This window comes from Callospermophilus lateralis, chromosome Y (genome assembly GCF_048772815.1).
Source record: "Callospermophilus lateralis isolate mCalLat2 chromosome Y, mCalLat2.hap1, whole genome shotgun sequence".
In the NCBI taxonomy this organism is placed as follows: Eukaryota; Metazoa; Chordata; class Mammalia; order Rodentia; family Sciuridae; genus Callospermophilus; species Callospermophilus lateralis.
This window is the reverse complement of record NC_135326.1, coordinates 6,816,658-6,883,901: the sequence shown is the minus strand read 5'-3', so window position 1 is coordinate 6,883,901 and position 67,244 is coordinate 6,816,658. Positions and strand designations below refer to the sequence as shown.

Genomic DNA, 67,244 nt, shown 5'->3' with positions numbered 1-67,244 from the left:
AACAACACTACCTTTGCCTCCTGTAGCACGGACATGTGCATCCATGTGTGCAGGCTCGGCTGTGACCGCCCAGTCAAAACCTTCCAGGGGCACACAGTAAGTGGGGTTCCCGTGGTCAGCCCAGCTCACCAGGATGCGATGTGGAAGCGTTTGCCTCACACCTAGAAGGAGGCATTGTCACGGCAGACCTGTTGGTCTAGAGCCCTTGGCCCTGGAGCTGTGGTCGCTACGACCCGGTTGTGGGTAGGGAATGATGAAAACTCCCTCGTGTGACCCGATGTTAAATTTTGCAATGAAGGCCATTAAGTAGATATGAGAGTATGTAAAGGCGTAAAGAAAAAGGTGCTCACAATAAATGAATAGACAGGAAATGTTCACTGAGAATGGAGAACCGGGTTTTTGCGGGAGCAGGGGTACGAAGAATAGTTTCTCTAGATTAGGCCAAGGGAGTGGAGAGTGGAGGGCGTGTGGGTAGGAAGGAGAGTAGAGTCAGACGTTGTTATCCTGTGTGCATATGAGTGCGCGGCTAATGATTCCACATCATAGTGCGACCAGAAGGAGAAGTTATACTCCATTTGTGTATCACGTGTCAACGTGCATTCTACTGTCATGTGTAACTAATTAGAACAAACTAAAAAATAAACGAAAACCAGGCATGGTGATACACAACTCATCCCAGCAACTTGGGAGGCTAAGGCAAGAGGAGGATTGCAAGTTCAACTTAGTGAGACCCTGTCTCAATAACTAAAAAGGGCTGGGAATGTAGCTCAGGGGTTGAGTCCCCAGTAAAGCAAAAATATGAATGAATGAATGAACAAAGTTGAGAACTGAGGAAATATGAATGTCTTGAAATGAAATCTTGGTAGATGGGTTGAATGGCAGATTGGACGTCGCACAGTAAAGTTAGTGACTTGGAAAGGAGCTCATAGAAATTGGCCAAAGAACAGATAAAACCTTGAAAAACTGAACTGAGTTTTGATCTGTGGGGCAATCGCAAGTCCTGTAAACATCTGTGTGTAACAGGGAAAGAAAAAAGACAACAGGAAATTTACTTGAAGCTGCTAGCAGTGGGTTTTCCTGTGATGGAAAACATCAGTACTCACGAGGTTTGGCAAACCTCAAGCAGAACCAGCATCAAGAAGCCCACACCTGCACCCCTGGACTCATGGCTCCTGAGGTGCCACGTTAATGATAAATGATATGGAGAAATCACAAGACAACCAAAGATCGTGGAAAGATCAGAGAACAACTGTTGATAATGAACATCTGACTTACCAAACTATTTAGCGTGGCCTCTGGGGCTCTACCGAGTCTGTCCTCAGGTGCCTAGGTACGTTCGCAAAGCAGCTATGCCCCAGTCCTCCTGGAAAACCTGTGGCTGAGCACCACACGGTGACCACACAGTGACCCTCTGTCTCTCACAAGCCCTTCCCATCTCCCAAGACATCATTCAGAAGTCCCGGGCCCCACTGGGAGTGGCGCTAGCTGGGGCGGTGCCCAGGGCACAGCCTCACTCCTGGCCTCGGTGGCTGGCATTGCTTGCTTCTCTGTCCACCTCCTGCAGAACGTGCAGAGGCAAGGCCAGGGCCAAGGCATCTCCGTCTTTGTCACCAGTGCCCAGAGTGGCATTCAGTGCTGGAGCATCCCCAGAGGGCAGAGGAGGAGGTCAAAGCCATCATGCTGCTGCTGTAACTTGAGACATGAGTACCACCGTCCCCAGCCTTGCTCACTTCCCTGGACAGCACCCCCCTCTCCCAGCTTCTGGCCCAGCGAGTCCCACAGAAGGGGCTTCTCGAGCCTGGGCGTCAGCGGTCCTGCCAGTGTCTCCCTGGGGCTGTGCCGCGTTTTCTGGTCGGAGCTGTTCTCTGGCCCTGTTCTGTCCACCACTGTTAAGGGGCTGCCCGGGGTCTGATTTCTAGCGGCCCTGCCTTTGCCTCCGCCGCACCGCTTGGCTCTAGAAGTGCTGCTGCTCCTTGGAAGCCGAGCTCTGGCTGGATGGATGGAGCCTGCTCCTCCCTGAGACCTGTGAATGAGCTGCTTCTGGACACTTCCCAGGGATTGTGACTTGGGTGGCAGAGGAAGGAAGTTCCACTCCTGGGAAGGACCCCAGGAGGACTGAAGTGGGGTTCAGCTGGGGATGGACGTCGGTGCTCAGCAGCCCTAAGATCTGCCTGTGGGCTCGCTCCTCTCCACAGCTGCAGCGGAGACAGATGCCCAGTCTGCCCCCGGGAGGATTTTGTTCCTCCTGCGTGTGTTTTCCTGTCCTTGACAGCGTGGGTCTGTTTCCCTTGCACTTCTGTGTGGCCTGGGTGTGTGGATTTGTGCCTTTGGGTTGCATTGCTGTCTAGCCGGGCAGTCCTGTGTCCCGTCTTGAACTCCCTGTCCACCTATCTTTGTGTGTAAGGTACAGGGGACTCTGAGCCCAGGCTGCTCTACCCAGCCCCCCCCCCCACACCTTTTTGTTTTGTTTTGTTTTGAGACAGAGTCTCACTAAGTTGCAAAGGCTGTCCTCATATTTGCCACCATCCTTCCTCAGCCTCCTGGGATTGCTGGTGCATACCACTGGGCCTGCCTTGAGACCATCTTGGATGTAGATAAGAGGGAGCGGGCGCTTATATTTAAAGTGCATAGGAAAATGGTGTCCAAAGTCCAGCTTCAGAAATAGCTGTGGTTTTATAGGTTTTATTTGCCCTCCTTGTTATATGTGAATTCTTCATTTGGCTTTCTTCCTAGTAGAGATTTCTTTAAGGAAGTATGCGTGGGGGAGGCTGCTGAGTGTGGTTCTTACCTATTGGACCTGCAGGGTAAATCCCCGGGCCCAGGGCAAGGCTGGCAGAGCACCACCGCCCCCTGGTGGAGGGCCGCCTTACTGCTCTTCCTACCCACAGGCTTCCATTCCTTTCTGAAATCCTTTCCCCCTTTGCAGAATGAGGTCAACGCCATCAAGTGGGATCCTTCAGGAATGCTGCTAGCATCCTGCTCTGATGACATGACGTTAAAGGTGAGGCCAGCGTCTCGCGGGATGGACCGTTCAGTCCTGGACAAGCCCCATGTTCCCCAGGGTCTCGCATTCCGCTCCTCTGTTTTTGTGGGACCCCTCCTGTAAGTTGCCCCCTCACCAAGGCAGCGAATGCCCATTTATCAGCCAAGTGCTCTGCTGAGGGTCTTCACCTGTGTCCTTGTCAACTCCCCTACCCTGCTGGGACCCCGCGGGCCAGCAGCCAAAGGAGCACCCCCAGGATGAAAGGTGCTGACCCACCCCAGGTTGGGGACGCGTTGCTCATGTCGTTGGCCATACCCTCTCCAGATCTGGAGTATGAAGCAAGACACGTGCGTCCATGATCTTCAGGCTCACAGCAAAGAGATCTACACCATCAAGTGGAGTCCCACGGGACCAGCCACCAGCAACCCAAACTCCAACATCATGTTAGCAAGGTAAGGGGATCCAGCCCGCATGCTCCCGTCTCCCCTCTGGAACGCAGCCTTAATTCACTCTTTATTTTTTGGTACCAGAGATTGAACCCAGATATACTCAACCACTGAGCCCCAGCCCTATTTTGTATTTTATATAGAGACAGGGTCTCGCTGAGTTGCTTAGCACCTTGCTTTTGCTGAGGCTGGCTTTGAACTTGTGATTCTCCTGCCTTGGCCTCCTAAGTGGCTGGGATTACAGGCATGCACCGTTGCGCCTGGCTTAATTTACTCTTGAGCAAAAAAGAGAATTTTGCTGGTGTGTCCCCAGTGTTTTGAAGCCTGTCCAGCTAGACAGAACACTACTGCATTTTGAAGGTGCCAATGAGATAATACTGTTTTCTCTGAATATCCATAGGGGTTGGTTCCTGGATGAGCTGTGGATACTGAAATCACAGGTGTGGTGCTCAATCCCTCATGTGTTGGCATATAACCTGTGCACGTCGTCTAGAATTTCACGTCCTGTATAGCTCACTTGATACCTGATGCTGTCTAAATGCATGAGCCATTGTTAGACGGCATTGTTGAGGGCCTGTGGCGTATTCAATACCGGCAGTCTTTTTCCTAGTTGTTTTTGATCTGTGGTTGATGGGATCTGCCATTGCACCCCCTTGCAGATGTGAAGGGCCAGCTCAATCAGATGAGGCCTGATTGCTTTAGCTGTGAGTCCAGTAGAAGGAATCTTGTCTGTATCAGGCTTCAGGAATTTGGCTTTAGCAAAAATTTTTTTACTAGAACAAAACTGAAAGCCTTCAGCTTAGACCTGGGTTTGCTGCATCCCACTCAGAGCTCCTAGCAGCAGGAATTTGGGGTGGAGATCAGAGGTTCCCCAACTCCAGCCAGATCTGCCTGCCCCAACATTTAACAGTGAATTTTCTAAGATACCAGAACTGGGAAAGCGTGGTCATCAGGAACAAAGATGGCCTTCCCAAAAGACAGGGCTTCAGGCCACAGAATTGCTGCATCCTGATGCACACTGTACCCCAAGGGATGTGGCAGTCCACTCTTGGTTTGTTTTCTTGTAGTTCTGAGGATGGAACCCAGGTCCTTTGCACACCAGCCAAGTGCTCTGCCACTGAACTACACCCGCAGCCCTACTCTTGGTAGTGATAACGCTTAGAACAACATTGTTGTGACATATGCCTGTAATCCCAGCAATTTGGGAGGTTGAGGCAGGAGGATTGCAAGTTTGAGGCCAACCTGGGCAACCTGGCCAGGAGCTGGATTTGACTCTGAGCAATGCAAAAGAAAAACAGGAAGTAAATGAGTATCCATTTGTTTCCCTTATAACAGCGCCAAAGATAAAGCTCCCTCTAGTGTCTTGAGTTCACAGTCCAGAAGAGAAAATGCGCTCTGGTTTGTTTTTCGCTCACGGCAGAGGCTGGAGGGGAAGGCTTCTGAGAGTCCCTTAGGCGTCGTAGAGATCTGTGAAAAGCTGGCCTGCTGACCCGCTTCTGCTTTCTGTGCTCTCTTCCCAGTGCTTCGTTTGATTCTACGGTTCGACTGTGGGATGTGGAGCGGGGCGTTTGTATCCACACACTAACCAAACATCAGGAACCTGTCTACAGTGTAGCCTTCAGTCCTGATGGCAAATACTTGGCCAGTGGCTCCTTTGACAAGTGTGTCCATATCTGGAATACTCAGGTAACCTCGCAGCCCTGCGGCCCCAACCTTCCCCAAACCAGTGCCTCAAGGCCCACGTTTTCGGGCACCCGAGCTTGCAGCAGTGACGTTAGGACTGCCTAAAGTAGAGAGCAAGGCTGGACTCCCCAGGCCGACCCAGGCCAAGTGCTCCCTGCCTTGTGCTCCCGAGGGTGTGGGGTCTTCCCCTCCACGAAGCCTAGAGCAGGTCCCTTCCTCCAGGGGGTGTCTGTCTCTAGGCCAAGCTCTGAGCTTGTCATCTTGGAAGACCTTCTACAGGGAGTTGCCATCCTTAGTGCTCTGGGGAAAGCTGGAAAGGCTGCCCCCTGGTGGAGGGTGGTGGGAGGCGTCCCTTCATCTCAGCAGTCCAGGGGGACCAGCCAACTGGGACCTGGCCAGCGTCACTGCAGCAGCACAAAGTCAATACTGGGCTGTCCTTTAACAGGGGACTAAAAAGAATCAGGAGAGCTCTTGATTCTCATCTTGTTTGCCCGTTGTATGTCTGTTGTGCTGGGGATCCAATGCAGGGCTTCAGGCTTGTAGGCCAGCGCTGTGCCCTGAACTTCACCCAGAGCCCTTTATTCCCATTCTAATGGAAGAGAAGGTGGTGTGATTGAAGCCACTGGAAATAACCAAGGATTTAGGTCTCTTCCAAGTACAGTTTTCATTACACTTTGCTGCCATTTAATAGAGATCAAGGGGCTAGGATATGGCTCAGTGGTGGAGCGCTTACCTGGTATGCATGAGACCCTGGGTTCAGTCCCTAGCACTACAAATAATAAGGTTGATGATACTATGTGGTATATGTGTGCATAAGTAAATGTGTGTATGACCAAACCAATACGGGCAAGAAATAAAAAAAAAAATACGGGGGGGCCACTGGGGTAATACCACCCTTTAAAGACTCTGGTTGATGACAGCCCATTGGCCTGTCTTGGGACATCTCCCACTGTAACCAGTCCAGTGGTGAGGGTTTTTGAGTCTCCCCAGCATCTGCTTCACACCTCTCTGGCGCTTCTCAAGTTAACGCTGTCTGGTTCCCACCAGAAGCTAATCGCCTGTGGTCTTAGCTAGCACCCCAGGACCAAAGGGGCATGCGTTTGTTCTTTCAAACTACTTGTCCAGGGAATGACTTCATAACATGATGGTCATTACATAGCTGCCCCCAAGTGCCATTAAAAGAGAAATCTAGGGCTGGGGCTCAGCTGTAGAGCACTCACCTAGCATGTGCAAGGCGCTGGGTTCGATCCTCAGCACCACATAGAAATAAATAAAATAAAGGTATAAAATATCACATCGGTCTTTAGTAAGAATTTCTTAACTTTTTTTTTTAAGAGCCAGTGGGTAGTCCCTGAGGTACATGCATGCGGCCCACAGCCCCAGCTGACCTAGGCTGCCCGCACCCCCAGTCTCTGGCTGAGGACAGCCATGGCCAGTGCTCTGGGGGTCGGGGGCAGTCCCATCCTTCAGAGTTGGTGGTCTGAGGGTTACATGTCCACAGCCACCCGTGTCGAGTGGAAGTCCTTTTCAGAACTACACAGTGGGGCATTTTTGTGATGGACAGTGGGGACAGGTGAGGAGGAGTGACCGTGTACTCCTGCCAGTTGGCGGGGCTCCTCGCCTATCAAGTGACGGTTGCTTTCCTTTGCAGAGTGGAAGTCTCGTCCACAGCTACCGGGGCACAGGTGGCATCTTCGAGGTGTGCTGGAACGCTCGAGGAGACAAAGTGGGCGCCAGTGCGTCCGATGGCTCTGTGAGTGGCATCTCAGGTTGCTGGGGACTAGAGTGGGTGGGGGACACCCAGGGAACTTCCAGGCTCCCTGTCCTGCAACCCCGGCACCCGGCAGGCGCTCCACCTGCTGTTGCGTGAAGGAATCTTCCATTGGGGTGGGTACCACGTCTGGGCCTGCCCTTCTCTTGGCCCCTTCCAGAATGTCACTGTAGTTAGCGTCCTTTTGACTGAGTTTGGTTCTCAAACTGGGCGACTGCTGTCTCTCTGAGGGGAGATGGTAGATGGTAGACAGGAGCCTTTGGGGTCATGGCTGACTTCAGGAAGGGTGCTACTGGCCTCTTTCAGGTGGAGACCAAGATGGCGGTTAAACCTCCTGCCATGCCCAGAACATCCCTGCAGCACAGAAGTGTCCAACCCAAATGTCCCTAGTACCAGGGTTTAGAGACTTGCTCAGTCTCGGCTCTGCATTCTTGCCTCAGCCTGGGCCCCACGGGTGGCAAGAGGCGGCCTTCCATCCGGCAGGTCCCCTGGGTCCCTGTTCTATTTCTGTGGCACGTCCAGATTTTTATTCCCTCCAGGACTTGAGGCTGCCCTGACGTCTAAGGCAGGGGCAGTTCTGCCTGTTTGGCTGAGTGTCAGCGTGTCCCTCAGATGTTCCCCAAGGGCAGGGTTGTCTGGTCTATGTGCCCACGACTGTGGCTGCTCTGTAGGTTCCTACGTTGTCCTTGACCCGACTTTCCCCATTGATCTTATTCACTTGATGAGCTGCTCAGAAATTACCTATTACTACAGATTCTGTCCCTTCAGGATTCTGTTCCAATAGAGTGTGGTTTTTATTTTTATTGGTACAGGGATTGAACCCAGGGGACTTAACCCCTGAGCACATCCCAGCCCTTTTTAGTGTTTGAGCCAGGGTTGAAGTTGCTTAGGGCTTTGCTTAAGTTGCTCTCCCGACTTCCAAATTCGGATCCTCCTGCCTCGGCCTCCTGAGCCACTGGGATTACAGGTGTTGGCCACCGTGCCTAGGAATAAACTTATTAAAAAAAAAAAAAAAAAAAAAAGACTAGCCTGGCCAGTGTTCTCAAGAGCCACACACAGACTTGTGTTCTGGGGGAGAGAAAAAGAATTGCAGGTGTAAGCAGAGGGTTCTGGGAGGAAGGTAGGAACAGGATTGTGGAAGATACGGGGGATTATGGGAGAAATGAGAACTGGGTTGTGAGAATCAAGGGAAGAGGATTCTAGGAGAAGCCAGGGGTCAGTGGGAGAAATAAGAACAGGAGATACTGGCAGAAAGGAGGACTTGCAGGTCGGAGCACAGGATTGTGGGGAAATTAAGAGCCAGAGGATTCTGAGAACCAAGGGGTTCCGGGAGGAATAGAGAAGAGGATTCTGGGTGAAAGAAGGATTTGGGGTCAGCATACAGGATTCTGGAAGGAAGGGGAGAAATGGGTTGTGGGAAAAGTAAAGGATTGTGAGAAATAAGTGAACATAATTCTGGGAGAGGGAAGGAATTGTGGGAGAATCAAGTGACCAAAGAAGACTGAGAGAGGTCTTGACAGAGGATTCTGGGAGGGAGGGAAGAAGGGAATTGGTGAAACAAAGGATCATGGGAGAAGAATTGTGGGAGAAAGGACTAATGGATCAGAGCAAGGGATTCTGGGAGGAAGGTGAGAGCAGGATTGTAGGAAAAGCAAGGAATTGTGGGAGAATTAAGGGACAGAATTCTGGGCGAAAGAAGGACTTGAAGGTCCCGGGGCAGAGGATTCTGGGCGAAGGTGAAAACAGGATTGTAGGAAAAGCAAGGAATTGTGGGAGAATCAAGCTACCAGAGGATTCAGGGAGAAGGAAGGGCTTGTGTGTCACGGCTGATTCTGGGAGGAAGATGTGAACAGGATTGTGGGAGAGTGAGGGCCAGGGGGTTGTGGGAGGAAGGAGAACAGGATTCTGGGAGTAAGGAGGATTAGCCAGTCAGAGCAGGGGATTCTGGAAGGAAGGTGAGAACGGAATTATAGGAAAAGCAAGAAATTGTGGGAGAATTAAGGGACAGGATTCTGGGAGGAAGGAGGACTTGGGGGTCAGGGCAGAGGATTCTGGGAGAAAGGAGGACTTGCGGGTCCGGGGCAGAAGATTCTGGGCAAAAGGAGAGAACAGGATTATCGGAAAAGCAAGGAATTGCGGGAGAATCAAGCTACCAGAGGATTTGGGGAGTAGCACGGGATTATGGGAAGATCAAGCTACCAGAGGATTCTGGGAGAAAGAAGGGCTTGTATGTCACGGTTGATTCTGGGAGGAAGGTGTGAACAGAATTATAAGAAAAGCAAGGAACTGTGGGAGGATTAAGGGACAGGATTCTGGAAGGAAGGAGGACTTGCAGGTCCGGGGTAGAGGATTCTGGGAGAAAGGAGGACTTGCAGGTAGAGGATTCTGGACAAAAGGATTTGGGGTTCCGGGGGCAGAGGATTCTGGGCGAAAAAGACAGGATTGTAGGAAAAGCAAGGAATTGTGGGAGAATCAAGCTACCAGAAGATTCTGGGAGAAGCATGGAATTATGGGATTATCAGCTACCACAGGATTCTGGGAGAACAAAGGGCTTGTGTGTCATGGCTGATTCTGGGAGGAAGGAGGACTTGGGGGTCGGGGCAGAGGATTCTAGGAGGAAAGACTTGGGGGGGGGCAGAGGATTCTGGGAGGAAGGAGGACTTGGGGGTCGGGGCAGAGGATTCTGGGAGGAAGGACTTGGGGGGGCAGAGGATTCTGGGAAGAAGGAGGACTTGGAGGTCGGGCCAGAGGATTCTGGGAGGAAGGTCTGAACAGGCTTGTGGGAGAAGTAAAAGATTGTGAGAGAAATAAGTGAACTGGTTTCTGGGAGAGGCACAAGATTGTAGGAGAATCAAGTGATTAGAGAATTCCGGGAGAAAGGTTTTGTAGGTCATGACAGGATTCTGGGAGTAAAGAAGAGGACTGTGGTTGAAACAAAGAATTATGGGAGAAGAGGATTGTGAGAGAAAAGACTAGTGGGTCTGAGGGCAGAGGATTCTGGGAAGATGTTGAGAAGATTGTAGAAAAAGCAATGAATTGTGGGAGAATTAAGGGACAGGATTTTGGGCGAAAGAAGGACTTGCGGGTCCAGGGCAGAGGATTCTGGGTGAAAGGTGAAAACAGCATTGTAGGAAAAACAAGGAATTGTGAGAGAATCGAGCTACCAGAGGATTCAGGGAGAAGCAAGGGATTGTGGGAGAATCAAGCTACCAGAGGATTCTGGGAGAAAGAAGGGCTTGTGTGTCATGGCTGATTCTGGGAGGAAGAGTGAACAGGATTGTGGGATAATTGAAGGCCAGGGGGTTGTAGGAGGAAGGAGGATTAGCCGATCAGAGGAGGGGATTCTGGAAGGAAGGTGAGAACAGAATTATACGAAAAGCAAGGAATTGTGGGAGAATTAAGGGACAGGCTTCGGGGAGAAAGGATTTGGGGGTCGGGGCAGAGGATTCTGGGAGAAAGGAGGACTTGCAGGTCTGGGGTAGAGGATTCTGGACAAAAGGAGGACTTGCAGATCTGGGGGCAGAGGATTCTGGGCAAAAGGAGAGAGAGGATTGTAGGAAAAGCAAGGAATTGTGGGAGAATCAAGCTACCAGAGGATTCTGGGAGAAGCATGGAATTATGGGATTATCAAGCTACCAGAGGATTCTGGGAGGAAGGAGGACTTGGGGGTCGGGCCAGAGGATTCTGGGAGGAAGGAGGACTTGGGGGTCGGGCCAGAGGATTCTGGGAGGAAGGAGGACTTGGGGGTCGGGCCAGAGGATTCTGGGAGGAAGGAGGACTTGGGGGTCGGGCCAGAGGATTCTGGGAGGAAGGTCTGAACAGGCTTGTGGGAGAAGTAAAAGATTGTGAGAGAAATAAGTGAATTGGTTTCTGGGAGAGGCACGAGATTGTAGGAGAATCAAGTGACCAGAGAATTCTGGGAGAAAGAAGGTTTTGTGGGTCATGACAGGATTCTGGGAGTAATAGAGGATCGTGGTTGAAAAAGAATTATGGGAGAAGAGGATTGTGAGGAAAAAACACTAGTGGGTCAGGGCAGAGGATTCTGGGAAGAAGGTGAGAAGATTATAGGAAAAGCAAGGAATTGTGGGAGAATTAAAGACAGGATTGTGGGAGAAGCATGGGATTATGGGACAATCAGCTACCAGAGGATTGTGGGAGAAAGGACTGGTGGGGCAGGGAAAGGATTCTGGGAGGAAGGTAAAAGGATTATAGGGAAAAGAGGATTGTGAGAGGAGCAAGAACAGGATTCTGGGAGGAAGGACTAGTTGGTCAGAGCAGAGAGTTCTGGGAGGAAAGTAAGAACTTAGGAAAAGCAAGGGATTGTTGGAATTAAGGAAGAGAGACTACTGGGAGAGGCATGGAATTATAGAAGAATTAAGCTACCAGAGGATTCTGGGAGAAAGAAAAGGCTTGTGTGTCACGGCCGATTCTGAGAGAAAGATGTGAACAGGATTGTGGGATAATTGAGAACCATAGGGTTCTGGGAGAAACAAGGAGTTGTGGGAGGAAGGAGAACAGGATTCTTGGATTAAGGAGAACTAGCTGGTCAGAGCCGGGGATTCTGGGAGGAAGGTGAGATCAGAACTATATAGTAAAAGCAAGGAAATGTGGGAGAATTAAGGGACAGAATTCTGGGAGGAAGGAGGACTTGCATGTCCCAGGGCAGAGGATTCTGGGAGGAAGGAGGACTTGCAGGTCCTGGGGCAGTGGATTCTGGGTGAAAGGAGGACTTGCAGGTTCGGGGCAGAGGATTCTGGGCAGAAAGACAACAGGATTGTAGGAAAAGCAAGGAATTGTGGGAGAATCAAGCTACCAGAGGGTTCTGGGAGAAGCATGGAATTATGGGAGAATCAAGCTACCAGAGGATTCTGGGAGAAAGAAGGGCTTGTGTGTCACAGCTGATTCTGGGAAGGTGTGAAGAACATTGAGGGATAATTGAGGGCCAGAGGGTTCTGGGAGAAGCAAGGAGTTGTGGGAGGAAGGAGAACCAGGATTCTGGGAGTAAGGAGGATTAGCCGGTCAGAGCAGGGAATTCTGGGAGGAAGGTGAGAACAGAATTATAGGAAAAGCAAGGAATTGTGGGAGAATTAAGGGACAGGACTCTGGGAGAAAGGACTTGGGGGTCAGGGCAGAGGATTCTGGGAGGAAAGTCTGAACAGGCTTGTGGGAGAAATAGAAGATTGTGAGAGAAATAAGTGAACTGGTTTCTGGGAGAGGCGCGAGATTGCAGGAGAATCAAGTGACCAGAGAATTCCAGGAGAAAGGTTTTGTGGGTCATGACAGGATTCTGGGAGTAATAAAGAGGATCGTGGTTGAAAAAGAATTATGGGAGAAGAGGATTGTGAAAGAAAAGACTGGTGGGTCAGGGCAGAGGATTCTGGGAAGGTGGTGAGAAGATTGTAGAAAAAGCAAGGAATTATGGAAGAGTTAAGGACAATACTGCAGGAGAAGCATGGGATTATGGGAAAATCAGCTACCAGAGGATTGTGAGAGAAAGGACTGGTGGGGCAGGGAGAGGATTCTGGGAGGAAGGTAAGAGGATTATAGGAAAAGCAAAGGATTGTGGGAGGAGCAAGAACAGTATTCTGGGAGGAAGGACTAGTTGGTTAGAGCAAAGAGTTCTGGGAGGAAGGTAAGAGGATTTAGGAAAAGCAAGGGATTGTTGGAATTAAGGAACAGAGGATACTGGGAGAGGCATGGGATTATGGGATAATTAAGCTACCAGAGGATTCTGGGAGAAAGAAGGGCTTTGTGTCACTGCTGATTCTGGGAGGAAAATATGAACAGGATTGTAGTATAATTGAAAGCCTTAGGGTTCTAGGAGAAGCAAGGGGTTGTGGGAGGAAGGAGAACAGGATTCTGGGAGTAAGGAGAACTAGCTGGTCAGAGCAGGGGTTTCTGGGAAGAAGGTGAGAAGAGAATTATAGGGAAAGCAAGGGATTGTGGGGGATTTGAGAGAACCAGATTCTGGGAGAAAAGGACTCGCAGGTCAGAGCAAAGGATTCTGGGAGGAAGGCAAGAACAGAGTTCTGGGAGGAGCAAAGGATTTTGGGAGATTCAAGAACAGAGGATTCTGGGGAAAAGGACTTGTGGGCCAGAGCGAAGGATTCTGGGAGGGAGGTGAGAACAGCATTGTGAGAGAAGCCAGGGATTGTGGGAGATTCAAGAAAACAGGATTCTGGGATAAAGAAGGGCTTGGAGGTTAGTGCAGGGCATTCTGGAAGGAAGGTGAGAACACGATTTTGGAACTGCAAGGGATTATGGGAGAAATGAGAACGCCGGCGAGTGGGAGATAGAAAAGAGGGCGCGAGAATCAAGCTACTAAAGGAACCAGGGGAAGCAAGCGGGTGTGGTAGAGTTTAGACTTCTGGTGGCGGATTCGTGCTGTTTCTGAAGGTAACGGGTGCTTTACGTTTCCTCCCAGGTGTGTGTTTTAGATCTGCGGAAGTAAACGGGAAACGTCAGAGAGGAAAGGGAAAAGCCTAACGGACCAGCCGTGGATGCGCGGGTCGCCGCTCTCCCCCGTCCGCCCGCTCCAGCCGTGTTCGAGCTTGACTTAGAGTGTACTTTGAAATGGACTTGTCCCTGGCCGCGGGAGCCTCTATTTTTCTCGTAATCTTCATCCTGAAGTTAAAAGCAGACCGGGAGCCCTGGGCAAGGTCCCGCCCAGGCGTCTGAGCCAGGGAAGGGCGAGCCGTCGGCGGCGCAGGTTCGGTTTCCATCCCGAGTGGGCTCCTGGGGCTAATGGGAAGGGGATAGTAAAAAAAGCTGTGCCAAAAAGAAGATGCTGTGATCAACCAAAAGGTGGGGACCGCCTCCTTCGGGTCCCCCCGGGCGATCTGGACACCACGTTGCTCCCACAAAGGCTGCTCCGAGACCAGTTTGGACTGAGGAAGCGCGACTTTGTCCTCCCAGCTCTGTTTTCTAGAACCTGGTGGTTGGGTGGTTTCTCTGTCCACTGGAATTCTGTGGTCCAGGGCCTTCCACGTGAGATGGAAACTGTCTGGGGTTCGTTGCTTCTTTCCCCCTTGGTCATTCCTTGCCCCCTGCGCCATTCCGCTTTGGTCCCGTGTCCCTTTTCACGCCCCCCCCCCACACACACACACACACACAGAGGCGGCCAGCGGACAGGGTGACAAGGAAAGCCTCGATGGGCAGCGCTCTCCCCACCCGTCCGCTGCCCCGCTCCCCTCTGCTCTCCCGTAGCTGCTCCACATCTTAGGTCTCAAGGGCACTTTTGGCGCATAAATAAGTGCTTTATGTAAGAAGGCAGGGAGGGGGACTTTTTACAGGAGAAAAAAAATGACTTATAAGAGAAAGAGCCTGGAGTATTTTTGGAAAAAAAAAAAAAAAGATATTTTTATGTTTAAACGATTTTAAAATCCTAAAATGGCCATCAGACATAGAGAGCTTTGTGATTCATATTTAAAAAGGAAAAAAAAAAAATGTCAGACGTCACTGGCAGCCCGAGGTGTCTCACCCCTCTTCCGTCAGCTGTGTGGAAGGCATTTAAGACCTTGGGTGGAAGACGGATGGATGGTCCTGCGCGTTGGCAGCTGGTGCGAAAGAAGTGAGGGAGGCTTCCAAACCGACAGCCGGCCTCTGCTGCGCCTGTCACCTTCGCCTTTTCCCCAGAAATATAGCTTCCAGTGTTCACTTCCCCAAGAGCACACACTGGGAAAATACTTGCAAAGTAGACCTGAAGGCTCCCCAGAGCGTACCTCGGTCTAGAGAAGACAAATAACACGGAATGTCATTCCCGGAGGTGAATCATCACATAGGTAGAATGTTACTAACCACGTCTACCGGCTTTATCGGTTCTTTCACAAGAGACTAGAAAAAGGGTGGGGACTTTTTGTTGCTTTTGTTTTAAATTTTTAAAAAAATAAGTTTTTGTGTTCCTAGCAAGGTTTGCTGTCGTGGGATCAGGTGACTGTAGTACCCTCGTCATAACTTAACACTGATTTTAAATTAGCAATGGGGGAACAGATGGAAAGACGGGGCCTCTTCTCTCTGATTTTCCTGTGAGCATAGGGAAGGGCAGGAAATGTTGGTTAGGCTATGGAGAAGCCTAGGGGGCTGATTTCAGTCAGCTCTGTGTTCCTGTAGCTCAAGACGGATGCACCTCTCCATGGAGCCAAAAGCCACCCATCATGGAAGAGCAGGGGCTACCTATACGATTGAGCATGCTCAGAGGCCATCTGCAGATACCAGAGTGCGGTAATCCTTCTCAGACCATGAATTCACCTCCACTTTGGTATGTGAATTTTGCAAGCCCAGAAAGACCAAGAGGTGCTCGTGTTATTGAGTGTGGTGTTCCAGCTGTGGTACCTAAATACTCAGCAAAGAAAGCCAAAGTTGCATGGGTCATCATTGAACAGAGCAGGTGTCCCCCAGTAGGTTCCTGCCCTGAAGATGCATTAGGTTTGGGGTGCAGATTTTGGGGAGCCAGACAAACACAATCTTTACTGTTCCCCAAGTAAAAATGTTTCTCTCTACAGAATACCAGCTGTCCAAAGTTAGCCCATTGCTGGGATATGGCTCCTTGGACAAGCCCTCTACTGCCGTGGGCTACGTCAGGGACTCAATAGACAATCTGCACATGGATGTCGGTAGCCAGGGTCTCATTAGCCCCTCGATAAATCTGAGCCTCATCAGAATTGTTAGGTTGGAGCTGAGGGCTGCAGGCTCGTGACAAATTCCTGCACAGGAGGGAGCCCGAGAAGGATGAAGCAGCCTGCCCACCTTCCTGCTTCACAACTAGCCTCTGGACTCAAGTGAGCATGGGCCACCAGGGGACCAGACGGGGGCATGCATCTCATGCCCCTGAAGTCCATCCCCCATCCACAGAACACCATGGTCGACAGCAATTTGTGGAACCTCCGTGTCTACAGACCATTGTTCACCCTTCTGCCAGAGCGCCATTAGATTCATCCTTGTAGTCAAGGGGTGGCCCGTGTATCATGCAATTACTGTTCTACGTTGTTTACAGCTCTTAATAATTGTGAGGAATGCTTCAGTCTTAGTGACCAAATCTAACCTTGAAAGCAGACATAATGCAGTAATCCTCTTTGGAATCTTTGGTGGGGTTCAAAGTGACCAAGAGCCATGTCCAGCATCTACCTGGGAGGCAAGAGCTGCCCCACGGGGGCCTGGAAGGGCCAGGTGGACGTTGCAGGGTTTGATGCTCTGACTCTACTCCACACCGTAGGACTTGACTTTTTGTTCTTTCTAAAAATAGATCATGGAGCCAAGTGAAGTGCACTTTGTCCAACTTAAAGATCTGCTTTTTTCCTTGTTATTTTTCTCCTTTTTTTAACCTCTTGTTCCTGCTCTTTTTTTCTTCATTGTGTTTCTTGTCAAATGCAGAAATGTTTCTTCCACCACTCACTGAAGTTTTAGATTCTGGCTTCTGCAGTTTTTATTGTCTGTGTCAGACGTACAGCCAGACGTGGTTCTCCGTCAGCATTTTCCAGATTCTGTTAATATCTGTCCCCCATTTTCTCTACTCCCCGCCACTCCTCACGCTCTTGGGAAAGAAAAAAAATCACCTTGTGTGTCATAGCTCATTTGTTTCAAGAGAGAATCGACAGATCATATTCAGTGTCTTGAATAAATTGCTCTATTTTGATATTAGAGATCTGGGTGCCTGTGGTTTCTCCGTCTGTCTGGGTAACTCCCACATTGACACTGATCAATGGATACAGAATTCTGTCTTTTACGGAAATAACTGCCTCTTCCCAGGATTGCCCCTTAACTGGGGTGGGGGTGTCTGAAGGCCACGATGTAGCAGTGTTCTGGAACAGGCCAGACCTGGTGTCTGAGGACTGGCCCTGAGCTGCTGTGGACCCAAGAGAAACGGGCCAGACGAGCTGGGCTTACACAGAGAAGCTGACTGGGGACTGACTGAAGTGGGGTGCTGGTTGGCAGCAAGACCACATGGATCCCTGTGATCTGGGCTAAAATCCCCTGTATATGTGGGCTAGAACCCCCCGGGTCAGTGCCATTGTTAAGATATTTACGGACAACCTTCATGATCCCAGAAAGTGTTCCAGGCACCTTTGCATGCCGAATCTTGATTTCTGTTGCTGGGTGTCACTTTGTGGAGTGTGGGAGAAGGGAAGGAGGAGTGGAGCTAGTCTTATGCCCTTCTATGTAAGAATCCAGATTTGAATGAACTAACCTTTTTCCCTTGGTCTGGGTGTTCTGTCTGTGAAGCATCTCATCGACAGTTTGGGTGAGCCAGCCCAGAGCACACGGGCCTGCCTGGAGAATACTGTCCACAGGACAGGGCCCAGTGCAGACTGGACTGTAGGGAGGGTGGAAATGGAAGAACTCGTGTGCTAAAATTTGAAGTTGGTTCTCTGGAGAATGGGTGGTTGGTCAGGAAGAGAGTTAGCCTCAAACACTTATTAGAGACTGCCCAGGAAAATGGCAGGGTATCTAGATTCTGTTGTAGCTACACAACTGTAGACGTTGATATTGGTGTGAAATTAGGGAAAGGAGCCAACTACTAATGGTTTTGTTTGTTTGATTTTAACTGGGGATTGAGCCCAGGGGCTGCTCCTCAAGCCCTTTTACCCTTTATTTTGAGAGAGGGTCTTGCAAGGTTGACCAGGCTGGCCTGGAATTTGTGATTCTCCTACCTCGGGAATCACAGGTGGGCAGCACTGCACCCAACCTAACTACAAATTTTTTTTTTTTATGGTAGTAAATAAATGGGCTAATAAACTGGCCCGCTTAAAATCCAGTGGACGCTATCTGAGGGGTACCACCTCATCTTGCCCCACAGTTCCACTCCCAGCTCTGTCTCTGTCATGGTCTCCTCACAGACCACCCAGCCCCTTGGTTCCAGGTCCCAATTCCCTCTCACCCCGAGAACTTCCCTCCTGGAAGTATCCCTTCTCTCCTATCCTCACCAGCATGGCTGTTTCCCTGGATCGTTTCCCCTAGCCTCCCTACTGTAGCACCTGGCATCTTAAGTAATAACAAAACAGCAAATGGACATGCCTGCAGCCTCATAGGAAAAGGGCTCAAAACCAAGGCTGTCTCTGTTGTTTATCTGCCCACTGTTATCTCTGCATTTCCTGTGTTTCCTGAAGTCATATCTCTAGTGTTCTTTCTTCCATCTGGTAGGCAGCCAGGATGGGAGGAAGTCTCCACTTATCCTCATCTGAGCTTATCCCAGTCAGAACCACCATGCTGGGAGTGTCAGCTAGCTGCTTGACGCACCAGCGAGGAGGACTTGTAACTGGGTAAGCAGGCCAGTCGGGGTTCTTACTTGCCAACGAGGATGAATGAGAAGGACACTTGGCAGCTCTAAGAACTGGAGAACCAGGTCGGGGGCTGCACGCAGAGAAGCAGCCAAAATCAGTCTGTGTGGCCAATACCATGGAGGTAAACACAGTTGACTGACATAACCACACAGTAGCCCCCCAGGAAACACAAACCTCCTTCACACCTCTGCCCCTCCGGACTTTTGGTCAAGGTGTGCATGGTCCCTCTCCCCTTAGGAGATGCAGCAGAAATTGCCCTGAGATCCCTGAGGTCACATTGAACTCTGAATCCACCTGCAGCTTTGTGACTCCAAAATCTGGACAGCTTTTCTAGAATGAAAGGGAGTCCTAATCTAGATACAAAGGGAGGTCCCATGGGACACATGTCTACAGCATCTTTGGAAAATAGTCTTTTCTAGATAAATAATTGATGGATGAAATTTTAACTGATGGAAAGGTGGAGATGTAGGCAGTGCTGTAAGTACAGGTCAGGTTCCATGGATTTCTTAATCTCAGGTTTCAATATGACATGGGAATTTGGGGATCAAAGCTATGCTGTGCAGCTCTATGGTCCTCTATGCTGCTGCTCTTTGGCATCATACTGGCAGGAAGAGCATCTGTTGGGTATTTTGTTTGGATAGAATCCAAGTCGGACTGGGTGCTCAGTCACAATTACTTTATTTTATGTAACTACTTCCCCCAAAGACATGGATCTTACGCTTCACATTACAGCCAGCCTCAGAACTACTAACGCCAACTAGGCAGAGTGGCCTAGAAGGAATCCTTCCACTCCCAAGCCCGTCCATGTGGAATGGCATCTTCTGGCATGAAGAGGATTCTCGGGAGGAAGCTCTAACACAGTAATAAGAGTGGGACTTCAGAGATGCTATGTTTTGACCATGCAGTGACGGGACAGCAAGGACGAACTTCTAGAGAACAAGGGACGTGTACAGCCTCAGGACTACAGAGCCCAGACCCAAGTCACATCCCTTCACAGGTGTCCTTGAGTTGGGTGAGCCATATCAACGTCATTTTCCTTGCGGGACCCACTTGCAGTATGGATTTCAACAGTGCTGGCATCAGAACCTGGAGAGGAAAAGAGAAGATTCTGATGGCACCTGCATCCTTGAAGGTTTTTCCTCCAGCTGCAGAAAATGCCCTTAGGACTCGGCAGCACACCAAGTGTGCATAAATGAAATGTCTTAGTGTTTGGTCTGGAGGAGGGAAAAAAAAAAAAAGCTATGGTACAGTTCATCTTCATTTCATCAAATCATTCCCAATGATGAATCAAATCCTGCAGAATCATCTAGTGCAGTTGATAATTAATTGCTACCTGAGTGCTACAGGAAACTGCCTACAGTCAACCTTAAGAAAATTCTGGTACCCAGGGGTGGTGGTGCACGCCTGTAATCCCAGCAGCTTGGGAGGCTGAGGCAGGAGGACTGCAAGTTCAAAGCCAGTGTCAACCAAAGCAAGACCCTAAGCAAACAAAGTTTGACCAGGCATGGACTGTTGCATACTGGGTCCTGATGGCTATTTCTGTTCCCACCATCAAAAGAAAGGAAGCTTCCCATTGGTGGAGGGAGGTGCTGAGGGAGGAGAGCTGCTCACTGAATCCACGTGGAATCTTTGCCCCTCCCCTCCCCAACAATTCAAAGGTCTGTTTCATCATTCCACTAGCACACCTTCCACATTTGTGGTGGGAGGACCCCTTGCCACAAATGGCACCATTATTCTTTCATCCCATACATACTCCAGGAGTGTCTGCTTCCATACTGATGTGGAAGATGCAATGTGTGACCTCCTCAACTCTATGTGGCAAGTGAGTGCCCTTAATGAAAGCCTTCAGACCCCCCATCAATGGGCCTTGCTTATCTCTGCAGCCTCCTCTTGGATCTCTCTCTCCTCACCCACAAATGAATGCAGGCACACTGCATTCATTCATTAATTCTCTCTCCCTCCCTCCTCCCCCGCTCCCAGCTTGCTCCTGCCCCAGTGTCTTTGCATATCTCTCCCTCCCTGCCCCTCCCTCCCCCCTCCCCCCCACCCCCCCACCCCCCCACCTCTCTCTCTCCCCCACCTGCAAATCTCTAGTTTACACTAAATTCAAATCTCGGCTCAAATGTTACCTTTTCCTCAGACACACTTCAGGGTCTGCCTATCCGAAACCACTCTCTGACCCTCTTCCTGCTAGGTCTCTCTTCATAGAATTAATGTTACATACTTATTTGCATTTTTCTCACTCTGTCTTTGACACTAGAATGGAGTGTCTCTGGACAGGAAATTTGAGTTATCACAATGTCCCTAATGTCTTAACACCTGGCACACAGAAGGTGCTCAATAAACACGTTGAGTGGATAAATACAGTCAGGTAAGTGCCAGCATCACTTGGATACAGCATTATGTATGGGAGGATTAGTTCAGACTACTCTGAAGAAAAATGGGATCAAGCAGTTTTAAAAGAAGGCAAGTGTGGGCTGGGGGTTGTGGCTCAGTGGAAGAGTGCTTGCCTGGCATGTGTGAGGCACTGGGTTTGATTCTCAGCACCGCATATAAAGGTATATTGACAACTAAAAATATATTAAAAAATAAAAAGGCAAGTGTGAGTTTCAGCATCCCTCCAATATAAACACATGTAAACCTACTGTGGACTGTGAAGGAAACAGCACTCAGATCTTCTCCCAGGGTTTGATGAAGATGAGTTTAGCAGAATGTAGGTGTGAGAAAGTTGGACCCAGCATGATCTCAAAGGCAAAGGAATTGAAACGGTGGGTGAAAGTAGTGACATGGCAGAGCTACATCTATGGGCAAATCCTAAGGGGGGTCTGGTTTGCCCACAGAGTTGATGAGAGTAGACCTTCTGTTGGACTGAGTTACCAAGAACCAGCTGGGAAGACTTCGGAAAGACACACGTGGTACCAGAAGAGTATTCCCGGTGGAGGGACTGGTGGCACTTGACAAAGAGTTGATTCTTACCAGGGTTGCCCACTTTTTTTTTATGAGGACATCCCAGGCTTCTGAGAACTCGTGTGGGATTGCTGTGGTCCTTTTCAGGAAGACTCAGCTGCGTGTCACATGGTGACTTGTGGTCAAGGTCTAGCTAAGGATAAGCCCTCGTGACCTCACACCCGGGACTGCTGTGGGTTATATGGCTTTGAGGTCGTCTTCGTCTTTCGTTCCTCCCCTGGGGCTTCATGGAGGAAGAATATCTATTCATGACAACCTTCTTGAAGCAAATACTGCTGGCACAGAGCCACCCAAGCCCAGCCCTGTCTGAGTTACGTGGGTGCTTGCAGCTCTGGGTTTGGAAGCAGATCTGGATTTCTCTTCTAGTTTTAAAGATCTTCTCAAAGAATACCCTGAGAAGTTAGTTAAATGAGAATGTTGATGAATTCTCTATCGGTGCAAAGTCTGTGAACATCTCAAGTCCCTGTAGGAAATACAAGTGATAGTGGCCTCAAGATGCCAAAGGAACAATACCCTGCAAATGGCCCCTTTAATGAGCTTTACAAGTCCAGAAAGTTTCTTGGGAACCTCCCAGCCCCACATAGACTTGTCTTGAATTCCTTAGAAGCATTGAAGCTCTGGACACTGTGGGTGAGCCTTGGAAAAGCATACAAGACCTGGGCCCAGATGCTTCAAGGTGTCAGACTAAACCTGACCTATCCAAGAGAGCCCAAGGCTCTGGGGTGGGTTCTCTTGGATGCTCTCCTAGCGATCACAAGCCAGGGACCACCACATGTTACTTTCAGGGGGAAGCGAAGGGAAAGCAGGTTGCTATGCAAGGAAAGCTTCCCTGGTTGCATTGGGAAGTAGCACAATGTCCAGTTCTTGGGCACTCTAAGGCACTACTTGGAGGACAGACCACTGGAAAACTGCAAGGTGCTTCACAACATGACTACACGGGGGAGATGATTGGCCTACAGTGGCTTGAGAAGAAATTTTGCAGGTAACAGAGGAAAAAGGGAAAGTCCATGCTGACATGATGTTTTTTCAGAAGCAGTGAAAAGAAAGGGCCTTGAAGGCAACCTCTGAGTTCTCCAACATCTCCTGTTGGAAGCTTTGCCCACCTTGTATTAGAAAGGGGTTCTCCCTGCTTTCCTACCACCATCAGGGCACCCACCTTCACCACTACAGCTTTCTGAGTTGCCAGAAATAAGCCTCAACCAATCTAAAAGCACCTCACTCCCTCACTTATTGCTATTGTCCTTTGAATGAATCAATGGACTCCTCTTAAACTGTGAAAGAAAGAGGTGGAAGCGGAAAGGAGAGGGATTTTGGCGTGTGCTCTCTTGAAAGTAGTAGCCTGAGAATATTCATTTAGTTTTGGAAAGCTTTTTAACTTTTTAAAAATTCCATGTATCAGCAGGCCTTTGTTGTAATACATTATTTAAAATCCACATACACATGTAGGAAAGGTTAAATGACATCCATTTGGGCTCTTAGGTTTTCTCAAAACAGTGGAAAATAATTGTGGGAGAAAATGGAGGGACAGTTATGTTGAGAAAGATGGAAATTGTTAGGGAGAGAAAAGAGGATGAGAAAAAATGAAAAAGTTATGAGAAAAATGAGAATTTCAGGGAAATAGAAATTGTGGCAGAGAGGATGGGATTGTGGCTCAGTGGTAGAGCACTTGCCTAGCACATGTGAGGCCCTGCATTGGACCCTCAGCACCTCATAAAAATAAATAAAAATGTTCAGTTACACCTAAAAATATTAAAAAGAAAAAATGCAAATTTAGGAGAAAAGATTTGAGAAAATGGAATTGGTGGGGAGGAATTGTGGAGAAACAATGGGGGAGGCAAAATATTGTTTAAAAAAACTTCAAGAAACAGAATTATGGGATTGTAGGAGAAATAAGGCACTGGGGGAGAGAACAGAGGATTATGGGGAAAACCAAGGAATCAGGAAGGAGCAAAGGACTCTGGGAGAAAGGTGAGCTGACTTGTGGGAGTACCAAGTGAACAGAGGGTTTTGGGAGAAAGGACTTGCAGTCACTGGAGGATTCTGGGAGGAAGGTGAGAACAGGATTCTGGGAGAAAGGGGTAGAGGATTCTGGTAGAAGCATGGGATTATGGGAGAATCAAGCTACCAGAGGATTCTGGGAGAAAGACTGGCAGTCCTAGCAGAGGATTCTGGGAGGAAGCACAAACAGGATTGTGGGAGAATGAAGGAAACAGGCTTCTGGAACAAGCAAGGGGTTGTGGGAGAAAAAGAGGATTCTGGGAGAAAGAAGGACTTGCAGTCAGGTCAGAGGATTCAGGGAGAAAAGTGAGAATAAGCTTGTAGGAGAGGGGGCTGGAGATGTGGCTCAAGCGGTAGCGCGCTTGCCTGGCATGCGTGCAGCCCGGGGGGTTCGATCCTCAGCACCACATACAAACAAAGATGTTGTGTCCGCCGATAACTGAAAAATAAATATGAAAATGCTCTCTCCCTCCCTCTCTCACTCTCTCTTTAAAAAAAAAAAAAAAAAAGATTGTAGGAGAAGCAAAGAGTTATTGGAGAAGTAAATGAGCAGACAATTCTGGGAGAAGTGTGGGATTATGGGAGAATCAAGCAACCAGAGTAGTCTGGGAGGAAGGACTGGTGGGTTATGGCAGAGGATTTTGAGAGACACAAGGGATTGTGGGAGATTCAAGAGAACAGAATTCTGGGGGAAAGGATGACTTGCCAGTCAGAGCAGAGGATTCTGGGAGGAAGGTGAGAACTAGATTCTGGAAGACATGAGGGATTGTGAGAGATTCAAGAGAACAGAGTGGGGCTGGGGATGTGGCTCAGTGGTAGAGCACTCGCCTTACACATGCAAGATCCTGGGTTCGATTCTCAGCACCACATAAAAATAAAATACAGTGATTGTGTACAACTACAAAAAATAAAAGACTTCCTAATTGCAAAAAAAAAAAGGATTCTTGGAGAAAGAAGGACTTGCTGGTCCCAGCAGAGAATTCTGGGAGGAGGGTGAGAACAAGATTCTGGGACATGCAAGGGGTTCTGGGAGACTCTTTTGTACAGAAGATTGTGGGAGAAAGAAGGACTTGCTGATCTGAGTAGAAGATTTTGGGAGGGGGCACTGAGGTTATAGCTCAGTGGTGGTAGAGCATTCACCTAGCATGTGTGAGGCACTGGGTTTGAGCCTCAGCACCAAATACAAACGAATAAAAACAAATGTGTTGCGTCCATCTACAACTAAAAAAGTTTAAAAAAAAATTCTGGGAGGAAGGCCTGAACAAGATTTGGGAAGACGCAAGGGATTGTGGGAGATTTAAGAGAACAAAGGATTCTGGGAGAAAGAAGGACTTCCGGGTCAGAGCAGAGGATTCTGGGAGGAAAGCGAGAACAGGATTCTGGGAGACACAAAGGATTGTGGGAGATTTGAGAGGACAGAGGATTCTGGGAGAAAGAAGGACCTGCGGCTGTGAACAGAGGACTCTGGGAGGAAGGGGAGAACACGCTTCTGGGAGACACAAGGGATTGTGGGAGATTCTAGAGAACAGAGAATTCTGGGAGAAAGAAGGACATCCGGGTCAGAGCAGAGGATTCTGGGGGAAAGGCGAGAACAGGATTTGAACAGGATTCTGGCAGACGTAAGGGATTGTGGGAGAAAGAAGGACTTGCGGCTCTGAGCAGAGGATTCTGGGAGGAAGGGGAGAACAGAATTTGAACAGGATTCTGGGAGACGCAAGGGATTGTGGGAGATTCAAGAGAACAGAGAATTCTGGGAGAAAGGAGGACATCTGGGTCAGAGTAAAGGATTCTGGAAGGAAGGCGAGAACAGGATTTGAACAGGATTCTGGGAGACACAAGGGATTGTGGGAGAAAGAAGGACTTGCGGCTCTGGGCAGAGGATTCTGGGAGGAAGGGGAGAACAGGATTTGAACAGGATTCTGGGAGATGCAAGGGATTGTGGGAGATTCCAGAGAACAAAGAATTCTGGGAGAAAGAAGGACTTCCAGGTCAGAGGAGAGGATTCTGGGAGGAAGGTAAGAACAGGATTCTGGGAGAAAGAAGGACTTCTGGGTCAGAGCAGAGGATTCTGGGAGGAAGGCAAGAGCAGGATTCTTGAAGATGCAGAGGATTGTGGGAGATTTGAGAGAACAGAACTTTCTGGTCAGAGCAGAGGATTCTGGGAGAAAGGGGAGAACAGGATTCTGGGAGATGCAAGGGATTATGGGAGAATCCATTTTACACAGGATTCTGGGAGATTCTGGTAGGTCAGGACAGAGGGTTCTGGGAGGAAGGTATGAACAGGATTGTGAGAGAAGCAAGGGATTGTGGGAGAATCAAGCCATCAGAGGATTCTGGGAGAAAGAAGGACTCACAGGTCCTAGAGGATTCTGGGAGGAAGGTAAGAATAGGATTGAGCGAGAAATAAAGGGTTGTGGTAGATTTAAGGAAACATAGTTCTGATCAAAGCAAGGAGTTGTGAGAGAAATTATAGAACAGAGAATTCTGGGAGTAAGAACAACTTATGGGTTAGAGCAGAGGATTATGGGAGAAGCAAAGCTGTTTGAGAAAGAAGGTCTTGAAGGTCAGGGCAGAGGATTCTGGGAGAAGGTGAGAACAGGATGATGGGAGAAGTGAGGGACTGTAGGAGACTCAAGTGAACAGCATTGTTGAGGAAGAGGGGTTGTGAGAGAAATAAGAACAGAAGATGCTGGGAGAAAGAAGGGTTGGTGGTTCATTTCAGAGGATCCTGAGAGGAATGTGAGAACAGGCTTGTGGGAGAATGAGGGAAACAGGATTCCGGGAAAAGCAAGGGGTTGTGGAGAAATAGAGAATAGGGATTGTGGGAGAAAGAAGGTCTTGCAGGTCAGAGCAGAGAATTCTGGGAGAAAGGTGAGTACAGGATTGTGGGAGAAGCAAGGGATTGTAGGAAAAACAAGAAAAAAGGATTCTGGGAGAAACAAGGACGGGTGGTTGGGCTGGGGATGTGGCTCAAGTGGTAGCACGCTCGCCTGGCATGCGTGTGGCCCGGGTTCGATTCTCAGCACCACATACAAACAAAGATGTTGTGTCTGCCAATAACTAAAAAATAAATATTAAAAAATTCTCTCTCTCTCTCTGTCTCCTCTCTCACTCTCTCTTTAAAAAAAAGGAAGGGTGGTTTATGACCGAGAATTCTGGGAGGAAGGTGAGAATAGGATTGTGTGAGAAGTGAGGGATTGTGGGGGAAATAAAAGAACAGAGGATTCTGGGGGAAGAGGCATTGTGGGAGAAATAAGAACAGAGGATTGTGGGAGAAAGGAGGACTGCTGGTTCCTGGCAGAGAATTCTGGGAGGAAGGTGAGACAGGATTGTGGAAGAAGCAAAAGGATCTAGGACAATCATGTGTACAGAGGATTCTGGGAGAAAGAAGGACTTTCAGGTCAGAGGATTCTGGGAGGAAGGTGGAGAACAGGCTTATGGGAAAAGTAACGAGTTGCAGGAGAATTAAGGGAACAGTGGATTCTGGGAGAAGGAAAGGGTTGTGGGACAAATAAAAGAACATAGGATTCTGGGAGAAAGAACTAACTGTGGGTCATAACATAAGATTCTGGGAGAAAGGTGAGAATAGGATACTGGTTGAAGTAAGGAGTTGTGGGAGAAATAATAGAACAGAGAATTCTGGAAGAAAGGACACTTATGGGTTAGAGCAGAAGATGCTGGATGGAAAGTGAAAAAGGATTGTGGGAGAAGCAAAAGGTTGTGGGAACAAGGAGGACTGAGGATCAGGACAGAGGATTCTGGAAGGAAGGTATGAAGAGGAATATGGGAGAATAAAAGGAACAGGATTCTGGCAGAAGTAACAGGTTGTGGGAGAAATAGAAAACAGAGGATTCTGGGAAGAAGAAGGACTTGAAGGTCAGACCAGAGAATTCTGGGAGGAAGGTGAGAACAGGATTATGGGAGAAGCAAAGTGTTGTGGGAGAAATGAGAAAAAAGGATTCTGGGAGAAATGAGGACTGGTGATTTATTACAAGAGGATTCTGGGAGGAAGGTGAGAACAAAATTGTGGGAGAAGCAAAGGGTTCTGGGGGAAATCTAGTTTACAGAGGATTCTGGGAGAAAGAAGGACTAGTGGTTCATGGCAAAGGATTCTGGGAGGAAGGTGCAGGATTATGGGAAAAGCATTGGGTTCTGGGAGAAACAGAACAGAGGATTCTGGGAGAAAGAAGGACTTGTGAGTCAGGGCAGAGGATTCTAGGAGGAAGGTGACATCAGATTTGTGGGAGAAGCAAGGGATTGTGGGAGAGTCAAGAGAACAGGATTCTTGGAGAAATAAGAACAGATAATTCTGGGAGAAAGGAGGACTGGTGGGTCAGGTCAGAGGATTCTGAGAGGAAGGTGAGAACAGGATTGTGGGAGCATTGTGGGAGAAATAAGAGAACAGATAATTCTGGGAAAAAGGAGAACTTGCGGGCCAGGGCAGAGGATTCTGGGAGAAAGACGAGAACACAATAGTGGGAGAAGCAAGGGATTGTGGGAGATCAAGGGAACAAAGAATTCCAGGAGAAACAAGGGAGGGGTCATGGGATAATGAAGACACACAGGATTCTGGGAGAAGGTACTGTGGTTCAGGGCAAATGATTGCTCAATTTCTTTCTCACACAGAGGAAGCAGATTCTTGGAGAAAAGAAACATCAGATGATTATGAACTAGAGCAGAGACTGTGGGAGAAATTAGGAGAGATCAGAGGATTGTGACGGAAGCAAAGGACTGTGGAACAGAACAAAGGATTGTGGGAAAGATGGGCACTTTGGGTATAACAGAATTATGGAAGAAACTAAGAATTGTGGGAGATAACGGGATTGTGGAGAAGCAAGGAATTGTGGGACAGAACTAAAGATTGTAGGTCAAGCCAGGTTGTGGGAGAAGCAAGGAATTGTGGGACAGGACAGAGGACTGTGGGAAAGACGTGAATGTAGGGGCAACAATGAATTGGGTGAGATATGGGGTATCATGGAAAGACAGGATTGTTACAAGTTGAGATGGATGGATGCAAATGCCAAAAAGTCCCATGAGACGGCATAGTCCCTGGGAAATATATTTGAATGACACTGGAAGTTCCTCCACCAACAGAGAAGTAAAGCACATTCTCAGATGACAGACTAGTGACTACCAGAGACATACTGTCCAGGGAAGCGTTAGAAGAACTCTTAAAATTGTCCCCAATGGGCTGATGACTGCCCAAAGTCACACAGAAATCATTTCCAATGTGCTTAAGTGTCCTAAACAGCAAAACTTTGAAATGATTTAATTTCTGAAAGGGGAAAAAAATTATTTTGGAAGTTTTTTTTTGTTTTTGAGCAACATATGCAAATTTTCTGAGGGTTACCACACAAAATGGTGGGGACTGTGCCTTAGGGACAATTTGGGTTTTTTTAAATATCAAATGGGGGGCTGGGGTTGTGGCTCAGTGGTAGAGTGCTCACTTTGTACCTGTGAAGCACTGGGTTTGCTCCTCAGCACCACATAAAAATAAATAAATAAACATATTGTATCCATCTACAACTAAAAATCTATTTAAAATAAATATCAAATAGTTTTTCTTAGGGACAAATTTAATTTTAATATTTCAAGGGTGACTAAATGTACACTTAAGAGCCTTAGTGCACCTTCATATCACCTCCACTGCATACTTCTGCAGGAGATGTTGTTGATTTTACAAACTTCTGTGTTTCCAAAAACTGACTTAACAGGCATTAGCTAACAATACATCACCCGGTGTCTAAAATGACAACTGCCTCTTTTTTGCGGGGGATGCTGGTGGACAGGACTGGGGATGCAACCCTGGCCTCTTATGTGGTAGGCAAGCAGTCTACTACTGAGCTACATCCCTAGCCTGACAGCTGCCATTTTAAGAGAAATTCTTTCCAAAATTAAAAATACAATCAGTATTGTATTTTGTCTTTTTCAAAAGGCTTTCCCTACTTGCTTTCTTATTCCACCCAGTTCTTTCAAACAAGTATTTACATGGATTAGTCTGTTACTAGGATAGAATTTTTATTTTTAAAAGCTTGTTTAATTTACCCAGTACACTGTGAGATAATTAAGAGCAAAGTCTATAACCTGTGGCACCTAATTCAGAGCCTGATGGAATCCTTGGCAGTCAGCCAAAGTTGTTTAAAACACAGACTGGGTAGATCCATATGATGGATGGAATATTATTCAGCCAAAGAAAGAACAACATACTGATACACGTGTGCCACATGGATGAACCTTGAAAACTTTGCTAATTAGAAGAAATCAGACACAAAGGACAGATCTATGTGAAATGTCCAGAAGAGGCAAATGCATAGGGACAGAAGATTACTGGTTGCCATGGCTGGGAAAGGGGAATGGGAATTAACTGTTAAGGGCCTTGGGGTTTCTTTTTGAGGTTATAAAAAATAATCCAGATTTAGATAGTGGCAGTGGTTACCCATCATTGTAAACATATCAGAAACCACTAAAGAACACATTTTAAAAGAATGAATTTTATGTTATATAGGTTATATCTCAACTTTGTGTGTGCATCATGCTGGACTTGAACCCAGGTCCTCTGGCATGCTAGGGAAGCTCTTGCCCAATGAGCTGCAGCCTACCCCTAGCATCTTCTCAGTTCTGTGTGTGTGTGTGTGCGTACGTGTATGTGCTGGGGACTAAACCCAGGGCCTTGTGCATGCAAGGCAAGCACTCTACCAACTGAGCTACATCCCCAGCCCAAATCTCAGTTCTCTTAAAAAGAAAAGGAAGAGGGGGAAATCAGCATTTCTTTACAGATGAAAAGATAAGAGATCTCTAACTTTCCATGTGGAAGGAAGATACCATTGTGAAATGTCCAACTTCTCTAGTGGGAGCACTATGCAAACTCAAAGTTTGTTGTTGTTTTTTTTTTTTCAGATGTCTCCTTCTTCTATTTGTTTTTCAAGATATAAACTGATGAAACAAATAGAGTTCAAATTTCAAAGAAAAGCTCCTTTTTGGAAATGAAATGTGAAGGATGACACTATGTCAAAGTGAAGAGAAGGGCTGGGGGTGCAGCTCAGTTACAAAGTGCTTGCCTAGTAGGCATGCATGAGGCCCTGGCTTCCATCCCCAGCACCAGGGAAAAAAATAATTTTTTTTTAAATAAAAGGAGAAGGTAAGGCAATCCAGGAATTACTGCCCTGTTTATTTTTCTGTTGGCTGTTCATTTGCGTTGTGTAAAACTTCCATATAAAAATTTCTAAGTTGTGAGCACAGACCTAGGCAACAGCTTTCTCAAAAGAATGAATATGATTGATGCTGTTTGCCCATGGTGATTGGAGTGCCCCAGGGCAGACTGGGATATAGTTTTTATTGTTATTTCTTTTAAGTGTTTTATTTGACTGTCAAAGATTGACTCAGCCACCTTAATCCACCAGAAAGGGAAAACCAACAAAGCCAAGTAGTTCCAGATGGCAATTTTGGGCTCATAACTCAGGTGGTATCGGTAATAGCATGCTAACAGCAATTCCAACTGGTGGGTCTGTCATCCTTAATGCACTGTGTTTACTAGATAGAAAATCCAGAGGTTGGGGGAATGGCTCCAGGATAAAGGCTTGCCTAGCCTAGCATCCATGAGCCCTGGATTCCATGCTCAGCTCCACAAACAAAGAACAGTCTGTAAACACAAAGTACATCTGTCATAACTATAGCCTGAAGTATTTCTGTTTCCCTTCAAGGATCCCAATTATGACCAATTCTGTCTCATGGAATCAATCCATCAATTCATCACCATGTTTCTTTAACCCATCTTGTCACCTAAAAATGAAACTTTCTTCAAAATATTTAAATAGTAGGAATGGAAAAGAAAACAGAGCTCTTGTAGCCATTTCCAGATATCTTTCTTCAAAGTTTTCTGACTTCAAAATTCAACATTATACTTTGGTATAAAAAAGTAGCTTGGACAGCGTATTGTTTCTCTTTGGTCTCCTGTGTGTGAGTGTGTGCGTGTATGTTTGTGTGCACGCACTGATTCATGTTGGGTAGAGGAAAGTTTTAGATTCACACTTTCAAAAAGCCTGATTTTACTTAGACATTACAAATCATTAGTTAAAACTCCAAGGCTTGGGCTGGGGATGTGGCTCAAGTGGTAGTGCGCTCGCCTGGCATGCGTGCAGCCCGGGTTTGATCCTCAGCACCACATACAAACAGAGATGTGTCCACCGAAAAACTAAAAAATAAATATTAAAAATTCTCTCTCTCTCTCTCTCTCAAATAAATAAATAAATAAATAAATAAATAAGTCTCCATGGCTTTCAGTGTATGATTTCCAAACTTATTTCCTTAACCCAAATATCTTTTTTTTCCCCCCACTAAAACAAAGCATAACAAGGAAACTGTAAGAGGTGTATGTTAGCAAAAATGTACTTCTTTAGTCATAATTTGAATTTTATGAAAAATAAACGTTGGTAATCAATTAGAATTATAAGGACACCTCAGTTAATTCAAAACTTTAAAACTGAAATCTGAGCTGAAAGTTACCATCATGTACCAACTTGAACAATTAACACTTTCTTTGCTTTGACTTGATGGTGTCACATCTAACTTCAATGGCCATATTGCTGACGTGCAGTAGCCTTTAAGTAATTCTCCTCTGCCATCCCTGTACGGTGATCCCTTAAAGATGACAGGAGAAAGTTATTCTGAGCTCCACATTCAAATCAGTTCAGTTACTAGGTTAACTCAAGTTAATATGTGGGCAGGCTAGTATTTGCTAGTCAACACATTTGAAGTATTCAATTTAATCACAGATTCTACTGTGAGTTTTGGAATGGAATTTGAATCATTTATTAGATGCCTGAAGCATCACATCAGGGTTCCACAAAGCACAGTTTGACAATCACAGTGCTATGTGAACAGAATAAATTGGAAAAGCTGGTACTGGTTCTTTGGCTTTTTGCCCTACATGCCCCAGTGAGCTGGACAGAGAAGTGTACCTGTAATCTAAAGAGCTCGTGTCATAGCATTCATCACCTCACAGCGAAAGTATCAAAGGGTTTAAAGTGACAATTTATCACTATTCAAAATGCCATTCAGCCCAATTGGGAACCAGTTATAATAAACACAGGCTACAGGGCTTAATAATTAAAGGAAAGGTATCATTCAAATCTTAAAAGGATGGGGGGCTGACAAAATGGAAGAGTCATCATGGACTATTGTAATTTGCCCTCTGCTCCTCAGTGTTTGATAAAGGATTGGCCACGGAGCTCTGGTGTGCCACACCACTCCTGCCCTGGCCTGTGGAGCGTAAGTTACCTTCTGACAGCATGCTGAGGGCCTCATCAGAAGTGTGTCCCCCGACTGGAGCCACCTTCCTGCAAGTGAGGTTTTCAGGGCGCACGCAAGAGCCCACCACCTCGGCTGCCGAAGTCGTCATGGATTCCCACTGGATCACCATCTTGGGAGACTGGAGACCCATGCAGCATCCTGTCCAGCCATAGAAGGCCAGAGACAAGAGGAAGCCCTGGGCGGGATTCAGTATCCCCTGGGAGAAAAGGCAAAAAGATGCAGCAGTCAGTGAAGCAGGACAGGAAGTAGAGCCTTCAGTTGCCACATAGTGCCAGGCTCCACTCAGGACGCCCACTGGGCTGCCCTCACTCAGAACAAATGGGTTGTTTGGTTTGGGGCAAGACTAAGATTGGCCATAGTAGGTTCTGTATCTCCAAGGGCTTCCTGAAAATAGAGGAAGTGGGGAGAGTGCGAGGGAGAGAAGAGAAAGGATGGGTGGGGGCCAGAGAAAGAGAAGGGGAGGATGAAGAGGACCAGGAGGAGAGGAGAGGAAGGGGAAGGAAAGGGGGGGAGAGGAAATGCAAGCAAGGAAGGTGATAGAACCAGCCATCTTGGACCTCTGCTTCCCTGTGGCTTTCCACCTGGTGCTGCCAGGTCAGAATTTGATTCAGTCAAGGTTCTTGGGGTAACATTATGCCATAGAGCTAGCCAGAGGAGCCATGTGAAGCTCTCAGCCAAAACACACAGATCAAGAGGGCTCATGTGGGCTTATGAAAGTCATCTCAAGTGACATTTTTCCAAATTCAGAACAACATAAATAACAATTTTGCATGGCTCAGAGCATACCTCCCTGCCAACAGCTCCTAATACACATGAAATGTGATGAAAATACCGGGGGAGGGGGTGCCAGTATTTTTATACATGTTTTTATGTAATAATAATTAATCTCAATTTTATTTTCAGGCTACATTTTCCAGTTAATACAGAGACTTCATAATCATCCTTTTTAACTTCTGGGTCACATTCAACAAGACGAAAGCCAAGGGCTGGGATATAGCTTGGTGGTAGAGTGTATACTGATCAGATACCAGGCCCTGAGTTTAATCCCTGGCACCCCAATTTTAATAAAAAGGAAAAAGAAAAAAACAAAATATGAAAGACCATAATTTACTTTGACATTTGGGTTTCCAATAATGCTTTAGAATTTTATATAATGCTGAGCCAGGCATGGTGACATGTGCCTATTATTCCAGCTACTAGGGAGGCTGAGGCAGGAGGATCACAAGTTTGAAATCAGCCTGGAAAACTTAGCAAGACCCTGTCTCAAAATTTGAAAAACAGAAAGGACTGTGGATGTGGCTCAGTGGTACAGTGCTTGCCTAGCATGCACTCTGTAATTGATCCCCAGGATTAACAACAACAACAAAAAAGATGATAAAAGTGCTCTACTACTGAGTTAAACCCCTGACTCTCTATCTTTTTAATGATAATCACTACGATGAATGAAACTTTCTCAGAAGTTCACTAAGCCAAATGTAGGTAGTCCAAGAACCTACTTGCCTTGTTGTATATTTATATAATTAAACATCATACTTCTGAATGTTCTTTTTTCCTTCCAATTTTTTTTTCAAGAAGAAACTTAAATCTAGATTAGCTTACCATAATAAACCACGTGGTCTTGGCTGCATCTCTGACACGTTTCAAAGAGCCTGCATTGATATCTGGTTGCATTTCAAGGTAGAATAAAAGGCTTTCATTGATTATATTGGACAGCCAACTGTTAAAAAGACAATGGCCCACAGGTGAAGAGAACATGCCACAAAAATTCATTTTAAACGCTAAGGGTCAGGGACTGATCTTTGCCTCACTGTGTATGTCCCAATTCTAGGTAGAGAGCTGATCACTTCCACAGCAAGCAACTGAACCAGCACACCAAGAAGTTATTTAAGGAAATGTAATTCCTTCTCTCAGTCTAACACAAATCCTTCCCATGTTAACACTCAACACCACATCAACATGTAAGGTATCAAATAACCCAGAATTCAGTCTTGGTTTGAGGAGCAACCTGAAGGTTTTAAGATGAAGAATTTACTTTGACATTTCACACTGAAATTTTTAAATGTTACTCTTGGGGGTCAGTGAAGTCTGAAACAGTGATCTAAGTGTATTTTTTACTGGGAGGTAATTTCTGCCTCTCCTAGGAGCATGTCCAAACAAATCCTTTCATATCAGGTAGATTATTAACACCACAAGGCTTGCTCTGACTGAGAAAGTATTTATTCACCACATTACAGGGTGTTACCATTCCAATTTTTTTTTTTTTTTTTTTTTTTTTTTTTTTTTTTGTGGTGCTGGGGATTGAACCCAGAGCCTTGTGCATGCAAGGCTCCATTTTTTTTTTTTTTTTTTTTGCATTGGTTATAAGTCTATTTTCAAAGCATCCGTCTGAAACATTTGGGTAGGATACCAGACATGGAGACTCTCAGCAAAAGAAATTTGCTAAGCCTTTCTATCCAGCTTTGACTGAGCTGAATCTTTACACTGGAGATGTGTCATCACCCCTCTATCGCACACAGGAATTCTGGTGTCAAAAACAAGGCCAATGGGTGCAATTAAAAAGCATGGGGCTGGAGATACAGCTCAGTTGGTAGAATGCTTGCCTCACACGCACATGGCCCAGGGTTAAATCCCTAGCACCACAAACAAACAAACAAACATGACCACCTCCCTCATTTTGGTTAATCCCAGAATCCCAGCAAGGGGTTACGCATAGTTGTTTCAAAATTAAACTCGGAACCTCTTATTCTTGGGGCTTTATGCCTAAATCAAGTAAATATTTTCAGTTTTTGCCACAAATTCAGAATTCCAGACTTGCTCAGAGATGTCCCTTCCAGATGCTTCCCTTAAGAACTCACAGGTCACACATGGAAGAGAAAAATGGCAAATGGTTTGTAAATCCCATCCCACTGGCAATTAAAAAAAATAATAATAATAGTTACCAAGCGATTAAAACCAGCATTATTTTGAAAAACCGGATCTTGATCACAGCTCCCATTCGCCTCTCGTTCTCTGTGTAAATGCCCTGTCTTCCTTTCAGTAAAGAGGCCACTGTGAAGAGCACAGGGGAATGACATACTTACTGTGTTCATCATTCATATTTATTTCATAACAGAGAAGGGCATCAAAGCAGGTGTGAGCCCATAAGCAAGGCCAGAAGATCTAAAGCGAAGCAAGTTATTGACGTCACCCTCCCAGCTTCCCATGTGAAATCCTTATAAGATCCAAGGAATATGAATTTCAAATAACTTGAGATTCACTGTATGCCCATTCCCTTTAGTCAGCTTCCTCTGATGTTAACATCAAACACAACACAGGATACTTGTCACAACTAAGAAAATAACACTGATACATTAGGAACTAAACTTCCAATTTTATTGGATTTCACTAGTTCAGGTATTTTTTTTCTTTTTTATAAAATAAGGCACTTATTATTTTAAAATGTTGAAAATTTAACATTTCTTCTTAGAAACAGGTTAGAATACCTACAAAAAAGTTTGGAGAATAATTAAATAGAGCTGGGTGCAGAGGCACACCCTGAAATCCCAGAGACTCAAGAGGCTGAGGCACGAGGATTGCAAGTGTGAGGCTAGGCTCAGCAACTTACTGAGGCACTAAGCAATTTAGTAAGAGTCTGCCTCAAAAAAAATATAAAAATAAAAAGGACTGGAGATGTGGTTCAGTGACTAAATGCTTCTGGATTCAATCCCTAGTGCAAAGTGTGTGTGTGTGTGTGTGTGTGTGTGTGTGTGTGTATTTTTTTAATTAATGGCTGAAGGTTTAGCTTAGGGGTAGAATACTTGCCTAGCATGTGCTAGGCCCTGGGTTCAGTCCGTAGCACCACTGAAAAAAAAAAAAGAATGGTCAGTGGTCCCTCCCACAAAGACAACCACTGCTACCACTGCCATATATTTCGTTTTTGTTCTTGTTTTGCAGGACTGATAAGTGAACCCAGGGTCTCATGCATCCTAGGTAAGCACTCTACTTCTGGGCTTCCACCTGTAACCCCCACAGTGTATTTCTTTTCAATGTTTTTTAAGTCATTTTTTTTGTGTTCCATATAAGCATGTCATTATACAATTTTGAAAAAATAAATTCTCTTATTTAATGCACTATATTTAAATGCCCATAGGAAAAGACTCTTCCACAGAATAACTAAAAGACGTTATTAAAAAGTGCTATAATCAGGAGCTTCCCCCTTTCGTTAAGGTGGACTTCCTCACTCCAACTCTGCCCTTGAGAGATCCAAGGCAGCCTGAGTAGGTGGGAACTCTCTCCAGGTCACGCTTTCTTGAGGAGACAACAGGGCCGGAACGCAGGTTCCCAGTCCTGGCCCAGAGTCTCTCTGCTGACTCGCTAGGCTCCGCTTATCTAGTTTTTACCATCCCAAATGACTCATTTCCTGTGCTCCACTTCCTGTTTCCTGCGGGTCTGAGAACTGGCATAGGCCAAGTGCATTATGGGAGTGTCTGGACTAGGCCAAGTGCATTATGGGAGTGTCTGGACTAGGCCAAGTGCATTATGGGAGTGTCTGGACTAGGCCAAGTGCATTATGGGAGTGTCTGGACTAGGCCAAGTGCATTATGGGAGTGTCTGGACTAGGCCAAGTGCATTATGGGAGTGTCTGGACTAGGCCAAGTGCATTATGGGAGTGTCTGAACTAGGCCAAGTGCATTATGGGAGTGTCTAGACCTCTCTGTCCATACCTCATCCCTTCCCGGATCCGCTTCACTCTCCTGCTCCTGCCTCATCTCTGCAGTTTTCCAAGGCCACCTTCAGAGCCTACACGCGTGCCAAGGGCAGACCCAGGATAAGCTTCACACAAAAGCGAAAAATCAGCTAGTCCTGGCCTTAAGCTAACAAACACTGGCAAACATGTAGTGCTCAACTAAGTATGCTTTCTGCTCAGTTTTACTTACTAAACCTGTTCACTGTCTCCAACTGATTCTGCTTATGTCTCTGGAGGATGATGAGTGAGGTCCATTGTCCTGGATCATTCCAGAAGGACAACATGTTATCATCTCAGCCCAAGAGATGCAGCTATACCCCATGGCCTTGCACCCAGAGAACTTCCCTGCTACTTACCTGCTGTCACTGTCTTTTGGAACAAGACAGGGTTAGCTACCAGAACTAGCAGTAGTGGCAGGTACGTGGTGATATAGTGTGGGATGGCATGGTCAAGGCCTCTCTCACACCTGAGGGAGGAACAGCAAATCATTCTTCTTGAAAGAAAAGCTTTGGCTGAAATATGCCCACTTATCTGCAGGCTGAGATAAGAGGATAAGAACAAAAAAAGAAATGCATAAATCTGCCCAGACTCTAAAAGAAATCAGACTCATTTCTCATGTCCAAGAAGAAGCAATAAATTTCAGGAGACTCTGGAGATTGTTCATGTTTCTGTCCTATAAATAGGAGAGCCTCTGAAGCTTTCCAATGGGGGCAGCTTTTAAAGATCACTACTGGCCCAGGCATGGTGACGCATGCCTGTAATCCCAGCAACTCAAGAGGCTGGGGCTGGGGGATTGCAAGCTTAAGGCTGGCCTCAGCAACTTTGTGAGAACCTAAGCAACTTATGGAGACCCTGTCTCAAAACAAAAAAAAAAATAAAAAGGGGTGGGGATGTGGTTAAGTGCCCTTGGGTTGGATACACAGTACAAAAACAAACAAACAAAAAACCCTACTGGAAGAGGTAAGAAAGGAAAAGAAATCTGGGATGGTAGATGATTCTTTGCACTAGGTCTCTTCAAAGGGAAACACACACAATTTAGAGACAAAAGCACTAATTAGCTAGTTAGGTTTTGAGTACTTACTACATAACCTCAGCCAATAATATGAAAAAAAATCCAGTCCTTGTCCTTGATCTATTCAAATGTATGACCTTCATATGTCAAAGGAAATTCCTTCTCACATAACAAGTAACAACCAACTCTTCAGTGGTTCTTTTCATGGAAAAGGACTAGGATTTCTACTGATGAACCATAGGCATCATGAGTCACCATAGGACACGGGGGTAAGAGGAGGTGGTGAAAGCCATTGATATGTTACCAACAGGGACCATCAGCTAAGATACACAGAAAGTCAATGAGAGAAAAATGGCACAGAGGAAATGATAAATGAAGAAAGGGGACAGAGGATGCCTGAGGCCCAATCAGAGAGAGGCAGAAGTGTCCCTGTGGCCATGGAAGTTACCATCATAAAAATGAAAATGCTCTTAATACTTAACATTAATATTTGTGTGGTGGTCAAACATCTTACCAGGCTCCACATGGTCTGGACAGACTCTAGGGAAGTATGGGAAGCAGGGGAGGAGTGGGAGTGGCAGATTCCACTGCAAAGATGGAAATCAGATGGCCAATGAGAGAGTGAGGATGTGGCTACAAGAATGCCAAGAGGTCTGCACTGCAGGATGTGAAGATTAAGAGATGATGATCTCTTAATGATGATTAAGGTGTCACACACCTGTGATCCCAGCCACTTGGGAGGCTGAGGCAGGAGGATTGCAAGTTCAAGGCTAGCCTCAGCAACATAGCAAGATCTTGCCTCAAAATTTAAAAAATGAAAAGAGACTGGGGGTATAGCTCAGTGGTAAAGCATTCCTGGGTTCTATCCCGGGTACTCCCCGCAGCCCCCTAAAAAAGAAGAGAGATAGCCAATTACAGATTAAGACACTTAGATCAGGGGGCCTCCTGGAGCCCATAGGAGCACCTCAGGGCTCCCTGTGAGCCAGTCCTGCAGCAATGGTGCCCTCAGGCTCCAAGGCAATTTTTCTAGAAGTCACCAGGGTCCCACATGTGAGGGCAAGTAAAAGAAACTCCCTTTCCTATTAAGATCCTTCTGTTAGAACAGCTGTGACACTGTGTCTGTCCTTTTGAAGTTCCCCGTGAAAAGTGACCATACCAGGCTTCCACACATTCTGGACAGACTCTAGGGGAGTCAGGAAGCAGGAGAGAGCTAGCTAGCTCTCTGTCAATATCCACAGTTGACAAGGCAACACCAATTTGAGATGTCTGAGTAGCTGTGAGAAGTCAAAAAACTGGGGAGGAATGACCAACACCATGAGTCAACAAATTTTTTATATAAAGAGAGATAATAAAGCCAGGTGGGGTGGCACATGCCTATAATCCCAGCTACTTGGAGGCTGAGGCTAGCAAGTTTGAGGCCATACTCAGCAACTTGGCAAGACCCTGACTCAAAAAAGGGCTGGAAATGTAGCTCAGTGGTAGAGTCCCCATGGAATCAATCCCCAGTACCACAGGAAAAAAAAAAATATTTCTTTTTCTTCAGTTTCATAGGGCACACCATGGTCTCTTGCAACTACTCAATTCTGATTATATCACAAAAGCAGTCACAGTTGGAACATAAATAAATGGGTGTGGCTGTGTCCCAATAAAATTTCATTTAAAATAACCAGCCAGACGTGATTGCACAAACCTATAATCCCAGTGAACCAGGAGGCTGAGACAGGAGGATGGCAAATTTGAGGCCAGCCTCCTCAACTTAATGAGAGTCTGTCTCAAAAATAAAGAAATAAAAAGGGCTGGGAAGGTAGTTCCAGGGACAATGCACTATTGGATTCAATCCCCAGTACCCAAAATTAAAATATAATAAAATGAAAACAGGTCAAGGGCCAGATTTGTCCTAAAGGCAAAATGATGATCTGTTTGTGACCTACAGAACCCTAAAATCACAAAAAGACACTGTCCACCTGTTTTCCAGTGGAAGTGAAAGCCTACATCCTTGGTTGGGCTTTGAGATCTTTCAAATGATGGCACTGATGGGATTTTAAATGAGGAAATGCCTGAGACAATTCCAGAACCAGATTCCTCTGCATCTGTGTTCAGGGTAGCCAAGAGCATAGGATGGGAGAGGCATAGAGCCAGCTTCCAGAAGCTTCCCTTGCCTCGGCCACATCACTTCTAACTCATCCTCAGAATGTTAAACTCGCCTGATCTTTCAGTATTAAAGAAAAGGTGTGAGGAAGCTATGGCAAGATGGAAGGGGCTTTCCCTGCATCTTTCTAGTTACGAGGAGGGGGTATAATCTGCGCATGCACGCTGTATGCTCAGGCACCCACCCACCCAAATGAGAAAGACAGACCCAAGGAAAAGATCTGGGGAGCAAGGATGCAGTGAGCACACCGTCTCTCAGCTAGATGGGTCTGTGAAGTGTGGCCTTCCTGGGTCAAGAGGATGGGCTGAGCGCCAAGGCACCCACTGTATGAGTCAGACCCATTCATTTTCGATAAGAACTGGGCCACTGAGGCTTACCTGGACACAGAGGGGTAGTACAGCATGACAGCTCCCTCTGCACAGAGCAGGAGGGCCAGGCCCCAGGCCATGATGTGGTACAGCACGATGGTGCTAGGAGAGAAGCAGAACAGGATGGCACTGCTCAGAGGAGGACAAAGGGGCCTGGCAAAGAAACTACCAGACTAGCCACCAGGCCAGCTTCTGAACCAGGAAAGGTAGGAGCAAAACCACCCTCCACAGAGGTATAGTGCTGCCAAGGGCACCAATGTGTGTGCTTATTTTTCAGTTGAGGTGAAATTGACATAATATAACATCAACTATTTAGAGAGACCAACCCAGGGACATTTAGGAAATTCACAATGTGGTTCAATTGTTCTAGAACATTTTATCCTCCCCAGAAGGGAACCTCGTTCCCATTAGCAGTCACTCCCCATTCCCTGCAGCCCACAGTCCCTGACAGTCACCGATCTGCTTTGCTTTTATGAATCCGGCTGTTGTAGACATGTCACAGCTTCATTTCTTTTTATGACTGAATAATATGAATAGACCACATTTTATTTATCCATTCATCCATCAGTGGACGTTCTGATTGAATACTGCTACTCTGAACATGCACATAAAACTATTTGAGTTCCTATTTTCAATTCTCTGGGGTTGTATACCTAGAAGTGGAATTGCTGAATTATGTGGTATTTTTGTGTTTATGTTTTTCTTTTTTTTTTTTCCTTTCTTTCTTTCCCAGTGCATGGGATGGATCCCAGGGCTTGCACATGCCAGCTACGTGCTCTACCATTGAGCTATATACCCAGCCTCTCTCTGCTTAATTTTATCAGAAACCAGAGTCTCCACATCTTTGCCAACAGTTTTTATTTTCCACTTTTTTTTAAAATAGGATCTCACCATTTGCTCTGGCTGGCCCCAAACTCTGGGGCTCAAACAGTTCTCCTGCCTCAGACTCAGAGTAGCTGGGACTACAGATGTACATCACCTTGCCTGGCTTCAAGTTTGGTTGCTGCTGTTCTCATGGGAATGGCTGATATTTTTGAGACTTGACTAAGTTGGCCCCACTCTCCATAAAATCATAGAATAGGTTCATTCCATCTATAGTACCCTCCAGGGACAGTACTGTTCAGTTCTCATCAGCTCTGGTCTGAATACTTGGATCCCCACAAAATTCCTATGTTGAAATCCTAACCCCAAAGGTGTAGCATTATAAAGTGGAATCTTTGGAGAACTAATGAAGTCACAAGAGTAGAGACTTTATAAATAGGATTATGCCTTTTATGAAGGAGGCCCAGGAGCTCCCTGCCCCCTCCACCACGTGAGGACAGTGAGAAGTGGCCATCTATGAACCAGGAAGAACACGTACCAAACACTGAATCTGCCATACCTTGGACTTCCAGCCTCCAGGACTATAAGAAATATTCTGTGTGTGTATGTAGGAATACTGGAGATTGAACCCAGGGGCACTCTATCTCTGAGCTACATCCACAGACCTTTTTATTTTTGAGACAGGGACTTATTAAGTTGCCAAAGTTGGCTTCAAACTTATGATTCTCCTGCCTCAGTCTCCTGAGTCACTTGGAGTTATAGATCTGTGCCACCATACCTGGCTTAAGAAATGCATCTCTACTGTTTATAAGTCACTCAATTTATAGCATTTTGTTATAGCAGCCAAGATAGACTGAGACATTATATTGCCCAACCTTCAATTACTATAACAAATATCTGAGATAATGAATTTATAAAGAAAGATTGCATGGCATGGTGGCTTATGCCTTTAATCCTAGGTACTGAAGAGGTGGAGGCAGGAATACATCAATTTTGAGGCCAGCCTGGGTGACTTAGCCAAACCCTGTCTCAAAAGTAAAAATAATAAAAAGGCCTAGGAATGTGGCTCAGTGGTAGAGGACCTCTGGGTTCAATGCCCAGTATTGGACCAAAGAAATTAGAGAGAGGTTTTATTTTGGCTCACAGTTTTAGAGTTTTCAGCCTGTGGTTGGTTGTGCTTGTTGCTTTGAGGATACCATGGTAGGAGCAGAGTAGAGTAAAGCCACTTATTTCTTGGTCAAGAAGCAAAAGTGAGAAAGAGGAAGGTGATAGGATCCCACAGTCTCCTTCAAGGGCATGATCCCAATGATCTAAAGATCTGCCAGTAGGCCCCACCTCTTAAATTTCCACCACCTCCCAATAGCGCCAAGCAGTGGGCCAAGCCTTGGGACACCTGGGCCTTTGAGTGACAATTAAGATCCAAGCTATAACATCCACCATCTCAGGGGCATGGTACACAAGCCTTGTCCTCCTGATCCTCCATCCCCAACAACCTCCCCTCTTACTCACCCTGTACCCCAACTCCAGGGAGAGACCTAAGGTTGTACAGGTCCCCTGAGGTTGTCCCATCCCTGAATCCAAACATCCAGGTGACTACTAATAGCATTTCCTTAGCAAAACTCACTGCTCAGAGCCTTGGGTTGCTTTTCTCAGTCATGTGAACAATATAGCTCTCTGTGGCCTGCCCTTGCCACTGTGGTAAAGGCCAGGTGGACCTCAGGCCATGGTGTTCCCTGCCACTTACACTATTGCCCAAGGCAGGCTGGCCATCCCTGGTCCTCCACCCACTTTTCCCATCAGACTGACCTTGGCCTGCATGCCCACCTGTCTTGAGGCACTGTAAGGGGCACAGTAAGTTTAAGAGCAGTAAGGAGACCCCAGAAATTGACCAGCATCCTATTAACAGTGAAACTCAAGAAACACAGCCACTCTTGAATCTTCATTTGACTGCAACTTTTTTTTTTTTTTTTGTACTGGGGATTAAACCCGGGGGTACTTAACCACTGAACAACACCCCAGTCCCTTTTATTGTTTATTTTGAGACAGGGTCTTCCTAAGTTGTTCAGGCTAGCCTTGAACTTAAAATCCTCCTGCCTCAGTCTTCTGCAATGCAATATTCTTTAGAAAACAGGAATGGCCAGTAATAGCATAAGCTTCGTATACTCTTAAGCTGTATGATGGATATCAGGTATGTGCAAAGGGAAGGTCCACTTAAAAGGAATGAGGTGCTGATATCTGCTACAATATTCATGAACTTTGCAGACATTGTATCAAGTGAAATAAGCCAGACACAAAAAGGCCACACAGTGCCTGATTCCCTTTATGTGGGGAATGATGGATAATGGGTACAGAGTTTCTTATGGTGGTGGTAGAAATGTTCTGGAATTAGTAGTTGTACTGATTGATGTATTATTTTGTGAATGTCTAAAAGCCACTGACCTAGGGGCTGGGGCTGTAGCTCAGTGGCAGAGTGCTTGCCTTGCATGCATGAGGCCCTGGGTTCGATCCTCAGCACCACATTAAAAAAAAATAAAATAAAGGCATTCTGTCTATCTGCAGCTACAAAAGAAAAAAAGAAAAAGAAAAGCCACTGACCTGCACATTTTTAAAGGATGATTGTTTTGGTATGACAATTACATGTCAATTAAAAGAGTATCATGGAGATTGGGCTTGTGTCTCAGTGTAGAGTGCTCGCCTAGCATGTGAGAGGCACTGGGTTTGATCCTCAGCACCACATAAAAATAAATAAAGGTATTTTGTCCATCTACAACTAAAAAATATTTTAAAAAATATATAGTATCTTGGAGTTTCATCAAGATGATGTCTCACTCAACATTCACTGGCTAAGTGCTCCCTGAGAGTCTAGAGAGGCACAGAAAGGGCTAAGAATGAAACAAAGTTTCTCCACAGCCCTGACAGGGAAGCTAGGCACAGAGGCTGGGATGCAGAAGAGTTTACATAAAATGAAGGTTGGACCCAAGAGACAAAACTATGTTTATAAGTTAAGGTGCCAACACTTATGTTAGCTGGGGCAGGAGTCCTCAAAAATATCTCTATCCTAATCTTCAGCATCTATGATGGTGTTGCTATATATGGCAAGACACTTTGCAGATGTGATTAAATGAAGGATTTTTGAGATGGGAAGATTATCCTAGATATAGGCGTCCCGGATAAATAACCACATGAATCCAGAAAGGCAGAGAATCTCGGGCTAGGGGTGCAGCTCAGCAGTAGAGTACTTGCTAGCATGTGTGAGGCCCTGGGTTCCATCCCCAGGATCATAGGAAGAAAAAAAGGCAGATAATCTTTACCAGCTGCAAAGAACTAGAGGGATGGGAGTTTAGAGTCTTATTCACCATTACTGGCTTTGAAGATGGCAGAAGTAGCCACAGCCTAAGGAAGCTGGGAGGTCAGTGTCACTGGAACAGAGACAGTGAATGAGAGAATGGACAGAGGGTGTCCACAGAACTGTGTCAATTTTATTCTAAGTATGATAAGAATCCACCAGAAGATTCTTTTCATTTTTTCTAAAAATAGATGTATTGCAACAAGATAAAACTTAAAAAGTGGAATCTTAGAGGCAGGATGTTGCTCAGTGGTAGCAGGCATGAGACAGAGTTTCATTCCCAGCATTGCCAAAAAAAAAAAAAGTTGAACATGGAAAACAAAACAAGACTCAGTAAAGAATGGAGGGTAGTTTTGGGAAAAAATTATCCAATCCCTGTGACTCCAAAGTTTCTGGGGGAGATGATAGAAAGTGAGGTCAAGGGACTATTCTTGGTTGTGTCTGGTTTCTCTTTACTGAATCTCAGACCTGTGAGTGAGCCCAACTGGATTTGGAGCAATCCTGACCTGAATCTGTGGTTCCCCAGATGATGGACATGAATGCCTTGGCTCCTGCTCAGCTGGGTTGGCCCCCTTATCTCCACTGTGAGACCAATGCCTCATTGGATAAACAAGGACCTTCTCTTCCCATCCTTCTTGAAGGAATTCCTAATATCCAAGGAGACAGGCTGATGCTCAGTCCAGACCAGGAAGGGTATGTGTCCAGCAATTGGTGGTATTAGATATTCCACGAGCATGAGGCTCCCTTTCTTGTTCCACCTCTGCACTCCCCATTCCCTGCATGGTTAGCATTCTTGGACAATCTCTATCATTCATCTTTGTACTTCAACACACCCCACCCTGTTCCCCTAGAGGATTTGAGGCTGTGGCCGTCCAGATGCTGTGGGGTAGGCTTCAGTTTGTGTCTTCTCTCTGAGGGGATGGGGAGGGCAGGGCCCCATTAGTCGGGTACACTGGCAGTCCCTCTTAACTCTATTGGGTGCCTGGTAAATAGCATCCCCCATTTCAGTGGAATTTTCACTCTAAAGATCAGCTGTGTAGACGAAAGGAGTGGTGCTCAGAGATCAGAATGGGAAATGATGCCCTTCTCCAAAGAGGATGAGGAGGGAGAGAAAGAGAGGCGGCTCACAAAGGGAATGAACTCTGGGAAGAGAGAAAACATTTTGTAGCCAGCTGTCTGGGAGGCCATAAGGAAATGACTCCTTCATAGTTTGCCTCCCACATCGTAACCAGTTCCTGCAGCCGCCCTCCCCTGGCCTCACTGGGAGCATGTGGGGGTGTATCTCAGCAGTGCAGGTTTTGACTCTGGCTCACGGGGAGATTCAGCGAGCCCACAGAGACAGCAGCTCTCTGCAAGGACTGGATTAGTGGAGTGCAGAATTTCTTCATTCCAGACCCTCTTCTTGGCTGGACAGTGCTGATGGCATCTTCAGAGTGGGGAGTGGGGAGTGGGTCTCTGGTCAGACTAAGGAAGTTCAAGGTCAGAGGACATGGAAGACTGGTTAATGACTCTTGCCCATCCTGCAAGACAGCAGTCAGGTCTGGGCCAGCAGGAGCTGGTGGCTCCCACATTAATGGCTGATGCCACTGACACCCACCCCAGAGGGTGAGTGCCCAACCCAGGGGAGCCCAGGAGTAGCCAGGTCACAGCTGAAGACCCTTGCTCTTTTATCCGACCACTGAATTGTTCCAAGTCCAGGCGAGTGTAAATCCTCCTTGGCCATTATTTCATATCACTCTTTTATTTTCTTAAAGCAAGTAGAGACTTCAGTTCATGGCCATTTCTAAGATCGCAAGTACCACACTGTTATTATTTAAAACTGGTATGTTTCACACCTGCAGCCAGAATTAACCACTTAAATTTTGACTTGAAATCTGTCTTAATGATGTTTCTGAGGATTAAAAAATTAAAAGAAATCCTCAGCCAAAGAAAACAGCTACGTAAGACAGGATCTCCAAGGCAAAGGGCCATACCTGCAAAGTTTGGCCCCTGCCCTGGAATTCAGCAGGACACCCCCTGCCCAACCAGCTGCAGTCTCCTAATAGCCATCTTCAGGACCAACTCTACCTGCTGCCCTGGAAAACAAGCTGGCTCTTAAAATGGAGCTACCGAAGCCTTGGAACCCAAACCCTCAGCCCTGGGACATCTCCCACCAGGCATCAGGTGAGGCTTTGTGCTCACAGCTACGGAGCACCTCTTACTTATCTGTTGTGTGCCCTGCTCCTGTCTGATTAGGGAGTTCATTTCACTCCCAACCATCAGTCATCTGAGGACTGGAAACCTGCCCTTGCTCTTGCCCTTGGAAGGCATGGTGTTTCATGTTCTGGGATGTTCACCTTCTGCGTAAGGACGGGTCCTTGGAAGCCTAACCAGCATCCAGAGTCCTGCCTTCTTGAACACTGAGTTCCAAGATGAATTTCCAAACACAGGCCTGTGCCAAGGAGGGCTTCCAGATTGCCTGCCCTGAGAGTCCAGACAGTTCTCACACTGTTCCTTTTAATCCAGTCCTGTGACCCCCACCTGCCCTACCATGGGTGGGGTGAAGTAATGCACCCTCTAGTGATAGTGGAGGGCATGTTCTTCACCCGGCTTCCTTCCAGAACTCCCAGGCTCCTCGGATCTCTGTTACTGGCTGTCAGTGAGACCTTCAGTTGTGTCATAGCTCTGACTCCCCAAAACTGACAAGAGAGGCTCTCAGACAGGTACACAGCAATTGCACCAACTTTAGGGATTAGGCCTTCTCCTGCTGCTAATTGCCTATAGGTACCCATTCTCCCTCTTTTCCTTATAACATAACCCAGAAGTTAGAAGAGCAGCATAGTAGGCTAACAGACCATTTCCTATGTCCTCTAGCAACTAAGCACAACCAAGAAACTAAGTTCTGGCTAATACTATGCAAGTGGCATTGTGTGAAACTCCCAGGGAGGTCTTTTAAAGCTGGCTCAGGAGAAAACAGGCCCCTTATGTTCATTGATACACTTAGTTTGTTGGGGTCAATACCCAGCACTGAAAACATGCTAAATGGATCAACAAAATGTAGTATATACACACACTGTAATATTATTCAGTTATGAAAAGGAATTATCTTAGTCTTTTCTGGATGTCATGATAGAATACCAGAGGCTGGGTGGCTTATAAAAAACAGACATTGAATGCTCATAGCTCTGGAGACTGCAGCCCAAGGTCTAGGTGTGGCAGATGCAGGGTCTACTGAGGGCTGCTTCCTGGTTCAGAGCTGACACCTTCTCACTGGGTCCTCATATGGTGGAAGAGGCTGGAAGCTCTCGGCTGGGGAAGGGTGTCTCTTATAAGGACACTCAATCCATTCATGAGCCTCCACCTTCATGACCTCATTGCCTCCCAAGGCCCTACTTCCTAACACCATTAGCTAGGGGTGAGAATTTCAAAATAAAACTTGTGGATGGGGAGGACATAAGCACTCAGACCACAACAGGAATGAAGTACTAATACATACTACAACATGGATAAACCTTCAATATGTTATGCTGAACTTAAGAGATCATATAGGAAATGTCCTATATTGCATTATTTCATTGATCTGCAATGGCCAGATGATCTACAATGGCATATCCATAGAGTCTAAAAATTTTGGTTGCCAGGGTGGAAGAAGGTGAGGAGAGAATGGGGAATGACTAATAACTGGTACAGGGATTGGGCAAGATGATTACAAAGTTGTAAAGTGGATGGTACACAACTGTGATCCCAGCTATTCTGGAGGCTGAGGCAGGAGAATCACAAGTTCAAGACCAGCCTGGGCAACTTGGTGAGACCCTGTCTCAAAATAATAAAATAGGGTTGAAGGTATACAGCTAAGTGGTAGAGCACCCCTGGGTTCAATCCCCAGTATTACTAAAAAAAAAAAAAAAAAAAAAAAATCTATCGACATACTGAAAACCACTTGATTTTACTGTTAAATGTGTGGCTTTAGGGGCTGGGGTTGTAGCTCAGTGGCAGAGCACTTGCCTAGCATGTGTGAGGCACTGGGTTCTATTCTCAGCACCGCATATAAATAAATAAACAAATAAAGGTCCATTGACAATTAAAAAATATTTTTAAAAATATGTAACTTTATAAACCCATTTTTAAAAAAGACAAAAAGCAAAAGCAAGCAAGGACTTTCTGATTGAAACAGACCAGGAACTCTGTGGGGGAGGGAATAAATGTCTCCTGTACACTTGCCCTGCTTGGCCACGTCCAACTTCTCTTGACTAAGAGAAGGTTCTGGGTGTTGCTGTATGGTCAACATCCCAATGACAGTAACAGCTCAGATCCACTGAGCTCCCACCATGTGCCAGGCACTATTCTAATCCATTTATATGTTTGATTGATGTTATTCTTTCCAGTGATCTTATGCAGCGGGTACCAGTTACACAGTGAGTGCCTGAGCAGGAGCTCAAACCTACCTATGCCCAAGGCACCAACCTCTGTGTGAGTCCTTGCCAGACAAACACCTCCAGCCCCAGCCCTCATCTGTTCCACTTTTAATATAAGATGTCAATATATACAGAAGTAGTTCTTCATACAGTCTTTGATGTACAGTGAAAAACGGTCATACCTGGGCACAGTGGCACACTCCTGTAATCCCAGCAACTCGGGAGGCTGAAGCAGGAAGATCACAAGTTCAAGGCCAGCTTCAGTAATTTAGGCCCTAAGCAACTTAATGAGGTCCTAAATAACTCAGCAAGACCCTATCTCAAAATATAAAAATGGCTGGGGATATAGTTCAGTGGTAAAGCACTCCTGGGTTTAATTCCCAGTACCAAAACAAAAAATTAAAGGAAAATTTTAAAAATTTGTCTAAATTCAGCAGGGCACAGAGACACATACCTGTAATCCCTGCCTCTTGGGAAGACAGGAGGAAGGCAAATTCAAGGCTAGCCTGGGAATTTTAAGAAACTTAGCAAGACCCTATCTCAAAATAAATAGGCTGAGGGTATAGCTCAGTAGAAATCCCCTGGTTCAATATCCAGTACCTCCCCACAGACAACTTGTTTATATTCACACCAGTTTTTTCTTTCTTTTCATTTTTAACATGTCCAGTTCCAAATATTTAATTTCTTTTTTGTTTTTCTTTTCTTTTGGTGCTGGGGATTGAACCCAGGGCCTTGCACAAGAGTGTGATCTACCATCAAGCACCCCTCCCCTATCCCTCAAATACTTAATTTCTTGAGTTACTTATTCTCAAGATTTTAAAAACCTCAGCATTTTAGGTGGTTTTTTGTTTGTTTTTTGCATTGCTGGGGACTGAACCATGAGTACATGTTAGGCAAGCGCTCTACCATTAAGCCATGTTCCCAGCCCTGAAAACTTCAATATTTTGAATTGGCTTCTGGCCTGAGAATGAGCCACCATAGATGTTTCTGGGTGGGGGAGCCAGATGCCAGACTGACAGATAGTGTCTGGCCACTCTGCAACCCACCTTTGAATACTCAATGGCATCTCCTAATATTGCTCATAAAACACAACCAGGCAGACCTCTGTGCCCAGTGAATACCTCAGTCCTGCCGATCTCCTTATCACAAGATAGGCGTCAACCGCGTAGCAGAAGAGCCACCAGAAACAGGCACTGTACAACAGCTGGATCCACATCTGTAAACAGCAAGAACCCAGCATCAAAGATTCTGGAAACACACGAGGCCTCCAGTCCCTCCGTGAAATGAGATAGACAGTCTCTAGGACAGGGGTGGGCTGTGGCCCAAGAAGGACTTGTGCATCTGTCCTCTGCTTAGCAGGATCTGACTAAGGAGCCCCACCCCACCTCGCATTTGGTATGCTTGTAGGCAGGAAAGATCAATGGGGGCTTTGAAGTAGAAGCTCTTTGTGGGCACGTGGCACTTGGAAAGTCCCTTGGAGGAGAAGGGGCTAGGAAGAGGCTGGAGGTATTAACTGCAGCAGGGAGGTCTGTGCCTCCCTGCTGTGGGCTGAGAGGAGGCGTCACAGAGCTGCAGTTAGGAAGCCCTGGAGGGCAGGGAAGAAGAGAAAAAAAGGAACTGGGAATTCTGCTCCAGACCCAGTGATTCAACATCTACATTTGCACAATTTGCACCAATAAAATGAGGTGCACCGAGCATAGTGTGTTTTGTGTGTGTGTGTGTGTGTGTGTGTGTGTGTGTGTGTGTCCTACTTATTTATTTAATGATTTATGGATATAAGCCCTGGAGAGTTTGTGACAATACAGCGCTGGCCAGGCCCCACCCCAGGCTTCCTCATCTGTAGATTGGTACACAGCCTGAGAATCTGCATTCCTCACAGGCTCCCAGAGGTTGCTGCTGCTCACTTTGGGGACCACAGCGCAACAGGCACAGAGGTGGGGAGGAGAGCATGCAGAGAGGGGGCACTTACCGCGCTCCCAACACAGAAAGCAGCAGGCCAAATGTCTGTTCCATTCCCATGAGAGATGTTTTCAACGAAATCTGGGAATCCCAGCCACACTGCTGACCGAAGGATGATCCCTAATAGAGAAGTAGATAAGGGGCTGTGGCTTAGCGGTAGAGCGCTCGCCTAGCTCGTGCAAGGCCCTGAGTTCAATCCTCAGCACCACATAAAAATAAACAAATAAAATAAAGGTCTAGTGTCCAACTACAACTAAAAAATAAATATTAAAAAAAGAGAGAAGTAGATAGACTCTAAGGCATCTGACTCTAATTCACATCTGAAGCTGACTTGTTACTTTGTAAAAATGATAGCTAGTAATACATATGAGAGAAACAGGAAGAGAGCGAGCAGGAAGGAGGAAGGGAAGGAGAGAAGGAGGAGAAAGAAAGGAAAGAAGGAGGAAAGGGAGAGAAAAGAAGGAAGGATGGAGGGAGAGAGGGAAAAACACGCTCATGTGTTCAGAAAAAAGGGAGGAGAAGGAGACTCTGTATCAAATAACATTTTTAAAAAAGGGCTGGATTTTGTTTATTTGTATGAGACAGACCTTGCTAAATTGTTCAGGCTGGCCTTAAATTTCCAAGTCTCCTGTCTCAATCTCCCAGGCATGTACCACTATACCAGCAACCTGTTTTAAAAACCCCAGTCAGCATTTAGTTTTGTTTTTTGGTGGTACTAAGGATTGATGTTATCCCTAATAGAAAAAGAGGAGGAGGAGGAGGAGGAATGGGAGGGGGAAGGAAGAAGAACTGTTATTCAGAAAACCCATCTTTTTTTTAAATGCTTATTTTTTAGTTTTAGGTGGACACAATATCTTTATTTTACATTTATATGGTGCTGAGGATCGAACCCAATGCCTCTTGCATGCTAGGCAAATGCTCTACCACTGAGCCACAACCCCAGCCCCCAGAAAACCCATCTTATATTGGCAAAATGATCCCAGGCATTTCCATTTCAATTGAAAGCAACATCAGCCACAAACTTGTCCCCCAATTTTTTGTTTGCTTGTTGACTTGGATTACAAAGTGTTTATGTAAATAGCAATCTGTATTTCTTAGCTATATTTTTAATGTTCACGTCAATTATTCTTTACATAGAGAATTATTTACAAAGCACAATTCTGAAGCTTAAATGTATAGTTTCTTCATTTTTTTGAAAAATACATATAAAATTTTCAAAAATTAGATCTCAGTACTTTGCTTTGCACATTTATTATCTGTGAGTTTTCCTTGCTAGTAGGCTCAAATATTTAACATTCTTCAATTAGCACACACAAACACACACACACACACACACACACACACATTTATGGTATACATTACAGTTCTTTGCAAAGTAATGCAATGCCCTTTGTTTAAATGTATCCTGTTATGATTTAGGTATGAAGTATCCCACAAAACTCATGTGTGAGAGAGTATAAGAAAGTGTAAAGGTGAAATGATTAGGTTATAAGAGCCTTAACCTAATCAGGGCATCAATCCCCTGATACGGATTACCTGGGTGGTGACTGTAGGCAGGTAGGGTGTGGCTGGAGGAGGTGGATCACTGGGGTGTGCCTTTGGGGTTTCTATTTTGTCTGTGATGAAGGAAGTCTATCTCTTTCTCCTTCCTGGTGCCAAGTCCTGAGCAGCCTTCCTCTGCCATACTCTTCTGCCATGATGATGTCTCACCTCCTGATGTCTCACCCCAGGCCCCAAAGAATGGGGTCAGCCATCTATGGACTAAGACCTCTGAAACCATGAGCCCCAAAATAAACTTTTCCTCCTCTTAAGCTGTTCTTGTCAGGTCTTTTGGTCATAGCAATGAAAAGCCTACTAGTACACCACTGAATACATAGGTACTTGTAACACAACAGAGCATACATGTGCTATTTATTATGCTATTAAAGGAGATCTATGAACACTAGAAAGCTTAACATACACCTTCCCACTATCAAGCCACTGCTAACAACAACAGAAACCAAACAAACAAACAAAAAAAACACCTTTTCTGTATGGTGCTTTATAATTTAGTGCTTTGAGCTCAGTGTAAGCCCTATGAGGTAGGCATTCGTATTACTCATTTTCAGAGGGAGCACAGTCACCTGGCCTTCTCCTAACTTCTGCTCATTTTCCTACAACATCTTCCACCTCCCTCTTTAAAGGACACGGTGTTCTTCCACCAACTCTGAAAATATATTTGGTTATACCTTTATTTTCAGATATTCAAGTAACAGAAATAAACTACTATTAAGATCTCTTCCTAAAAAATGACTTAGTGGAATCAGGAAGAAAACCAATGTTTCATTGAATAATCCTGCACCAAAATGATTTTATCCCTAATACAAAGGAAAAAATTCCTTTCCTGCCTTATTCTTCAAGTCTGAGAAAATGACTTGAGGTTACATAGTATTTATTTAAAGTCAAGGACTGGAGGGTCTTCAATCATGTTTTTGTCACTCTGGGCAAAAGGACAGAACAGAAATGGGTCCTGGGATACACAACACCTGTGTCCAGGTACCAGCTCAAAGTAGGGTACACAAGGCAGTTAATACAGGCTTCATAGGCTTTGCCTCAAGATAAACATTACAAAAAAAAAAAGTTCCAACAAGGTCAACACCATCAAGTAATTACAAAGTGTGGGCAGAATTTGAGTGTTTACTTGAACAAACCCACTATAAAATAACATTTATGGGACAACTGAACAAACACTGGCAACATTAAGAAATTGCTTTTAATGATTTTAAATTGATAATAATACCAGGGTTAAATATGCTTAAAATTTTTATGATTAGCTGAGCCCAGTAGTACACACCAATAATCTCAGTGACTTAGGGGTTTGAGGCAGGAGGATCACAAATTTGAGGCCAGCCTGGGCAGCTTAGCGAGACTCTGTATCAAATAACATTTTTAAAAAGGGTTGGATTTTGTTTATTTGTATGAGACAGACCTTGCTAAATTGTTCAGGCTGGCCTTAAATTTCCAAGTCTCCTGCCTCAGTCTCCCAGGCATGTACTACTATACCAGCAACCTGTTTTAAAAACCCCATCAGCATTTAGTTTTGTTTTTTGGTGGTACTAAGGATTGAAGATTAAATTTAGGGGCAACCTAGCACTGAGCTACACTCCAGTCCTTTTGATTTTGAGACAAGTTCTCACTAATTGCTCAGGCTGGCCTCAAAGTTGTGGTTATTCAGCTTCAGCCTCCCCAGTTGCTGGGATTATAGGCATGGGTCACCATGCCCAGCCCTAGTAGCATTTTACTCTTGCTGCTTCTCATCTAATCAGGGCTGTGCTGAAACCCACACTTTGGTAGCCCTCCCTTGACAGTGGATAAAAGAGAAGATGATGCTAGGAATGCTGGGACCCAAAATTACCTCCCAGAAATAAAGGATCTTTTTGTGAATCAAATGAGAGAGAGAGAGAGAGAGAGAGAGAGAGAGAGAGAGAGAGAGAGAGAGGGAGAAGCTTTTTAAGTGAAAACTAAGAAAAAGTTACTAAATAAGACCATAAAGGAATTGCCAGTAGAATTGCTTTGTATTTCTTGAAAAAAGTTTTTAAAGGTAGAGAGGAAAAGGCTGGGGATGTAGCTCAGGAATAAGGCATTTGCTTAGCATGTGTAAGTCCCTGAGTTTAATCCCCAGGACCACAAAAATAAACAAATAAATAGAGTTCTTATGTTTTATGCTCTATACTCAGATCTGAATGGATGAAATGACATGAAGTCTGAAATGTGCTTCAAATTAAGCCAGTAAGGAGGGAGAAGGGCAAGTACAGGGAGCTGGTGGAGAGTATGTGAGGATCCATGATGGTTGTTTATATGTCATATCTACATTGATGTATGTTGGGAACTTTCCAACAAAAAGTTAAACAAAATGGCAAAACTCAACTTTAGAGTTCTATAAAATGCGTCATGCTATAGTTTAAAGCAGATTCTATAAAATGTGTCATGTTTAAAGCAGAATTTGGCAAAATTGTTTCTTTGAGGGCTGATAGTAAGCATCTTTGGCTTTGTGGTGATACTTTCTCTGCACAATATTCCACCATGTTCTGGTAGAGCAGATCTGGTCCTAGATGAGGTACAAATGCAGGGCCTAGCCGTGTTCTGTAAAACTTTATTTATGGACACTAACATTTAAATTCATATACATTCACATGTCAGCAAATCTGCTTTGATTTAAAAAAAATCATTTTAAAATGTAAAACTGTTCCTTGGCGGGGGAAGAAGAGTTACAGAAAACGCTCAGCAGAAGGGATTTGCTTTGCAGCCTACACTTGGCACACCTGGGTAAAAATCAAACCTGGGGCAGCCCAAGGGTGTTGCACAGTGGTAGGGCCTGCCTGAGGCTCTTGGTTCATCCCAGCACTGCAAAAGGAAGGGTTCAGGTAAAAAAATAAATAACGCACAAAAGAAGATATGGTACAAAGTAGGTACAAAATAGCAAGGTGCCCACGCCCACACATGTTAACTGGTGGTCTCTGTTGGATGCACCAGTCTTATTTTCTAGACTTTCCTTAACAACACTGACCGAGGTTTTTCTAGTAAGTTCGCAGTAACAAACACAATGAACGCTTTTTAAAATACAAGCAATGATCCTTAGACCTGAACTTTTCCCTCTTGCTTTGCAGAATCCCCTAGTCGTCCTGGAATGAAAAGGCCTTCAGCTCCTGGCTTGGTGCTAGAGCGCTCAGACGCGCGAGCCCTGGCACCGGCTGGGCACCGAGCAGATCTCCGTCGCGGGGCCACCGCGCTCCCTCCACCCAGCACTAAGTGTGTCCCAGCGGTGGGCCGCGCCCTTACCAAGGCAGCCGAGGACGTCGCAAGCAGCAGCGGCCCTCAGGATGCGGGCCGAGGCAGGCGGGGAGGTGGAAGGGGCCCCGGGACCCGCGGGTCGGCGCCGGGGCAGCATCTGCAGGAGGCCGAGCACCAGACGGAGCGCGCCGCTGCCCAGGCACAGCGCATGGAACGCCCGCGGCTGGAAGCTCAGCACGAGTTGCGTAGCAGCGTCCCGAGTGGGACAACAGAAGGTCCCCAAGCGCGGGGAGGCCATGGGCCAGCTCCGGGATGCGACTCGGGTCTGCCAGGACCCCGCTGGCCGGCCTAGGTCATGTGCCCGGCGGGCTGAGGGAGGGGGACATCATGTGCCCTGGGCCTCTCCCCCACCTAACCCCCCGGTGCTTGCAGAAAAGGCGCCAGGGTTGGTGGGGGCTGTGCGCCTTCTGCAAAGGCCACGAGGCCTCACGAGGGTGAGGCTTGATCTGCAGGAGGAGGGGCAGGGGAGAAGAACCAGAGGTAGGGGACGTCAGCTTTTCCCCTTCCCCAGCCCTTCCCCGTGGTTTAATTCTCCAGAATTTACAGCCTCAAATCTACCCTGGCGTCTTAGCTGGTGTTGCTAGAAAACTGTGCCTCGGAACAGTCACTGTTTAGACTCTGAGATTCTGATATGGATGCCTTTGAGGCCCCACGCATGTATGCATCAACTGTGGCTCATGTCTATAAAAGCATCTCTCTCAAGTAACGATGTGGTTAAAACAGTCTTTTGTGCAGTCACTCCCCAATTGGAACAACCCCACGGAGGTAGGATTTTCATTTAAAATTCAGAAAGCCAAACCCAGAGTGGCACTCCTGTAATTCCAGCTACTTGGGAGGCTGAGGCAGGAGGATCACGTTTGAGCCTAGCCTCAGCAACTAAACAAAACCTTGTCAAAATAAAAAAGAGCTGGGGATGCAGTTCAGTGATAGAGTGCCACTGGGCTGGGTTCCCATTGTGTGTGTTGGGGGCCGGGGGTGGGGGTGGGGGTGAATTTCATTAAGATGATTCTTTAAGAAACAGCAGAATGGTGATTACCAGAGGCCAGGGATAGTAAGGGTCAGATGAGGAGAGACTGACCAATGATCCTGAATTATATTGAAGATAGGAGCAAGAAATTCTGATATACCGTTGCACAGTAGAGTGATGACTTGTACATTTCAAAAGCAAGAAGAAAGGATTTTGAAAGTTTGCACTATAAAGAAATGATAAATATTTCAGGCGATAGACATGGTTAACTGGGTTTAAACATTAATGCAATGCATATACATGTATCAAAACATTACATGAGGGGCTGGGGCTGTGGCTCAGTGGTAGAGCACTTGCCTAGCATGTGTGAGACTCTGGGTGCGACATTCTCAGAACCACATACAAACAAATAAATAAAGGTCCATTAATAACTAATAAAAATATTTTTAAAAAAAAAAAAACATTACATGATATCCCATTAATATGTACAATGTTTATATTTTATGTGCCAGTTAAAATAATTTTGAATAAAAAATAAGAGGAAAACTAGTTTTTAAAATTATAGCATACTATGGGGCTGGGGCTGGGGCTCAGCAGTAGCTCACTTGCCTGGCGTGTGCGAGGCACTGGGTTCGATTCTCAGCACTGCATATAAATAAATAAAATTTTGGGACTGAGGTTGTTGGCTCAGCAGTAGAGTGCTCCTCTTGTACATGTGAGACCCTGGGTTAGATCCTCAGCACCACATAAAAATATATGAATAAAATAAAGGTATTGTGTCCAACTACAACTAAGAAATAAAGATTTTTTAAAAAATCTTTTAAATAAAGATTTAAAAATAAATAAATAAATTTTAGTCTATCAACAACCAAAAAATTTTTTTTTTAAATTATAGCATACTGGGCTGGGGATGTGGCTCAAGCGGTAGCGCACTCGCCTGGCATGCATGCGCCCCGGGTTCGATCCTCAGCACCACATACAAACAAAGATGTTGTGTCTGCCGAAAAAAAAAAAACCTAAAAAATAAATATTAAAAAATTCTCTCTCTCTCTCTCTCTCTCTCTCTTTAAAAAAAAATATAGCATACTAATGATAGCAAACAGAATAAAGTTGTTTTCCTGTTAAATTATTTAAGGGTGTATATAAGACTCTCCTCTAGATTGTGGCTTTTATTAAGGAGAAAAAAAAAGGCAGTAAAACACTTGCCTAGCAAGTGTGAGGCCCTGGGTGTTCCATTCAAGCACAGAAAAAGAAAAGGAAAGATTGTAAGAAAGAAAGAAAAAGACACCAGCTCTGTCATATACCACTTAGCCACTGTATGGTTTAGATGTAGTGTCCCCCAAAAGCTCATGTGCAGACAGTGCAAGAAGGTTTGGAGGAGAAATTATTGGGTTATATCTTTAACCTAGTCCGTGAATTATTCCCTGATGGGATTAACTGCGTGGTGACTAGAGGCAGGTGGGGTGTGGCTGGAGGAAGTGGTTCACTGGGGGCAGGGCTACAGTGTACATAGTTTGTATCTGGAGAGTGGAGTTTCTCTCTGCTTTCTGATCATCATATGAGCATCATCCCTTTGCCACAATCTTCCACCATGATGTCCTGCCTCACCTTGACCCCCAAGGAATGGAGCCAGCCACTTATGGACTGAGACCTCTGAAACTGTGAGCCCCTAAATAAACCTTTTCTACAGTTGTTCTGGTCAGGTCTTTCAGCAGCAAAAAGAGCTGACCAAAACAGCCATCTCCCCCCGCCCTGTGTGTTTATTTTATTTTGAGACAGGGTCTTACTAAGTTGCTCAGGCTGGCCTCAAGTTTATGAACCCCTTGCCTCAGACTTCCAAGTAACTGAAATAATAACAGGCCTGCAAGATGGCACCCTGTTTCAATTCTTTTCAATCAACCAATGCGGAGGTGTCCTTTTTGTTTGCAGGGGCTCTTCATTTAGAGGAGAACACTTCTTTTCCCTCCCATTTCAATGGCTCATCTGCTTTGTACAATTGGAGCTCAGATCCTGGGCCTGCTTCCTCTGGGGACCACAGGCCTGCGTTTCCTGTTGGGTCCCCAAGGAAGACAGACAGGAGGCTTGCTCTGCCAGACGGGAAGCAGAGCCTCATTTAACAATGGGCTGCAAACGCCACCACTTCAAAAGAATCGAGACCTGGCACGTCTATAAACGCAGTGTGTTCGAGCAGCTGCCCTGCCAGAAGTCAGAGCAGACTGACGTTTTCCAAAACCTTAGGAGCTCTTCTGAACCACAAACTTAGTCATACAAACAGTAGAAAGCACCCTAGAAAGACTCCCCAGACGTTGAGCTGGAGAAGCATAAAATCCTTATATCTAATTTGCACAGTTGAACTCCTCTTTCCTTCTCTCCTGGTAAACAGAGGTTGCTTCTGGTGGTTAGTGTGTGTGTTTTCCAAGGTCAAAGTGAGAAAGGAGTGGCTGCATGGGCTTTGTGTGGCCCAGCCATGCAAACCTGTGCATGCACTTCAATTTGTTTTGTGTCCCTCCTGCACATTGCCTGGCTCTCTGCTTCCCATGTGCAAACCTGGGGAGAGGCACTCCACAAAGAGCTCCTGCCAACTGGTGCAAGGGTTCAAGGGCACAAAGGTCCTTGGTCAAAACTTTCTTGGGGAGGAAATTCTTGTAATTGTATATTCCTAGGCCCAGGTGGTACAGATGACTGCAAAGACGGGCCTCTTAACAAAGAGGCAGAAGCCCTGATTATAAAAGCCAGTTGGGCTAGGAGTGTAACACTACTAGCCCATGCAAGGCCTGGGTTCCATCCCTGGCACCAGGAAATTTAAAAATACATAAAGTAATTTAAAAAATTCTATTACCAAAGTGGAGAACTTGAAATTAGTATAAAAAATAAAACAGATGACAGAAGTTTTTCATGGAACAGTACAACTACAAGTGAGAAAACCTACATGAGATAAACCAAATACATGTATACTATGTGCATGCACACACTTGGGAGGCAGAACATCTGAAAGCAGTGTAGAAAAGTGAGATATACAAAGATGATACTGCTAAACATGGATTTAGAGAAATTGGTGTAGTAATAAACAGAACTTTTGAGTACTCGGATGTACATTCCTTTTTGCATCTTTACTCCATTGTTTTTGGTCTTTCTTCTGATTTAGCGCCTGAATTCACTCTCTTTTTTCATGGTCTGGACTTCCCAGGACATTTATCCCCTGGAAATGCTGTCATCTTCTCTTTCCATTCTATCCACAACCTGCAATTAGCCTGCCAGCCCCACTAGATCGGATGCACTAACTGCTAGAAAAGTTTCAGTGGGTTTTTCTCCCAGGCAACTTATTTTTCACAGAGAGACCCTGCCAGCCTCAGTCTCAGCTAGAAGGATTGTGTTCACGATAAACTCGGATATCCTGTAGAATCCAGGGGTGGAAGGAGATGGGGCAGATGGATGGTGAGGAGACTGTCTGCAGTAATGTGAATTTAAATTATAAATTAGACTTAAATAAATAATGTATGGAGTGTGGGCAGAGTGTGCTCTGAATTTTATATTCATCATCTCATTTAATATGAAGAATGAACCTTTCAGGTGGGTCTTACTGATACCTAATCCTATGTAAAGAATACTAGTGTGTGGGGAGAGCTGTATTCCAGTAAAATTTTATTTATTTACTGGGGATTAAACCTAGAGGAGCTTAACCACTGAGCCACATCTCCAGCTTTTTATTTTGAGACAGGATCTTGTTAAGTTGCTGAAGCTGGTCTTGAACTTGCCATCCTCCTGTCTCAGCCTCCCAATCCTCTGGGATTACAGGAGTGCACCACCATGCCCAGCTAAAACCCATTCTTTAACAAAGATCTCTGACACAATTTTATTAACTTTAGACATCATGTTGGATGTCAGATCTCTGAACTTGTTCATTCTTCAGTCTGCTCTTTTGTCTTCTTAGATATGTCGTCCACTTCCTGCAGTAACCCTCCCTGAACAGGGCGACACTCTTTCATTCTCTGCTCTGTGTGCTTGAGCTTTTTCCTTTATTTTAAATTTCACTTATCTGTGAGATCATATGGTCATTTTCTTTCTGTGTCTGGCTTATTTCACTTAACATAATATCCTCCCAGTTCATTGATGCTGTGAATGGCAGGATCTTCTTTATTTATTGTGTGTGTGTGTGTGTGTGTGTGTGTGTGTGTGTGTGGTGCTGGGAATTGAACTCCGGGGCCTTGTGCATGTGAGGCAAGCACTCTATCAATTGAGCTATATCCCCTGTCCAGGATCTTCTTTTTAAAGGCTGAATACTATTTCACACTATAGATAAACCAGTAGGTAGATATAAAGGAAGTGATTTTACCTCCTTCAGGTATATATCCAGAAGATGATTGCTGAGTCACACGGTAGCTCTCTTCTTAATATCTCTAGGGATTTCCATACTCTTTCTCCATGATAGCTCTATCAATCTATAGTCACATCAACAGGACACTCAAGGTCCCGTTTCTCTGCACCCTCACTATTTATTTTCTCTTTCTCTGAAGACCCCCTCTTTGAGATGGGGGTCTCACTATATTGGTCAGGCTGACCTTCCTCTCCTGGAAGTACCAGCCACAGCCCCCTCTCAGATCTATTGCAGACTCAACAGCGTCCTTGCTTTTCTATTCAGTTGAAGATAAATTTACCAAGGTACTATATGCAAATTGAGTAAACATAAAGAGACAACCTATGTCCAATAAATAGGGAACATTATCAGACCTTAATAAAGAAGAACATGTAAAGAACAAAATCATTGCTAGCAACAAATAAACTAACCAGTCATAAAGGTAAGAAATACAAAGTAGAGGGCTAGGGTTGTGGCTCAGTGGTAGAGAGCTTGCCTAGCATGTGTGAGACACTGGGTTGGATTCTCAGCATGGTATATAAATAAATGAATAAAATAAAGGTCCAACAACATCCAAAAGAAAAACAAAAGAAAGAAAAGAAAAGAAATACAAAGTAGAGTGGAAAGATATAGGGATTGAGTGTGGTTTAAAATTATATTGTAGCAAGTGCAGTGGTGCCTGTCTATGATCCCAGCAACTAGGGAGGCTGAAGCAGGAGGATCATCAGTTCAAGACCAGCCTCAGCAACTTAGCAAGATCCTGTCTCTAAAAAGGGGGCAGGGGGATTGGGTGTCAATTCCCAGTACAAATAATAACAATAACAACAAAGATAATAATAATAATAAAATAGGATTGAGATGTAGCTCAACAGTAGAGCACCCCTGGGTCCAATCCCCAGTTACCACCCCAAGCACAATTATATTGTAGTCAATGCAGTGGCACACACCTATAGTCCTAGCTACCCAGGAGGCTGAGGCAGGAAGAAAATTTGAGCCTAGGAGTTTGAGACAAGCCTGAGCAAAATACCAAGACCCCCATCTCAAATAAATAAATAAATGGCGCTTTTTAAAATAGGGAGTCATTTGAGATGACATCAGGCCTGAGAACAGTGCTGTACTTGTCAGACTTAATGTGGACTCAGATGTAGATCTTATTACAAGGCAGACCTAATTTAGGATGTCTGGGGTGGGACTCCAAGCTCTGTATTTCTAGCAAGCTCCCAAGAGATGTGAATGCTACTGGCCTATGGCTCCTGCACCAAATAGCAAGGCTCTAGAGCTTCTGTTTACCCCCTGGAAAAAAAAAAAAAAAGGAACTCCTAGGCCATATTTGAAATGGGAAGAGCTTGATTCAGAATAGACGTAGAATAATTGATTAGCATGCAGATAAGTCAAGAAACCTTTTTTTTTTTTTTTTTGTACAGGGGATTGAACCCAGGGATGCTTCCCCACCAAGTTACATTCCCAGACCTTAAAAAAAAAAAAAAAAAAAAAAAGAGTTGAGACAAGTTCTCACTAAACTGTTTAGGGCCTCATTAAGTTGCTGAGGCTGGCCTCAAGCTTATGATCCTCCTGCCTTAGCCTCCCAAGTTACTGGGATTACAGGGTATGCTACCACATCTGGTACCAAGGATGAGTCAAGAGTGGAAGTATTGGTCTAGAAATGATGAACAACACCCTTCCTTCCAAATTCGGAAAGCTCCAATGCATGACAAACGTTTGATACTAACCCAAGACAGAAGTAGGATGCTGGGAGCAAAAGAGAACAAATAGAAGGGGAAGATGATGAATAAGGACTTGGAGAAAGAAACTGAAGTGATATTATGTTGAGAAACAGAATGCCCTGGCAATTTTCTTTGCAGGAAACTTAAAGATTTTTTACCCCAGTCGAGATAGAAATGGAGGCCAGCATTGTAGTAAACTCCTGGAAGAAGCTCTTGGCCCAGGTGGGCTGCTCACTGCTCTCAAATGGATCTTACCCCATTGCTAACAATCCTACCATATTCTCCACCATCTTAAAGCATTTTTAATGATTTTCTTCACGCACCATCTTAAATGCTTTCTCGATGGAAGTCAACCAGTCAGTTGTTAACTGTGAGAATAAAGCTCTGATGGAAGGCAAAACAGGATTTGCCTCACAGCAATTCAATTTTCAATTCACAGCTCAATTTGCTGGCCCACATCCATTCCAGAAAGAAAGAACCATTGATGACAGCCTGATGACATAAATTTACCAACAGAAACAGTTTTAGTCTAGCTCAAAAGTTGAAACTGACCTTCGTGATGGAATAAACACCAAGTAAAAAGAATAGGAGACCAGAAATGTTTTGAAAGCTCATTGTGATGTGATCAGCAAATACTGTTCATTTAAATGTTGAATGATTAAGACTAATTGCCACAAATAGGCAAGAACCATCAGGGATAGTTCAAAGTTAAGTTAATGTCAAGTAAGGTGTTTTGCATGTAAATCCACATTTTTTTTTCATTTTTGGATATGCATGAAAGCATAGGTAATTCTATATTCCTTCATGGTAAGAAACCATTGTGCTCAAATGTGCAAATCTATCATTCTTCATAACAAAAAGAATGTCAGGGTTTCAGTTCAGTTGACCTTATTCTGTTGCTGACATTTGGACTCTGGTTCTAAACGGGAAAACAAAAAGTTTTGTTTACAAAGAAAATTTCTAATACCCAAAAAGTAAGGTAATGAGTTTGAGACCTGAGGCTCAAGTATGTATTTGAGTTCAGTTGTCTCTCTGGCGTAGTTTTGAAAGCACGCGCGCGCACACACACACACACACACATTTTTTTGTACCCACATAAAAGAATTAACTTCATGGAATTATAGAAAAAAGTTACATACTTGATTGATAGCCAAGTTGAACTTAGAAAAAGTTTTGTGCTTTGAAAATCATGAATAATGTTAATGATTTGTTCAATCAACATTCAATAATCAGGCTAGGGGGATAGACAGCTCAGAAGTAGAGCTCTTATCTACCATACACGAGACCCTGGATTTATCCCCTGTACACCACACACACATACACATACATATACTCACAACCAGGAATGTAGCTCAGTGGTAGAGTGCTTACCTAACATGCTCAAGGCCCTGAGTTCAATCTCCAGTATAGGGGAGGAAAACCCAATATGTCCATTTTAATTTGAAATGATGTTTCAATTTTAAATGAAGTTCTGAATGTGCAGAGGTTCTTAAATATTGCATCTTCTACTAAAGTTGAAAGACATCAATACCACCACCAGGGAAGGATCCATTTCCCAGCCTCTCTATTTTTTGGCAGGATTCAATTCTTTGTTGGCCAGAGGCCTCTCAGTTCCTCCCTATGCTGGCCTCCCAATGGGCAGCTGATGTACCATGGCCAGTCATAATCTGCTGTGGAGAGCATCCATCACAACTACTCTCAGGGTTATCTGATGGTACAGGGGCCTGGAAGGTTCATACCCGACTTCTGTCTATCAGTCACCTACTGTGGGTTGCCCCGTGCTGTGGTGGTGGTGGTGGGTGCCGACAATTCAGCTTCCAGGAATATCTGGTCCCCTAGGAAAATCAATGAGAATATCCTCAGAGTGAGTTCCACTTTCTTGTAGCACCCCCCTACAAAGAAATGAAGGACTGCTACTTCGGAGGAGAATGTTAATGGGATGCAAGGGCTGCAATCTGCTTTTGCTACCCTCTCCAGCCTGGATTAAATCTGCATTGTCTGACCTTGTGGAATGGAATAGACAAAACTGCTGGGGGTTTGCCTGGGGAGCTTTAGCAGGGTAAAGCATGTAGTAGTGGCTTGTGTCTTGGCATAAAACCCTTCCCCAGCAGCTCCACTGATACTCCACACAAGAAATGGGCTTTTGAATGTGGGCTTAGAGCCCAGAGAGCCTGATTTTGGGTGTTATTGGGCACTGACCTCATTTGATGAAGCACAAGAATCTTAGGACATGCCCTTCCTCTAAGACGTGGCAAGGAGAGGGATAGTATGACTGAAAGAAGAGGGGCATCAAAATTATTATCTGACTGCCTTCCATGAGCCAGCAACATTAGGTACTTAATGTACCTCATTTTGCTTAACCCTTACCTCCCCACTGTGGCTCATCTCTTTTATCCCTATATCACATACCAGAGGAGGTGAGGCAACTAGTCCAAGGCCACTGAGGGTGGAGTTGAGAATCAAACCCAGAGAGGTTACTCCAGGAACTCTTCCTCAAGATGGAAAGTTGAGATTCATTTCTTAGTCACCAAGAGTATCTAAAAACATCAGACCAAGGAAAGGGATCCTCTCATCCACCATCTTTTGTTCATTTTCTCCTTCCTTCCTTTCTTTCTTGTCAGCACTGGGGATTGAACCCAGGTGTGCTTTATCACTGAGCTACAACCCTCAGCCCTTTTTAAATTTGAGACAGGGACTTGCTAAGTTGCCCAAGCTGGCCTTGACCTCTAAATCCTCCTGCCTCAGCCTCCCAAGTAGCTGTAATTATAAGTGTGCACCATCACACCCAGCTGACCCCAGCATCTTGAAGCAACATGGAACCCACTTTGGAGAAGTGGAGATGGGTCACTAATGGCTGGATTCTGTGCCTTGTTGAAACAAACTATGTTTTCAAGGAAGTGTGTGTGTGCGTGTGTGCATGTATGAGTTAGATGGGGTGACTGGAATGGACCCTCAAGTAAATATGTTACATTTCAAAATGTTGTTCAATTTTTAACCTAATGGTTCTTTCTGTAACACATCATGCTAATAGAGTAAAATAAAGTGATTATTATTTCCAGGATGACTATATGCCCTGGAGTCCTCATTTACTCAAGACTGTCAAATCTCAGATATCTAACAAAAAAGGACTAAATATAATCACTGACCACAGACTTGGCTAATGTATGGCTTTATCTATTTATTTTTGGTACTAGGGATTGAATTTAAGGACTCATAAATGCTAAGCACACGCTGTCATTGGGTTACACCAACAACCCAACTGTAGCTAATTGTGTAATGACTACCTCATTGTCACTCAAGTGGCCAGAAGCAAGGAATAGGAAATCCACATTAACCTCAGGGACTTGGCCTGCGGTTAGAACTAGTGTGTAGGAGGCCAGCACTTCCTCCCCTCACCCCTTCAGAAGCATTGTCTGAGATTCACACTGGAGCACACATCTCACTATCAGAATCTCTGAAAGACATGAATGTTGAAGATGTGCCTAAGTTAATTCCTCCTCGTGGAACCTGATGGTTTAAATGCAATGGCTTTTTTCTTTTTTGGTGGTGGGTATCTTTTTGCTTTGCCTTTGATTAAACACACCAGATATATAACCTAAGGCGCTCTCTTTCTCTCTCTCTCTCTCTCTCTCTCTCTCTCTCTCTCTCTCTCATGTGTGGCATTGAGGATGGAATCTAGGGCCTTGCATATGCTAGGCAATTGTTCTACCACTGTGCTACACCCATAGCCCTTTTTAATTTACTTTGAGACAGGGTCTGCCTAAGTTGCCCAAGATGGCCTGGAACTTACAATCCTCCTGCCTGGATGGAAGCCCAGTAGTTGGGATTGTCTGGGTGACATTTCTTTAGTGTATCATAGGGGGCCAGAAAACCTTTCCTTGAAGAGCCAAATAGATTATTTTTTTAGCTTTTGTGGGTCAAATAGTCTTTTTGTTGCAATTACCAAACTGTTATAGGCAGAGCAGCCATAGGTAGTAGGTAAATGAATGAACATGGCAGAGTGCCAATAAGCTGTTATTTACAAGAACAGGTGGCCAGTCCTCAGTCCATAATTGCCATCCCCCCCCCCCGAATATATCAAACTAAGTGAAAAAAAACAACAAAGAAACAAGGAGTTTTGCATAGACCTTTGCAATGTATTTGCTGGATTGTTAGAGAAT

The 67,244-nt window shown here is 45.5% G+C and overlaps 2 protein-coding genes across 2 annotated transcripts; one reads left to right on the top strand and one right to left on the bottom strand.

The window, feature by feature from the left end:
* Nucleotides 1–8: 8 nt before the first annotated feature.
* Nucleotides 9–16,521, top strand: LOC143639777 (F-box-like/WD repeat-containing protein TBL1X). The gene is made up of 6 exons (XM_077107842.1): nt 9–96; nt 2,927–3,001; nt 3,308–3,435; nt 4,950–5,115; nt 6,764–6,865; nt 13,308–16,521. The coding sequence occupies exons 1-6, from the start codon at nt 34–36 to the stop codon at nt 13,332–13,334; spliced, it is 561 nt and encodes a 186-aa protein (XP_076963957.1). The 5' UTR covers nt 9–33; the 3' UTR covers nt 13,335–16,521.
* Nucleotides 16,522–19,150: 2,629 nt separating this feature from the next.
* On the bottom strand, nt 19,151–56,336 carry LOC143639719 (G-protein coupled receptor 143-like). Its single transcript, XM_077107766.1, has 9 exons — nt 56,028–56,336; nt 51,220–51,329; nt 50,372–50,466; nt 40,698–40,790; nt 37,516–37,625; nt 35,373–35,481; nt 34,033–34,150; nt 32,401–32,629; nt 19,151–19,245 (listed from the first exon to the last, which is right to left on the bottom strand). Exons 1-9 carry the CDS (start codon nt 56,275–56,277, stop codon nt 19,151–19,153), a joined length of 1,209 nt encoding a protein of 402 aa, XP_076963881.1. The 5' UTR covers nt 56,278–56,336.
* Between the last annotated feature and the right edge of the window lie 10,908 nt (nt 56,337–67,244).

Excerpts from the sequence above, each read along its gene's own strand:
- LOC143639719 (XM_077107766.1), bottom strand. The coding sequence starts at position 56,277 with ATGGCCTCCCCGCGCTTGGGGACCTTCTGTTGTCCCACTCGGGACGCT. Across the intron at positions 35,482-37,515 it reads CCAAAAGACAGTGACAGCAG|TGGCCTCTTTACTGAAAGGA; the intron begins GTAAGTAGCAGG and ends TGCTCTTCACAG. Across the intron at positions 19,246-32,400 it reads CCTCAGCATGCTGTCAGAAG|GTTCTGATGCCAGCACTGTT; the intron begins GTAACTTACGCT and ends TTTCCTCTCCAG.
- LOC143639777 (XM_077107842.1), top strand. The coding sequence starts at position 34 with ATGTGCATCCATGTGTGCAGGCTCGGCTGTGACCGCCCAGTCAAAACC. Across the intron at positions 5,116-6,763 it reads TCCATATCTGGAATACTCAG|AGTGGAAGTCTCGTCCACAG; the intron begins GTAACCTCGCAG and ends TTTCCTTTGCAG. Across the intron at positions 6,866-13,307 it reads CCAGTGCGTCCGATGGCTCT|GTGTGTGTTTTAGATCTGCG; the intron begins GTGAGTGGCATC and ends GTTTCCTCCCAG.